The sequence below is a fragment of the Pogona vitticeps genome, chromosome 11 (assembly GCF_051106095.1).
Source record: "Pogona vitticeps strain Pit_001003342236 chromosome 11, PviZW2.1, whole genome shotgun sequence".
Taxonomy (NCBI): Eukaryota; Metazoa; Chordata; class Lepidosauria; order Squamata; family Agamidae; genus Pogona; species Pogona vitticeps.
Window position 1 is genome coordinate 6,827,642 of NC_135793.1, and position 70,235 is coordinate 6,897,876.

At 43.7% G+C, this 70,235-nt stretch overlaps 4 protein-coding genes and 1 long non-coding RNA gene across 12 annotated transcripts in view; 3 read left to right on the forward strand and 2 right to left on the reverse strand.

Moving 5' to 3' along the window:
• The window catches only part of LOC110088228 (connector enhancer of kinase suppressor of ras 2), a 310,707-nt gene extending 309,782 nt beyond the window's left edge, over window positions 1–925 (forward strand). For all 5 annotated transcript variants that reach the window (XM_072981474.2, XM_072981475.2, XM_072981477.2 and 2 more), the window contains one exon: window positions 1–925. This exon is cut by the window's left edge and continues 818 nt beyond it. The gene's annotated coding sequence lies outside the window, so the exon portion shown is untranslated.
• Window positions 926–15,684: 14,759 nt separating this feature from the next.
• On the forward strand, window positions 15,685–33,692 carry APOOL (apolipoprotein O like). Of its 2 annotated transcripts, none has more exons than XM_020810412.3 (9): window positions 15,685–15,828; window positions 25,466–25,564; window positions 26,507–26,626; window positions 27,348–27,402; window positions 27,656–27,754; window positions 28,358–28,449; window positions 28,678–28,791; window positions 31,170–31,353; window positions 33,229–33,692. In XM_020810412.3, exons 1-9 carry the CDS (start codon window positions 15,817–15,819, stop codon window positions 33,324–33,326), a joined length of 873 nt encoding a protein of 290 aa, XP_020666071.3. In that variant the 5' UTR covers window positions 15,685–15,816; the 3' UTR covers window positions 33,327–33,692. The 2 variants fall into 2 exon arrangements, with proteins under 2 accessions (XP_020666071.3, XP_078236889.1); XM_078380763.1 differs by having other exon boundaries at window positions 31,176–31,353.
• A 107-nt stretch (window positions 33,693–33,799) lies between these two features.
• On the reverse strand, window positions 33,800–45,942 carry SATL1 (spermidine/spermine N1-acetyl transferase like 1). Its single transcript, XM_072981020.2, has 6 exons — window positions 45,751–45,942; window positions 44,278–44,329; window positions 42,666–42,752; window positions 40,814–40,915; window positions 39,346–39,386; window positions 33,800–36,185 (listed from the first exon to the last, which is right to left on the reverse strand). The coding sequence occupies exons 1-6, from the start codon at window positions 45,832–45,834 to the stop codon at window positions 36,015–36,017; spliced, it is 537 nt and encodes a 178-aa protein (XP_072837121.2). The 5' UTR covers window positions 45,835–45,942; the 3' UTR covers window positions 33,800–36,014.
• LOC140702316 (uncharacterized) lies at window positions 35,057–59,124 on the forward strand. Of its 2 annotated transcripts, none has more exons than XM_078380761.1 (7): window positions 35,057–35,349; window positions 51,065–51,170; window positions 52,196–52,387; window positions 54,628–54,712; window positions 55,306–55,403; window positions 56,805–56,958; window positions 58,210–59,124. In XM_078380761.1, exons 1-7 carry the CDS (start codon window positions 35,193–35,195, stop codon window positions 58,363–58,365), a joined length of 948 nt encoding a protein of 315 aa, XP_078236887.1. In that variant the 5' UTR covers window positions 35,057–35,192; the 3' UTR covers window positions 58,366–59,124. The 2 variants fall into 2 exon arrangements, with proteins under 2 accessions (XP_078236887.1, XP_078236888.1); XM_078380762.1 differs by lacking the exon at window positions 35,057–35,349 and adding an exon at window positions 46,537–49,072.
• A 2,662-nt stretch (window positions 59,125–61,786) lies between these two features.
• On the reverse strand, window positions 61,787–63,916 carry LOC140702310 (uncharacterized). 2 transcript variants are annotated; one of them, XR_013538792.1, is made up of 4 exons: window positions 63,789–63,916; window positions 63,048–63,420; window positions 62,368–62,462; window positions 61,787–62,006 (listed from the first exon to the last, which is right to left on the reverse strand). It is a non-coding gene; the product is annotated as an uncharacterized LOC140702310 (long non-coding RNA). The 2 variants fall into 2 exon arrangements; XR_013538791.1 differs by lacking the exon at window positions 63,789–63,916 and having other exon boundaries at window positions 63,048–63,702.
• Window positions 63,917–70,235: the final 6,319 nt, after the last annotated feature.

Below are 70,235 nucleotides of genomic sequence, written 5' to 3' on the forward strand. Positions count from 1 at the left end.
ACGTTCAAAATCTTCAGCATTTCCAATAAGTTGTAGCTACTGTCTTTTGCAAACATTGAACAAGGCTGGAGTAGCATGGAAATGATAAACAATCCCTTTTGGTGTGCCTTAAAAAAATGTATAGCGTATATATATCCAGGAGAAGAACTTTTCCCATTGCCACTCCAGGCACAAAAACTGTACATGCCGTTGAAATGCTGTGCTATTTTTACAAAATCGTGCCTGCTTCTCAGAGGAGTAATGGCCCTTGAAATGCATGTGTGCGCATCGGGCTCAGATGACGTTACAAGGCAGTCTTTTTATTGTTGTTGTTGTTTTGGTTGAAGCTGTTGTATAAGGCAGCTTCTGGTTGTTTCTGTACGGTGGTGGGACGGCCATCAGAGACCACCACCGCCACCCCTTCCAACAATTACGAGAGCTTTTCGAACGGTCAGCATCGATTCACTGTGAATTTCGTGCCACAGGCCTGTGACCCACAACATTCTGAGACGGCCCTTGGCTGCCTCTCAAAAATAAGGGAACGAAACGGGAGTCTGAGTTCAAAACCACTGTCTCTTATAGATGCCTTCCTGTAGAGTTGAGGGAATCCTTTGTATGTACAACAAATGTTGGACTGTAGTGAGCATGCTCACGCCTCACACCAAATGCCTAAGAAAGAAAGAAAGAAAGAAAGAAAGAAAGAAAGAAAGAAAGAAAGAAAGAAAGAAAGAAAGAAAGAAAGAAAGATTAACATGGGCCATTGAGGAGCAATAAAACAGTACCAGGGGCCCTCCAAGTGGCCTATGGAGATATTGGCATAGGCTAAGACATTTTGGTCCAAGAAATGAAGATGTCTGAGGCAGAAAAGCTAAGCAGTTATCAATGCAGGGTAAAAAAATATATACTGTATAACAATAAACCAAATAAATGAGCACTTATTGCCCTGTGTTGGTACTCTTAGACATCTTTCCTCAGATGGCCTAGGTACTGATGGTTGAGACTCTGGTTTGGTTTATGAACCCGAATGTAACGAAAGTTTCGCAATTCTCATAGAAGAGAAAGAAAACGTGACAGAGTTGCTCACCCTGTATTTCTCCAGCTCAAATTGTGTATTACATCTCTATCCTGCCTTCCTTCCTAGGCCACATCATTCTCCTGCCCAGTTTTATCTTGTTAACAACCCTTTTCGTCTAAGAGATCTTGACTAGAGATGGGCACAACCCCCAGTTCAGCTGTTGAGGGCCAGCTTGTCCTTTGGACGCACCGGTGTTTGGCGCTTCCCGGCCCCACTTCCTCTGGCGGGCACCCACGCAGAGGCTGCACCCTGGCCGACCAGCTGGCCCGGTCTCCTCTGGACACGTCCTCTGAGTGGACATCACCTGGAGGAGGTGGGGGTGGGAAGTGCTGGACCCCTGTCTGTCTGAAGGATGAACCAGCACGTACCGCCGAACTGGCCGTTTGGGCCCATCTCTAACCATAACTGCCCGAAGGTCACCCAATAAACTTTACGTTTTGGTAGGAATTTGAACCCAGTTTTTCCCTAACTGTAGCACAATACCCTAACCATTTCACCATGTGAGTTCTTATACTTGGTCTAGATCTGGTGGTACATGCTGGAGACTGCAGATATTTGCGTTAAACAGAGGTTTACCACTGGGGAGAAATAACCTTTCTGTTATTCTTTTTTTCTAAAAGTTTATAAACTATTGCAACGTATTTGTTTACATGAAGATTGTTGAAAGAGCACTTCACACACACACACACATACACACACACACACACACACACACACACACACACACACACACACACAGAGTGTTGCTGCTGCTCGGCCTCCATTCATTTTGTTGGCACTTGCGCAGAAAGCCCAGAAGTCTACAGAAATAAACTGGGAATACGCAACAGCAACGCTTAGTGGGGTGTGCATTCCTATGAATTAGCTTTGGCCTTAAACACCCCTTTGGCAAAGTGGGTAAGCTAAAGATGTGAGGCAGTAGAAGCGATGCATTGCACCTTTCACCCACCCACACACACACTTCGCTTGTTGTCTGTAGCATCTCAATCAGCAGTGGGCAACACACGGCCTGCAGTAAACGTGCGCCCTAGCACTACTGAAGGAAAGGTTCTGCTGATACTCAGCAGAGCTGCCTGAAACAAACAATAAAACCCCCTTCCCTTCCACTCCAGAAGGAAAGGAGATGTCCTCTGGTATGTAAGGGGGAGTCATAGGGTGTGGAAAGGGTTTCAGGAGCACCCCCGGTGCTTTGAGGGCCGTGCCAGCATAACCCTTGGTGGGCTGCATGGCTCCGATGCCAACCCTTCTCCTAAGGAAGTGGCCCATTTCATTGGCCCATCTGTGTACAGCTGCCCTATCCTTTCCCTTAAAATCCATATCCTCAACTGTGCATCTGTTGGGTACACATCCATGCATGGCAGACATTGCATCATCACATGCATGACGACCAGGGGAGGGACATGCGGGCATGAACCCTCAACCCTGCTGTGCACTGACTGCTATCCGGTTGCTAGAGGTGCGCATAGAGCATTTGACGGGGCAGCCTCCATGTGCCCTGTGCCATATTTATGCAAGCTACCCGGATTGAAAGGGGTCAGGCTTTGATATTTAACATCTGTTGTCCCTTCACTTTTTTTAATGCCGTTCACTGTTCACAATCCTGTATATGTAGTTCAAAATGGTGGGGGGGGGAGTATGTCCTTTACTACTAATGATCCATGTAAACTTTCCTTCCAGAAAACATGTTTACAAGACTGCTTTTAGGCAATAGATACATGTGGCATCTCCATTTTGGTGACAACCCTTAACTGGAAATCAGACCTCCATATTCATTTGGTACTACAGACCATTTCGCCTGTGCACAAATGTAGCTAGATTTCTCAGTACAGCGGTGCCTCGCTAGACGATGATAATCCGTTCCACTGAAATCGCTGTTTAGCGAAATCATTGTATAGCGAGGCACTACTGTAATTGCAACCAAAGGAATGCAATTGTCTCTATCAGAAACCTAGTGCTGGAAATAAATGTACGGTTATTGGAAAGTTTGTTTTGAGAGGCTCTAAATCAGCTTTGAGACAGATCTGTGTTGTGATCTCTCCCACAAACATGGGAATCCCCCTCCATCCAGTACCAGGTGACTTATAGCAATCCTACATTTTCATGATATGCAATTTTTCTGGAGCACCACTTCTTTAGGGAGTTTTCTGGAGTTTTGCATGAAATGGAATGGCTGCTCTAAACCCCCTGGCACTCACTGGTGCACCAGAAAAGGGGAGTGCCAACCAGTGCTAACAATGAGCATGTATTGTATTGTTACCCTGCTGTTGGTTTTGGGGATGCTGCTATTGACCATAGTCTCCAGGTCTACAACTGAAATGGAGTGAGATGGAGGAGAGGGGAGGTGATAGATCCGTGGGCAACTCTGAAGGACCCTGCGCTATTTCCGACCACCTTCTACAATGGTTCATACCAACCCCATTGGCAAAAACAGAGATTATTAGAATGTTGCTTGATTTCTCAAAAATAAGGGTGCAAGGATTGGGTTTTTTTTTTAATCCATTTTTAAAAAGGGATGGGGAGCATGATAGGAGAGCCCTAGACACGCAAACTGACTTGCACTTCCTGTGGAGAACTTTTCTTGTATGAATTTGTAACGAGGCATAGTGAGGGTTAGCAAAGCGCGTTTACGAAGCTTGCGAGCAGAGACCGTCAAATGCCCGCAACGGCAGTGCATGGAATAACAGTCTAAAGAAATAAGGATGTCTCCAGAGATGGGCATGACCTTTTAAAAAAAAATGAGCCGGGAAGTTCATTTAAAAAATCGCTGGTTCGTTGGTTCGGGTTCATCAAAACCGACAAACCTGAACTGACCCGAACCACAACTTTTCTTAGAGTTTAATGAACTTCCTGGTTCATTTCCCCCCCCCCGTCCCCACAGCCTGCCCCCTGCCTCTTCCCACTGCCGCGTTGCATTTCTTCCTGGTCCTGCTGCCACTGCCTCCTCTTCATCCTCCACCTTGAGAGACAGCAGACCTGGCTTCCCTTCCGGGAGATGTGGCCTCTGTGCCCGTGCCAAACTGGTACAATAACTGGACCAACAGAACAGAGAAACACCTTCCCGCACACACACTTAGGTGTGTCTAACTCCCTTGCGGAAGTCAAGGTAACTAAAACGGGTATAAATCTGGAAGAAGCATACCCCTTTGCTGATACTTGCTTCCGGGAAGAGAGAATGCTGACATATCATGGAAACAATGCTAAAATTACTAGGAGGAGGTCCATTGCCGGTGGAGAAGTGGATTCGAAAACCATTCTGATCCAGCGTTGCGCAACATCTGCAGATTCAGGAAGTCATTTTTCTAACCCTGGGGAGAGAGGGCACCCAGACCCTCACCCCCCCACCCCCCCAAAAAAAACAACAAAATGGATCAAAGTAGCTTGAAGGTCTACTTCCAGGTTTGAGAAGAGGCTATTGGCAGGTGTTCCACATCACAAAGTGTGGATGTCAATTTTAAATGGGAGTCCCATTAAATGGATGCTTACAAGGATGGCAATTCATCATTTCCTGATGGCGGGAGGAAAGTCTGATGGGTCCACAAGCTGGAAGAACTAATGGCCACCCCTTATCGAGCCTATGGATGCAGGAAATTCATTACTACTGTAACTTTGATGGATGGCCATCTAACCACTGCTTTAAAATGTCAAACTTAAACAAATTCCCCAGTTTCTGTGTGTCCTGCCATTGAACCCCCTGTACTAAGTTCCTCCTCTTTTACAGTCAAAAACACCTTTCATGGGAGAAGTGTTTGCAGACCTTAATCTCAGGTTGTATGTGCCCAGGATTATAGTCTAATATCCCACCTCACTGTAACCAGCCCCATCACCATAACTAGCGTTTAGTTCCATGAGACTGTGCCATATTTACTGCTGGGTCTGTATCACATCAAACCATGTCTCAAAAATCTCTGGGCACAAACAAGGAAGTCGGGAAAAGGGGCTGTGTTCTAGCCACCGCTGAGACATTTTCATTTCAACCACAAACTCTCAGAAAGTTTGTTTTGTAACTAGTTCCAGTTTTAGTTCTAACCCCCCCCCAAAGTAATTAGCGGCTGTTACAGTTTCATTTTTAAAAGAAACTTTTCTCCAGAACACCACCAGAAGGAAGGGCTGGCAAACCATTTCTGAGTACTTTATACCTAAGAAATGTGAGCAAGAATCAGCTTAACAGTACAGTAGAATCCTCTTATCTGCGGGATCAATATCCATTGATTTACATATTCACAGTTTGAAAATATTAAAATAACCCCCAATATATATATTTCTAACAATGAAGTTACCAGAACTGACCATTAGAGGGAGACAGAGACCATACTATGTGTAGTGTTTGCTATTATAATTGTGTTTGCTGTTATCCACGTTTTTCAGTATCCACAGGGGGGTTATAACTTATTCTCTGTGGATATGGGGGCCCTACTACACTTGAATTAGAAGTTTTCCCATCCCAGTTAAATTCTTGAAGTCCTAGTCAGCCTTGCTGCCTGATTTTATTTTTAACCAAATATACCTCATACAGATGGCATTGCTTTCCTGGAATTCTGTGAACTTGAGCAGGATTTTTTTTGTAGGCTGTTCATATCCCTTGAATGCTTCTTACTGGCTATGCACAGACGCCATTAATATATCATCCTCTGATTTCCACAACTTCAAGACGAAATCTGGTTTAGGAAGTACTAAGGAACTTTTAATCAGGCAGCAATCCTGGACTTATTTACATAACATCAAGACCTACTAAACTTATTTGACAACCTGGTTTGTGTTCTGAGTTTAAACCATAGGTTTCTAGATAGGAAAGTGGGCGCAGTGGGTTAATAGCCAGTAACAGAAGTATATCTGTGAAGATGCTCAGTCATCCAGCGGAGGTGATGTGGAAGTTGAGTCCTGGCAACTGGACTTCTTTCTTATTAGCTTGAAACGTTTTGCTGCTCATCCAAGTACAGTTGGCATGACTCAACGTCCAGACATCATAGAAATGTTGAAGCCAGGCATAGAGTGAGAGGAACGAAAAGACAACAGCAGAGCTGTTACTACATTTTTCTCCCTGTAAGAGAGATGAGATTGTTGAATCTATATTATTTTATTTATTTATTTATTTATTTATTTGATTTTTACCCGCCCCTCTAGACCATGTCTAGACTTTATAAAGGGCACAACCAGACCGGCGAAGCTGGAGCAATCCAGTTCATGCTTAAAAGCGTCTTAGACTACATTTTCTCTCGCCCTTTAGCCATCCCTCCATTCCCACAGAAATTTCTTTTCCCCATGAGAAGAGACCAGACAGCTCTTTGAATTGCTCCAATTTGTCCCCCTTTTGATTACTGACACCCCCGTCCCTGCCTTCTCCTCCTGCCTAGTCATCATTCTGTGGGCTACAGCAACTCCCTGTTGTTGTTTTTTAATTAAATAAAGTAAGCGACATAATGCTACAGCAATGCATCAACCTAGCATGGCATACCTATGATACAAATCACCTCAAATAAGACCACCCACAGCGCTATTTGGGTGTGAATTAACCAACCACGTGGGGCTACAGGATGAGATCACGGGCCCCTTGTTGGAAGAAATGTGGCATATAAATAAAACAAATAATAATAATAATAATCAGGAGCGTTCCCAACCGGACCCAATGAACTGCAGCCATAGCACTGAGCCAGAAAGGAGTGGGGAGGCTTGGAAAAGATGCAGGACAGATTGTTCATCTTGAAAACACAAGTGGTCGCCAGAAAATAGGGCAAACCGAACCTCACCCAAAGCAAACCAAAATAGTGAGCTATATGCCTGCCTCATCACCCTCATAGTCATTCAATAAAAGTTTTCCCAATGATAGCTGCTTTTTGAGCTGTAAAGACAAGTTTAAAAATTTGTGGAGGAATTACCTGCTGGACCAGAGGTGGCCTATTTGGGGACACTGAAAAATGAAGGCGGTGGGGACTCCATTCCACATAGGAGGACATCTCCCAAAACATACTGCTAAATTTTGTTAAGTTCTGCAAGAACTTATTTATTTATTTATTTGGACTTACTATTAAAAAAAAAACTACTATTTTTGTTATGCCTCTCAGCAAACTGCAGATCAACATTTTACACCTGTTCTATTTAACTGACAAATTTGTTTATATATATTTTTTTTTCTGGCCCCATATTTAAGTAGTTTGATGGATCCCATTTTTAGACCTCCAGGCTCACTCTGTGGGTTGTTGTTGTTTTTCCCTCTCTCTGTATTTTGTCAGCCTGAATTTTTAAACAATATGAAAATCGAGTTCTTAATTTTTAAAATCAGATTTTAAAAAAAAAAAATCCCCATACAATTTATTGTATAGGCCCTTAAATCTAAACCTAGGCTCCCTGAAATACAAGGAATGAATGGCATTTAAAAAGAGTTTAATGTGTCTTGGTACATAAGAATAAGCCTCTCGCATTTTTGAAAGGACATAGATGATCACAAAGTTTATTTTTAAAGAGAGAGAGAGAGAAGTAGACCATGGACTAATTCAACCTCAGTCAGTAGCTTTTAGTTCCCGTTGAGACTATCCATTACTTACAATAAGGATGTTGCACAATAAAGAATGGCTGGATCTAACCGTGCTATTTAGTATTCAATAGAGACCCAACATGGTAAGTCCTATTGTAGTCATACATAGTTCCGACTCATGTCAGCAGCTCTTGAAAGGGGCATATATATGCTGGGGGAAGGGGAAGCTCTGGAAAGCCCATGTCCATAGTCAACATTTCAGATAACTGTAGGAATAAACGTCACTATTCTTTTAACTCATACATTCACTTTACATGAAACTATATAACTGTGCACTATGCTTTGTGCAATAACGCTACTGCATATATGGTACACGCCATACGCGTGCGTGGTAGAGATCTCAACGATCAGTAGAGCGTTGGGTTGTTTCACTGAACTGAACCAAGAAATCCTAGTCCCGTATTAGTTAGTAGAGCATTCCATATTCTCAGGCACTAAATCCTGAAGTGTTTCCTTTAGACTGTATCTACACTTGAACGTTAAACCATGATGGCACCAGTTTCATTGCCCTGGCTTCTTCTGAAGAATGTCGAGAATTATGATGTTCTAAAGGCACTGAATATTCTTCGCTAACCGTTGCAACTCAACTCCCTCTGCGGAATTCGAATGAGCAATATTCTTGGAGAGGGAGCTGTGGGCTTTGAACAAGTCAAAATGGCTGACATTTAGACTGCGGATCTGACTTGAAAGGAGTTGAGAAGAAGCGGGAAATGGGGGTTGGGATGCCCATCTGCACTATGAAGACTCCTTCTACATTTGACACTGAAGCTGTACTACAAAGAAAATATATTTGGAACACAAGTAATTGCTGGGCCATAGGTGATTCTTGACTAAGTACAAAATTAATAGGACCTGTATAAATAGAGAGCCTTTTAAAAATTGTTTGGAAGACATCGCTTAGAAATATAACATGAAGGATGAGCCCCTTGTACTATGGCTTGCACTTTACTTGCATAGAAACTGTGAGGTAGGCTGTAGTATATATTCAGGGGTTCAAGCAACAAAGCACTAATACAATACAACGTACAATGTTTTTCAAACTGTTCAGTTAAAATAAAGCTCTCCGGCTTGGGACAGAGTGAAGAGTTTTAAGAGAGTTGAAGAGGACAAGAGAAAAGCACTGTTCCCCTGTGCATTACACACTCATTTCTTTGATTTCCTCCTTATCTCGGGTCAAAGAGAAAATTCTTGCCTAGAGCCCACACCATATATGGCCATATTCAGACAATCCTCTAAACTGTGGTTTGCGTGGGACCCAATTCATATTTGACCCCTCTATCTGTGACATCTACATTGGTCATTTGATCAACTCTTTCTATAGGTGGCAACCCCCAGTTTGATTCTGGTTTGCAATCATGGCTCAGTGACCAAACAAACCATAGTTTGCTGGTGAGGGTGTCACTGCAAACTGTGGTTAATTTGTTTGATCAGGATGTGAGGAACTCTTTATCTGTTAAAAAAAGGTAATAAGGGATGCATCCAGTGTATGGCAGATGCTCACAATCCTCTAAACCGTAGTTGGGACAGCCTACAAAATGACAGACTTGAGTGTACAAATCAAAGGGCAACAGTGGCTTTTCCTGAACACCCTCAACTCTGCACAAACTGTCATGAGTCTCCTGCTGTAGAAAGGTCAAATAAGTGTTGTTGTTGTTTTGGAGGAAAAATCTGCTAAATTTAAGTCAGCACTTGTGGTTGACTAAGCTATGGGGTCTCTCCATGGTCTTTCTTTTGTAAATAATGATGATCATTCTTACAATTTCTGTAGCAATAGGTTAGAAACCAAACTTTCACTTGGACTGTTTTCAAACAACAAAAATTCTCTAGCGCCTTGTATTTTAAAAAAAAAAATCCATCATGGAGAACCTATGTCTTCTGAGCATTTTTGTTTACACAAAAAAATATGTATATATAAATATATATTAGAGGCAGAACTGTTATTTATCACACTTTATGTTGTGCTTGGTTCTTTCTAAGAGTCTTCTGTCATCTAAAAACCTTTTCTGTAATCAAGAGAAATGTTTTATCAGGGGAAGAGACCCACCCTACCCCAACCAAAAGCTTGAAGAGTGAATACACCCGTTCTGTGGCTGGTGTTGTTTATTTATTTTTTAAATCCCAGTCGATTGTGTGTTTTCCTAATTAGCCATGAAAGAAAACCAAAACGTTATGTTTTATTATGAACCAGGGAGGAAACTGCTCTGTTCCACCGCTGCTTAATTGTTTTTTTCCTTGTTCAAAAACCTCAGAGCACATTTTTTATCCTTGCCACAGGAGAGTTTTCTCTTCTCCGCACCCACAGCTGTCACCACTTCCATTTCTTTGCAAACAACCATATTCATCCCATAATGACAGGAAATGGATTTATAGCACAATCTTATGCCTGTCTACTCAAAACTGACCTCCATTGTTCTCAGTGGGGTTTTATTCCCAGGTAAGTGGGTATAGGATTGTAGCTTGAGGCAGTTAAAACAAAATTTCAGCCCCTGGATAATGCACGTTTCTTTGTATTTGTATGTTCTTTGTTCTTCTGTCTCATCAAAGTCTTTTTAATTTTCTACTTGTCTTATGTTGGAAAGAGATACACTGGTTTATATAGGCTACAAATGTTAAGTTTCTTTTTTTCTTTTTAAAGAAGAAAACAAGTAAGTTCTCCGTGATTTACTGTACTTGGCTGTATAATTTTTATTTTCTATCACAGATTACCTTGTTACCTTTTTGCGTGTCTACAATGAGAATTTATGAATGAAAAAAAATTTCACTGTGTGTCGCTCACTGGGCATATACCTCATGGTACATTGCACAGACATGTAAGTTGTAAGTTGCACTGCAACATTATAAAAGGAACATATTGCTCTTTTTTCAAAGATATTAACTTATTTAAAAAAAAGAATATATAGACTGTACATTATTGAAAAAGGACATTTATTCTTCCTAAATTCAAAAGTAGCTTTTGTTTTGGGGAAAAGTTGTAAAACTTCAGTTGTAAATTTGGACTCCAATAAACTGAATTCTCTGCAGTTTGCAACTTGTCAGTTCGTATCCTTTAAAGAGACAATTTTGATTTTTTACTTTACTCTTCCAAGGGAATTTGTAATGATGATGCACTATATGAGTTCTGACAAAAACTCAGCAGCACTAGAGATGGGCATGAACTGCAGGTTTGGCAGTTCAACATGGTACCTGTCCTGGCCAAACAGCAGATCTGCAGTTCAGCACCCTGCCCCCTCAGCACCCTGGCTTCCCTGCCCTGCCTCCTCCAGGCACAGCCCGTTGGAGGGGTCAGGGCACTGAACACCAAATCAGTTGTTCAGCCAGGGAACGAACCACACCGAACCAGCAGTTCACGCCCATCTCTACTAAGCACCTTAATCTGTCCCAGTGATGCCTATCAGTTTTGCTGCAATACCTAAAATCCAATACTTAATATTCACAATTACTGTATAATAAATCACAGATATATCTCCAGTTACAAAGCTCACGAAGGCAACACAATGTTACTTGATATGATTCCAGGGTGGGGGGGGGGGGAACCAGTGATATTTTTTAAAATCAAATTGATTTAAATCATTTTTAATTTAAATGTTCAAAAAATACTTTTTATGGTTGTTTAAACCATGATTTAAATCAAATTGATTTAAATCCACCTTATTTGATACCCTAGGCACCTACACATCAATGCTATATATATATTTATTTTTATCCCACCCAATTCGTGTGGGCGGTTAATAAGCAAAGCGATGAAAATAATATGACAATAACAAAACATAATAATAAAGAAACTTAAATCAGTCAACAAACAAGGAACTATAAAATCAATCAACATGAAACCACAGATGGGAGGTCAACACAACATGGCAGCCTTCATTATAAGATGCCTTGAAAAAGCTTCAATAAAGAACATATTCACAGTTTCTCTAAAGCTGGGCGTGAGAGAGGCAGCGACACCAGAGGAATGGTGCCACAACCAAGAAGACCTAATTTCTGGTGGACGTCCTTCTGGCCATCTTCAGGTGGCACAACCTGCAAGCATCTGGTGGCATAGGGTCAATTTTCCTGGGGAAAGGTGCTCCAACAGTAAGGAGGTCCCCAACCATGGAGAGCTTTGTAATTTAAAACCAAAACTTTGAATCTGACCTGGAACATCAGCGGTAACAAGTGCAGGTGAGTCAGGATTGGGGAAATGTGTTCAAATGTACTCACATGCGACACCAGGTATATAGGTATATATACCTGGTATAGCGACTGTTCAATTGGATATTGTCCTTTCAATGATGTTTTGAATAAATGAATAGGATTTCTTTCAAGGAAAGTGCATATAGGACTGCAAATAATTTATTTATTGAGGGGCATGTTTTTGTGCACCAGAGGTGTATGTATGAAGTGTTAACCTCAGTTTGCAGCCTGGTAGACGATCCCCCCCCCCACACACACACAAATAAATGGTCTAGAATGAAATATAACCAGAATCTTTTTTAAAAAAACAAATAATCTACACAAATGAAATAATTCTGATATGAAGGGTATAGCAGTACAGTTGTATACAGTGGCCAAAATCCTGTTGCTTATCACAGTAAATTGCATTAGAGTGGGCCCACTAAATTAGTAGGGATTTGGTAAGTCAACTCCTCCATAAGATCTATTGATTCAAATGGGTCTACTCTACAATTTATGCTGAAGTAAATCACAACTTGAGTAGGCCCATTTGAATCAGTGGGACTTGCAAAGGTGATGATGATGCGCCAAACTGCTGCTGATTCAATGAGTTTACTGTAGTGCAACATATTTCCAATAGTATTATTTTGGAAAATAATATACTGTACATCTGAAATAAGCTCCACTGAGTTCTGTGAGTGACACCAACCACCAGGTAAGTGTACATAGGATCCGAGACAGATAGCAGTTCTATTCAAGCATTACACCTGAATGTATTCATGAAGGCTTTCATGGCCAGGATCTAATGGTTGTTGTGGGTTTTTTGGGCTCTTTGGCCGTGTTTTGAAGGTTGTTCTTCCTAACGTTTCGCCAGTCTCTGTGGCCGGCGTCTTCTGAAGAGGCCGGCCACAGAGACTGGTGAAACGTTAGGAAGAACAACCTTCAGAAAACGGCCAAAGAGCCTGAAAAACCCACAACAACCATTACACCTGAATGTTTGGAGGGCTCTACTCATTGCGGAGATGTAAGGATGCACAAAACCCACACCCCTACATTCTCACTCTACCAGACCCTACAGGATCTGGCCACAGTTTGAACGTGGTTTGTGGTTGAAAAACGAGACCTTTCTTTAAAAGCGTGGCTCTGCAAATTCAGATCCGAGAAAACTGTTAAAATGTCCTGCGGTTTTACAAAGTTTCATGCGTAAGGCTCAAAAAAGCAACCAATCTATGTAGGAAGTTAAAATTGACTCTGACTCCCTAGCTGTGTATACCACGGGCCTAAAGGCACATCTTAACTCCTAATCAGATAAAAGTTAATTGAGCCATACCTTTACAGGAAGCTACGGACAAAGGAGCTGTCATTCTTTCAATTAAATCTATCCTACAAACAAGGAGAGTTTCTCATTTCATTCCTAAACTGATTAGATAACACTCATTACCTTGAGGCTATGGAATCTTTTATCCTTTTATTTCTTCGAGAAAAAGAGTTATAGCTAGGATACTTCAACGGCCTGTTTTAAAAATAAAAAAATAATTCCTGCTAGCTGGTCCTGGAGTGATAACTGCATTATCCCCCCCCCGCGTTCTGCAACATAAAATAATAATAATGATTGGAGGTACAGTATATCATTTGAGCGTGACAGGGGCATCCCTAAAATGGATCAGCCCTAGCCTTAGGCGGAGTGAACAAGTGGCCTTGTTAAGTGCTGAATGGCAGTGAACCACAGTGAAGGGTTGAAGTAGCCAGAGATCAGCACACTGGCCGGAGTCTCAAACAATGGCTGAACGTCTCTGGTTTGAGACCAGTTTAAGGTGAACAATGCTGGAGAAAGGGGCCATTTGATTGTTGTGTGTTTCGGCACCTGAGTTCATTGATTCAAAGAGAAGATAGGCTTCTATGTGCAGTGTTTACACAACATTGGCGCACCCAAATTCGGGAGTAAAGGGAGCGATGGAGGGCAGGGAGTGGACGCCCCTTATCACAATACTTACGCTGCCTTGTAGCGGGAGCCCCAGCAGCAGCAGTGAAGGGCCTGGGCTTCCATGGGCTTCAGCAGAAGGGCAGAGCCGGGGGAGAAACTTCCCACCGATTTATGTAGGGCAGCACAGAATGTAACTGGCAAAGACTGCAGATTATGGGCACATGTTGATGGCCAGCTAGCTGCTGAAAAATAGTAGGGTTTTCCACGGGTTAGGAGAATCTAACTTGGATTTTGGACTTCTTTAACTCATCTCCTCTCTTGCCTGTTTCCATAATCACCACGCTCGAAAGCATTTCTGATTCCCACGGGTCTGGTTCACTCCACCTTTACTCCAGCAGCTTTTAGCTTTTAAATTTCAGGGATGCTGCTGACTGCCAATCCTATGGAAGCAAATCCTATGGAAAACAATCCTTGTTTACCCTTTTGACCCTCTACTTCCTCCTGCATCTACTGTTAGGCCCTGTTGATTTTCTGTCTCTTTTGGAAAAGAGGGCACCATCGTCAACATCCTTATTATTTCTGTGAAGATTCTCAGTCATCCAGGTGTGGTTATCTGGAAGTTGAGTCATGGAGTTGGGACTTCTTTGTTGTTAGGTTAGACTAAAGAAGCTGTTTGGATGAGTAATGAAATATTTCAAACTAACAAGAAGTCCAGTTGCCACAACTCAGCTTCCACACATCCTTACTGTTGTTGCAAATATTAGTAATTCCAATTTTTAACTGTCCAGGAAGGAACACCTAAACATGGGGGAAAGGGGGCTAGTAACTATTGGTGTTCCCAAGCAGTCTCTGCAACTTGTTAATTGCAGCAAATTGACTAGGTGCTGGGTGCATCTTGGTAGCAAAGTCAGCCTTGACACCAAGCATATGGTAAATTGTTATCAATTAGCTGCAGCAAGTTATATATATAAACACCAAAAAAGCAGAGCATGGTTGAAGTTTTTGTTATGTATGGTTTTTTTCCTGCTGTGTGTTAGTCTTAAACCACATTACTGTACTGTATTTATTTTATTTATTCCAGTGCTACTTTTATCCCAGTTATTGGGCCCAATACAGCTCACAAACTATTTTAAAAGCCAGTTAAAAACATGGTCAAGCACTCTATTAAAAATACAGAGATGGTAGCCATACTTGGATGGCAGGCAGCCGTTAAGCAGGTGAAGTGTTTCTCCAGCATGGAAAGCCAACAGGTAGGGAGAATTTTACCTACTATAGTTTGAATCAGGAATTTAAAAGTGACGGTTAGAAAGATTAAAAACAGGCAAACTGGGTATAGTTTATCAAACAAAACCCAAAGAAGAAATAAATAATAATAATAATAATAATAATAATAATAATAATAATAATAATAATAATAATAATTATTATTATTATTATTATTATTATTATTATTATTATTATTATTATTATTATTATTATTATTATTATTATTATTAAAGATAAAAACCTTATGGAATCCTAAAGATCAACTGTTATATTTTAATGAGAGCATTTGGATAGAAGCCCACTTCTTCAGATATATGAGGTTCCTTTAGATGTGTCCCTAGGGTAGGGATCCAGCCTTACAATAGCTTAGAAAACAGAGTGGGTCCTTCCTTTCCCGTTTCCCTTCTGCAGGTTGTTGAGGCGATGCAATAAAGCAAAATAGAAGGCAGATTATTGCTGACTTTACCCGCTTACATCCTAGGCACTGTTTTCAATTATTGGAATATTGCAATGTTTGGAGGGGGGGGCAGAAATGTTTCCAAGTTCAACAGCCGACCTCGGCACAAAGTTCTTCTGAAGCGCGGACATCCTCTCCAGAGCAACCACGGAACTCCCCGATTGAGAGGATATTGCACAATGAATTTGGGGGGGGGGGGGGAGAGGGACAATCCTATTAAGAATCCCGCTTGCTGCCTAAACCACGAGGACGACGAGAGAACGCAGGCAGCCCCTGAGGGGGCGTGGCTTTGGCGTCACCCGAACGCTCCTCCAACCCTCGACGACCTCCCGCCTAAGCTCCGCCCCCCTCCGTTGTGACGTCGCCCACCCAGGCCCGGCAAGGCCTAGCGCTTCCCTGATTGCTTCGTTCGAGGCGGAGGCGTCGCCAAAATGGCGGCCAAGGTGAGTGAAACGCTGGCGGGAGAAGCCGTTTGTGAGGCAACTGTCTCTTCCCCCCCCGCTTTCTCGCTTCCCTCTCCGCACCCGCCTTATTGGGGGGGGGGGGGGTTTGATACGCGCGATATTGGGCTTATTAATCCTCTTGAAAACTTTCAGAACGGACCTGACACGAGCAGAGGGCGCCTGAGCATGTGCAGAGTGCCCTTCCCTGCGCCCTGGAAGTGACTCGCTTTTGCTCCCTTTTTTTTTTTCTTTCCCTCCTTGGCCCCTCCCGGGACCATGAATCTCACAGGGAATTTGAACGAGATAACAGAGCTTTTTGTTTTTGTTCCACTAGGTTTTCATTTGAGGTCTAATCATTTGCTTTTTAGCTGTTAATACTGTTATGAGGAATGAATATTATAAATAAGTGACATTTTAAGCTTAAGTAAGAAAAATAGAGTGTGGGAAATGGAGGTGTTTGTTAGGATTTTAGGGAGTGGTCACCTTGGTGCAGGAATGTGTGGAAAGTTGGAAGCGTGCACATTTTGATCAGCTTCTGAGTCATTGTGGGTCTTTTGCTCCAGCAAATGCAATGGAGAGCTTTGCAGTTCCTATAAAACTTCAGCAGTGGGCTGGATAGCTGAGTGATTTAAGTATCTGGCCACAAACCCACAGAGCCAGTGGGTTTATTTATTTATTTATTTATTTATTTGATTTGTACCCCATCCATCTGGTCCATAAGACCACTCTAGGCGGCTTCCAATATAACATAAAAATAAAATAACACAACATATTACATAGATCATACAATAACAGATGTAATACAAGACGGAAGAAATAAATAAAGAAAATTAATTGGGAGTTCGATTCTTCTCTGTGCCTCCTGGGAGAAGAGCCAGCCTGGGTAGCCTTGGGCCAGCTGCACAGATCCAGGGTTGCCCCAGAAGAAGGGAATGGCAAACCACTTCTGAGTATTTTATACCTAGAACACCCCAGAAAAGGTTGCCATGAGTCCCAATTGATTCAACACACAATTATTGTTATAAAACTTCAGTAGATGTCAGCCGGGATCCCCTTTATTGGATGCATTTAGTTGGCCGGAATGCATACTGTGGAGATGCAAAAGTCTTCGTGATGTTCTGTGGAGCTTCATAACACAACCATTGAGCACAACAGTTGCTTTATTAATACTCCACTGTACTAATAGCAGTAATTCTTTCTATAGGGTTTTTTTTAATCATCCTGCTGCAAAATGATTTCTATGTATTTAATTGTATCTTCTGTGTTAGACTGAGGTTTGCCTTCTGCAGCTTATATTCCTAGCTAGTTTGTGCCTATTTTGACATGTCCCGGTAGCGCCTTTAAAAAAAGTAATCTTCACTTGCTCCCAACAACTTTGCTCTCTTATTTCACCCCCCTGTGCCCTCAAAGCAAGCAAACAACAACAAAAATGCTCTACTGATGATCTTCTGCAGAAAATCATCCTAATTCATTGAAATAAAAGGGGGAGCCTTGTGGCTGTTATAAAATAGAAATGCAAGAGTAGGCAATACTTAGGCCTCCTGGCAAACCCTACCTTGCCACAAATGTTTGGACTTTTGGTAATTGCTTTAAGAAATGAGGTTTACCCTCCAAATCTTACATCTTGTATGAGTTTTAATTTTTTAATCACTGGCCTATAAAGGTATTGCCTGTTCTTGCATCCTGATTCATGTGTCTCAAGAAGTGGAATGATGTTTCACAGTTCCCCCCCCCCCTTTTTTTTTTTTTTTTTGGTTTAGTGGTTCTTTATTTTCTTCAAGTTTCACAAAATCTGCACTGCTTTTTCTTGGCTCTCTACTTACAATTTCTCCCCCCCCCCCCCCCGTAATGACCATGTTGGGCCACTGCTTTACTCTGACATTGCAATAGGGTGCCTCATAGACAAGGGTTATTTTCTTCTTTTTCTCTGAGCATCTTATTCCCTTTGGAGCCAGAAGTGGGCACCTCAAGATACAAAAAAAATATATGAGCAGGACTACATTTTCCCCTTCCTTTGTTTCCGTTTCCCCCTGTCACAAATGCGTACTTTCTCTCTCACTAATCCTGATGCTAACTTTTGGTTCTTTCTTTCTCCATCCCCACCCATTAGGCTACTGAGGAGGGAAGGTCAGATTCATCTTGTCATATGTCTAAACTGATGTCTCACATAGCTTCCCTCTTCCCATTGTTCCGACCATTTCACTACACTCCCCCTTTGATCATTTACACAGGCTGAAACAACAATAATATGTGTGGTGCCATTACGTGTAACAGATTTATGGTGGCATGATCTTTCATGCACAGACAACCTGATTCTTCAGAAGCTAACGTGGCTACCCTCGGAAATTATAGAGAGAACTTGTTTTCCCCTACTCATGTGCATTACTTTCTCTGCTCCAGTGTTCCCTGCCTTGTAGAGATGTTACACTGTGTTCGGTAGAACTTATGCATCTTCCTTCCATGTGCTGTCAAATCAGTTCTGAGTTATGGCGACCCTTTTGAGGTTTTTCCCAGAACTGAGTACCCAGAAGGGGTTTCCCATTCTGGTCTTCTGAGAGCACCCTGGGACTGTGCAGCTTGCCCAAGGCTACACAGGCTGGCTCTTCTGAGATGCACAGCGAGGCATCAAACTCCGAACCGCTGGTTCCATAGTCAGGTACCTAAACCACCGAGATATCCAACCAGCTCTGGACTTAGACATACTAATAACTGTGTGCTATCAAGTCAGTTCTGACTTAATGACAATTCTTTTCAGGGTGGTCTTGGTAAAGAGTTATCACAAGTGGCAATTCATTCCCTTCTTGTGTTATACATGCTATTTTAAATTCTATTGTAGCTTACACGTGGGACTGCACTGTCTGTGCATCTAAAGGTGTTTTGATCTTTATCATTTCTGGGGAATAGGCTGAATAAAGAAGGGGTTTTGTTCTGCTAGGAGTTCTAAAACTAGGCAGAGGCGGAAATACGTTGAGCCTTTAGAAGTTCCGGCTGCATTGGTAGTAGAAAGTTAATTTGCCCTGAAAATTATACTTCTTTGAGGGTGATAGTGTAGATATTTCCAAGAGATCCCAAGAGTACTTCAGAACTGTGTTTCTCAGAGTTATCTCAGAACTGTAGGTAGACAACGGGATGACAACCTTAGCATTTTCCACAAAATGCAATGCACCTGATCACATGGTGCTTGTATGCCAGCAATCCTCTCAATCGTATACTAACACTGGGGCTATTTCTTTCACCACCACCCCACCATTATATACCATGGATTTTAATAGAAGGATGTATGTTTTCCAAGATGAACTCCAATAAGAAAGAACCAGCAGAATGGCTACCAGGATCAGTAAAACCATACCTCATTCAGTGTTTTCAGTGTATGGATTAGCAACTGTTGCCAATAATGCTACAAAAAATACTACAACTTTTCCGAGCAGTTCGATGGTGCTGGACTCGCTGGCATGCAGAGTTGATATTAAAAATCACATATGAATTCCCCCTAATTGGGCATGTGTAAGAGGGGGGGGGGATGGCTATATCTCCCATGAGCCAGAGGCGATCTTCTCCTTGAATGTTAAGCCTTGCTGGCATTATATTATGTTTCACTCATTATTCTCAACCTTTGGTTTGTTTCCTGCCATGCCTGTTATCGTGATGGGGATTCATTAGGATGTTTTCCAGTAGTCACATCAGGCTTTGACCTTTGCTGCCACTTCTTTTTTAGAATCCCTCAGAAAGAAATACACACACACACACACACATATATACACATAGGAAGCTGCTTTCTACTGAATTAGACCTTTGGTACATTTAACACAGAAATGTCTCTACTCTGACTGTGGTTCTGTGAGCTTTGAGGATGGAATTTCCCCCAGACCTACACTGGAGATGCTAGAGAGATTAAAGCAGAGGCTGTACTTTGGTGATGAGCTATGGCTGTTCTCTATGAGTTCCTGTTGCTTCTGGCTGTGAAATGGTAAATGGGTTAAACTGCAGAAGCCTCTGTGCTGCAAGGTCAGAAGACCAGCCATTGTGAGATCGAATCCACACAACGGAGTGAGCTCCCATCACTTGTCCCAGCTCCTGCCAACCTAGCAGTTCAAAAGCATGTTTTGACATATAAAGCCCTAAACGGCTTGGGCCCTGGATACTTGAAGGACCGCCTCCTTCCATATGAGCCTACCAGGCTGTTAAGATCTTGCCAGGGGGCCCTTTTGAAAGAGCCATCCCTCAAGGAGGTAAGAGGGATGGCTTGTAGACAAAGGGCCTTCTCGGCAGCTGCCCCCAGACTATGGAACGCCCTCCCAACTGAAATTCGCCTGGCGCCGACACTGATGATATTTCGGCGCCAGGTCAAAACCTTCCTGTTCCAGAAGGCTTTTAATTGAAATAATATTAACTGTGGGTCCTAATGATGGCAATTTTAATTGTATTTTTAATTGTATTTTAATTGTATTTTAACTGTATTTTAATCATTTTATTTTACTGCATTGAATTTTAATTGTTGTAAGCCGCCCAGAGACCTTTGGGTAGAGTGGGCGGCATATAAATTAAATAAATAAATAAAATAAATAAAATAAATAAGTAGATAAATAGGTACCACCACAGTGGGAAGGTCATGGCATTCCGTGTCTAGTCGCGCTGGCCACGTGACCATGGAAACTGTCTTCGGACAAACGCTAGCTCTATGGCTTGGAAACGGGGATGAGCACTGCCCCCTAGAGTCGGACACGACTGGACTAACTGTCAAGGGGAACCTTTAATATTAAGTTTAATTAAATAATTATATGCTTTCATGTCACTTTTGACCTATCATGATCTTTCCAAGGGTTTGTAGGTATCCTTAGAAGTGATTTACTGTTTCCTTTTTTCAAAGAGATGCTCTAGTCTAGGTGATCCAAGGATATACAGGCTGGATTTTTCTAGTTCAGCATATGGCAAAATCTTTGGGTTGATTAAACATGGTCCTTATAAATTAAGTATAGTTCTATGGCAGTGAAAGGTCCACAACTGGAGACCCAATTTATTATTAATATATAGAAGGAGAGGAATTGTGCTAGAAGTGTTAAACTTCTGCTTGAGCCTCCTCATAGGCAACTGAAAGGATCATCTCCTTAAGCAGGATCTGGCTGAGCCTTGCAAGTTTAATGGGATTTTTTTTAAAAAACCCACAAATAAATCCTCCTTCAGAATAATTGCTTCAGAAATAATTACTGGGCAACCAAGTGATGTACAGAAGCGCTTTCCTAATCATCCTGTGGTTGACTTCAGTAGATACCTCAAAGCAAAGCAATTAGTGCCATTCAGGAGCTGAGTTAATTCCAGAAGTCACAGCACAGTTCCTGGCCCCGTAAATACTGTGGAACGTGTGTTATTAATAAATGTAGCTTCACACAGCAAATGAAGAAGTGCCTCCCACACAGCCCACCCACTCCATGGTGCAGTTTCCAAATGTGTTGTGTGTGTCCAAATAGCCACTTGGGTAATTTTGACATGGCCACGCACAGGAGAGAAAATGCCTCTCTTGTACGGTCATAGACCAGAACTGTAACGTGTGAAGTTTCATTTAAATGGCCAGTGGGGAAACTTCAGATGTATTGGACTGCCATCCCCATAAACTTCTTTCCAGTACCTGTTTTACCTTAGATACTTGGATTCTTGGCATATCTTTTGCCCTGCAGGTTTGTAGGAAGGACGAGTCACTTGTACAGCCCATTCCATCATCCCACCTACAATTGATCCTTTTTTCATGATGTTCCTAGAAATGTAAAAAAAAAAAAAAAATCTTCCCCTTTAGCAATAAAATGTATGTGGTGGAAGAAACCTAAAGGTGTAAGGAGAATTTCTCGATGTAAAATATAAATTCGTAGTATACCGGGTATTTAAATGTTCTGTTAACATAAGGCAGAGAGCATTTTATCGCTTTGTAAACCAGAATCTGAAAATCTGCCCATAAATCCCCTTTATTATATATGGGCCTTCTCATGAGCAAACAATCTCCAGCAGTTGTATTCTCCCTCCCCTCCCATTCTTTTAAAGCTCTTGCTTGTTCATTAACATTTGGTAAATTTAAAGTGTGAGAGTTAATTAGTCTCTGCTCTGGAAGGAAGAAAAACCCTCTATCTTTTCCCTTTTTTGCATGGTTTCTTATTTATACAGAGTCACAGATCCTTCTGTGCTCTTTGACATTGGTAATTTCTGTAGTTTTCTTCCTTGCATTTTCCACCTGTTCTGCCTCATCTTTCTGCCTGTTACTCTGTTCAACATAGTGATCAGTTTTCTTTATTTCCTGCAATTTTTCTGCTCCAGTTAGGGTGATAACCTGAGCTTACGCAGAAGACAGAGGTCAGGATTAAATCGCCAACATACCCAGGAGATTTCAGTCCCCAAATTAGTTCAGGTTTTGTGCCAGAGAGCTCCATCTTCTATATTATTCTAGATGAATGTCACGTCCCCGCCTGTCCCCTGGTGGTTTCACCTTGCAAAGGGCACAAGCTATGTGTCGTTGACTTCATCAGCATTGTTTATTAATAATAATAGAGGTCCAGGCAATGTGTCATTTTAAATAGAACCAAATAGAAGTTGTTTATTAATACAGGTGATGGAGGTACAATCTATGTCTTTAACTCTTAACCAAAGATCCCACTTCATCCACCCTCAACCGCCAACCCTTTCTCTCTCTACTCCAAACTCCCAGTTCCCAAAACCTCCCTTCTCAACTCTCTATCTCTCACAACCCCAGTCTCTCTCTACTCCCCCTCCTGCAGAGACTCTTATATCTGGTGACTCTCCTTGGACCATGCAAATAGCTTATTACTATATTCATGACCTGGGTGGTCGCCACAATGAAGTTTCTGTATTCTTCGAGGGGCATTAAGCGAGTGCACCCTGCTTCCCTTCTGATGGGAAGCAAAGAATTGCTGTGGGAGGATGGACATGGGCTTGAACGTTTGCCCCACAGATGCTTTGAATTCCCTTGGCCACTTTTCACAAGCAAAGCTGAAAGAGAACTATTGTTGGAAAGAGACCAAGGAAATGAACTCCGATTTGATAGGTGAGGGCTCGTCTGTCATCTAGGCCAGCGATGGCGAACTTATGGCATGCGTGCCACAGCTGGCATGCAGAGCCCTTTCTGCAGACATGTAAGCCACAAGTCGCCGGATCTCTACTCTCCCCCCCCCCCGCTCCCCTGGCAGCCAAACCTACGGAGGCAGCTGCAGCTGTGGTGCTGGCGCTTTGACAGACGGCGGGCCAGGATCTGGAGCAGCTGGTGCTGGCGGCGGATCCAGAGTGGAGTCTCGAGGCACCTCCGTGCCTGGGATTCCCCCTCCCGCCACCACTTCCAGTGCCTCCACTTCTGGTTCCGCCGCCACCCGCTGGTTTTTGTGTTTGTGTTTTCCCCCACTCGGACCCAAAAAGGTTTGCCGTCACTGATCTAGGCCAATGGCTCCCTACCTTGGGTTCCCCCAGGTGTTCTTGGACTGAAACTCCCAGAAGCCTTCACCACTAGCTGGGCTGGCCAGGATTTCCGGGAGTTGTAGTCCAAGAACATCTGGAGACCTTAGAGATGAAAAGGTCTGGAAAAGGTGTTTTTTTTTTCCCCAAAAAAGCCGGGTTTTGTTTTTGTTTTTCTGGAAAAATTAGAAAAAGAATGGAGTGTGGAATATGTTATTTTACCATGATAGATGATATATCTGTGACATGACATTCAAACTATATAACATGAAGACCTTAATGAAGAGTTTCCAAGACTTTATGTATTTAAGTTCTAGCCATTATACTGGCACACAATCCTCCTGGCCTTTCTTTTATTGAAAATATCTGTAAGTGCTGACGCTTTTGGAGAACGTCTGATGATCATTTTAGGAAGTGAGATGCTGTAATAGCAGGCACTAAGCCTGATTCAGCACTGCTCTAATGTTCTTTTCCTTATCTAGGGTCTCCAGAACTGCCTTTAAAAATAAAGTGGAAACACATTTGCTGGATTCCTGAAAGGTCGCTAGAGTTTCGATGAGAAAGCAAGGTGTTGCATGGGGTGATAGCAGACGTCATGGGGAAAATATGTTAATATGAGTCCAGAAATATAGTCCAAATATTGCTAGTGGTTTTTGTCTCAGGGAGGGTTTGATTTTTTTTTTTTATTGTAAGGGTTTTGACAGTGATTTACAGTTTAGCAGCATCTTTAAGATCATCATCCGTCATCCACAACATATAAGGTGCTTAACAGAGTAACGCAAGTTAAAATGTCAGTTCTTACACAAAGGAGCTTATGGATACTTCAGAAACGATAGTCCAGAAAAAGTAATTTCAGGCTACACAGCTCAACGAAACGAAAGTTCTCGAAGACACAGTAAACAGCTTCCCTACCATATAAATATGTTTTAGATGATCTGCTCATTTGCTCTTTTGGTTCTGTTTCATTGTGAACATTCCTTGCTATTCACAGTAACGAGGGTTTTGCTTGTTGAAATACTTACATGCATTTGTGTCTGCGGGCTGGATAGCTCCGTGGTTTAAGTAAAACTGGCTATGGAGGTAGAGGTTGGCAGTTTGATTCCCCACTGCGCCTCTAGGGAGAAAGGCCAGCCTTTGTGACCTTGGGCAAGCTGCATCGCCTTCTTCTGGGTACCTCCAGAAGGGAATGGTAACCCACTCTTGAATAATCTCCTATCTAGAAAACCCTGAAAAGGGTTGCCTTAAGTCAGAACTGACCTGTTGCAGGAGCAGCAGTAGTAGTAGTATTGTGTGTTTATTTTTTAAGACTGTAATTTCTTGAAGTGGCTTTATGGGACAGTGAAGTTAAGATTGCTTACATTCTTTAGTGATCCTCATTATGCAAATGAGCTGCACACAGCCCACTTCACTCCTCCCGCCCTTCACAAGAATGAGTACAAAACAAATAAGTTCCTATAGCACCCAAACCTGGGAGTATTGTTATTGCATGTAGCAAACTAAACCAGGATTTGTATTCGCAAAGGCTTTCACGGCTGGGATCTAATGGTTGTTGTGGGTTTTTCGAGCACTCTGTGCTGTCCTCTGAAGATGTCGGCCACAGAGACTGGCGAAACATTAGGAAGAACAACCTTCAGAACACGGCCAAAGAGCCCGAAAAACCCACAACAACCATTAAACCAGGATTGTATGTCAGTTTGTGGATCCTGGCTTGCTTGTGTAATTAAATCAATCATCCAGAGCTCAGACTTACAGTAATGCTACACCTTCCATACTGTAATACTGTCTCTCACAAAGGGAAGACGGAAGCAGAACCAAACAGGTCATATTCTTTAGCAGGTCCCTTGTCCGTGTTTATGAATCTGAAATCCTGTCTTAAAGTCAATCAGAGTGGATTTGATTTAAATCAATTTAAATCACAATATAAATCATGATTTAAATCTCTAGTCTGCAGGCACTTTATTTTAAAAATCCAGTTTAATTTTTTTAAAAAAAATTGTTTAAATCAGTTTTTTAAAAAATAAAACATGATTTAATCAATTATAATATAAATCGATTTGATTTAAATCATATCCAGCCTGATGTGAAAGCAGCTGTCTTTTTGGAACTTAGTCCAAGCTGGATGAACTGATTTTTGTTAACCAGGCAAATCCATATTCTTTTATTTCCTTTGGCCTCTACTCGCCACCCCCAGGTAGCAAAATGGGCAGCTACTCCCATAGCCTTGGCCTCTGCTAATGCCTCTGCTTCCAGCAAAGAACAATCACAGTCTCCTCAAGTTAAGACACATCAGGTAAGATTTCTGAGACCTCTTTGATCATTAAAAAAAGAGATGCAAGGTATATAGATATTGGTTTGCAGGAAACAGAATATTGTAGGAGACTGGAGAACTTTGTTATGTTTGGAAAATATAACCTTTAAGTAGGGAGAGAGAAAATGTGGCCCTCCAGATGTCAGTGGACTGAAAGTCCCATTAGAATTAGAGTGGATGATGAAAGATGGTGGGCATTTCAGTCCATTTAGCTTTGCAGATGTTTCAAACCCTTACCCTATTGTTTATTCCAGCACAAGTTTATTCTGCTTTTAGGATGCTATATCATAGGCTATTGCAGATGATCAAACAAAAGAGAGGGGCTGAAGCGAGAACTTGATGTTAATATCTAAGTTTCTATGAAAATGTTAGCCTTCCCTTTGAGGGTCCCCAGTGTCAAACATTCCTCAAAGCAATTTTTAAAAATGAGATTTCTAAAGTTGTAATGTGTGGTAAGCAAAAAAAATGTTAATATGTACATAATATTGGAAGGAAGTTTTGCCTCTAAACTACAACTCAGATATGACCCCGTAGGAGGAATTTTTGGCTACAGCATCCTAAGGCATTTGTAGATTTTGATGTTATAGTGAAATTCATATTTGTTCTCCCAAAGATGGCTCCAGTATGCATCTCATAGCATCTGTGTGTTATATGCAGGGTGGATTTGATTTAAATCATTTTCGATCACTACAGGGTGGATAATATTTTTTAAAAAATCAGATTTAATTTTTAAAAAATCATTGATGGTTACCTCCTGTGATTTAAATCATTGTAAGGTACATAAAAATCAATGATTTTAAATTCAGGTTTATCTGATTTTTTTTTAAAAAAAAAAATTCAGCCTGGTTTATATCAAATCCACTCTGGCTGTGCAGTTAAACTGCTATCCTGCAGCTGAAACTGTGCGCTCTCTCTTTCTTCCAGCTTCCGATTTATAATGCTCCACCTTTGAATTCAAAATACATTGAAGAAGAGCCAGGTCGCTTGCAAACTGGAATTTCAGTAGTAAGAAAAACAACAAGTCACTACATTAATGGCTTCAAGGTAAGAATATGAATCATTGTAATGGGGCATTGCGTACAGGCTTTTTTCTGCAAGTGTGCACATAGGTCAATAAGAGCTGAAATGGAAGAGCAAATATTTATTTAGGTGTAAACAATATAAGAGGTGATCATGGTGTGGTGTGGTTTGCTCCATTTTGTGGTGACCACCTCTGTTTTCAGTAAGGGACACTCTGTCCCACCCTTAGATTGAATGTCTGCATCTTTGCTAATTTTGAACTTATGTGTTTGCCATCTTTGTAGTCAAAAGTTAGAAACAAGAATCAAAGGTGTTCCTGTTTTAGGTCTGATTCTGTTGACTCCTCAAATCTTTTTATTCTCATGAATTTTAAGAATGTCTCTTGGTTTTTTCTTGTCTTTCTCAACTTGGGCGGGAGTGACCTCTTGTGGCGTAAGTTTAGAGTAATTCCTCTGTGTATTTTTCTTCATAAGAACTCTGGGCAGTGTTAACAGAAATAACTCGTCACAACATTAGTAATCTTTTTTCCTGTGATAATCTGCAGTGTGCTGTAATCCCATGCACTCAAATTCTGGGTGTTTTCTTTTTTTGGAAATCTCTTCCACCGAAATGGAGGAGACCAGTTATAAAATGGGAAATTGCCTAAACACTGTCAGTGATGACATTTGTAAACCAAAGAGATTACTTTGTTGCTAAAAATCTTGTAAAGGTTAGGCAGAGAAAACTGTCTTTTCTGTTTGTACAGGATGCCTACCTTTTTGTCAAAAATGGAATAATATCTTCCATACAGTTTGGAAAAGGTGGGTGAGTATATGCAAAGCTTAAAACATCATCTCTGTTGATCCTCATTCGGCTGTTTGGATCAGAAACCAGCTTAAAATTCGGGGGGGGGGAGGAAAGAACTCCGTTTTCCTTAAAGATCAAGTCCCACTGAGAATACAACCCGTTTGATGCATGTTCCAGTGGTTTGAGGCTTGAAACATGTTTTCATCACTATGTTATGCCAATTATCAGAAAATAATACTGAAGTAAGGTGTTTTCCTTATTTTCAAGATGCCTATGTTTATCTGAAGAACCCACCTCCAGAATTTCTTCCCAAAGTTGGTGTGATTACAGTTTCAGGACTGACTGGCCTTGTCTTAGCAAGGAAAGGTAAGGAGTAGCATAGCCTCAGTTTACATGTATTAAAAGATTTATTCTATTTAAAAATCTAGGCGATAGATGGCTCATAGGCAGGCCATTTTGCTTATACGTGAGCAGCTGCAGTAGCCGAAATCATGCAAGGAAACATTTGTGTTAACTGTGCAATATGTTAATACTGTCAGTAAAAAAAAAAACTTTCCTATTCATGGGAGTACTTCTTGTATGGATGTGGTGTTAGGAGTTGCATCTAAGTTCATTTACAGCTATATCCATGTTCATCCTTCGGCATGTGTGTAGCTGATGAAGAGTGCAGAGCCTCATAATAAGACCTAAAACCGACTCTGCTCCTGGATCCTTCTGATGCTTCATTCCCACAAACTGTAGAAGATTTGGGGGAAACTAGGAATCGTTGGTGCAGTTATAAAACTTGAAAGGGGAACATGGGAAGTTGCCGTAACTAGGTGAAAGTGTTGATCAAGTCTAGGTCACTATAGTGAGCCGAAGATAGATTAGGATCTACTAGTAAATCTTCAGGCGGTATGCAGTCACATCAAGCCTTGTCAGTTTGATTGTTGCTTAGTATTGGTTTAATAATTCATTTGTTTTTGGTAGGGTCCAAATTTAAGAAAATCGCCTATCCTTTGGGACTTGGCACACTGGGTGTATGTGTTTGCTATCCAGCACAATCAGTACTTATTGCCAAGGTAAGCCCTCTTTTAAGACTTGTGACTTCTTGACATGCTTCTATGTTTCCCATTTTGTTTTAAGAATCTTGCTATCAGTGAAAGTTTGAAATTCCAGTTGAAGGCCTAAATTACAAGGCTCTTCTTCCTCTGCTGACTGAACCATCCTGTTTTATTTGGAGAAGTCGATTAGCCTTGCCTACTCCAGAATAATCTGAAAGTACAATAACAGTTCTAAAATTAAACTAGGTAACGGGCGGAAAAGTTTATGCTGTGAGCCACGCAACCTATGAAGCAGCAGGATCACTATGGAGGAAAAAATCTCCTGCAGAGATGCCACACGCCCAGAAGAGAGATGCTCAGGTAAGCCTCTTACGTTTTTCAAGATGTACCTTTGAGTCATGCATATTCAGGTACATATTTGGGATCCATGGATCCTCTTTTGGATCCATGTTGTGGTCAACCCTCATCCCCATCAGTGGAACGTCTTGCCCCAAATCCAGGTTTTATGGTAGAATTTTCACAGAATTAGAATTGTAAGGCAGCTGTTTCATAATATTGTCATCTTAAGAGTTTCCACCTTTTGCGATATTGAGTTTGCTTGTTTTTTTAAATGGGGTGGGGCAGGAATTGTTCCAAACAGAACCCCATTGCTTCTTGCCGTTAGGGTCCCAGCTAAAGGTACAAAGTATGGTGTCAATAGAGTGATGGATTAGGACTCTGGAGATCAGGGATCGAATCCCCTGCTCAGCCATGGAAGCTCGCTAATGGAGTGATGGAACTGGTAAAACCACTCCTTAAATGTCTCGCTTACCTTGAAAGCCCTATTAGGGTCACTAGAAGTATGTCTAACCTTCAGCACATTGAAATTTCAAGTGTGGCCAGAAAGAAATCCAGAACTCAATCAGTACATTTTTTTAATCCATGTGGATGAAGTTTTAAGTATGTGACTAGAAGGACAAAATGTTGCAGCTCTCCAGCATCAGTCTATTGCAGTGGTTCCCAGCCTTGGGTCACCCAGGTGTTCTTGGACTGCAACTCCCAGAAACCCCAACTACCACAGCTGGTGGCAAAGGCTTCTGGGAATGGTAGTCCAAGAACACGTGGATGGCACAAGGTTGGGAACCACTGATTTACTGCATTATGAGGTTCCAAGAACCCCCAAGGTTGTACTATCTGTGTTGGGAAAATGAAGGCTATTCTGCTCAGTTTCAGATTTGTCCATTTTGTTTGTTATGATTTGTTACATGCTGCCAGTGCATGTGGCTTATTCCCTTGAAAAATGAGCAAGATAGAGGCCATTACCCACCCTCTTTTCATCTAAATCTAGGGTTATAGTAGCACTTAGTTTAAAGATGTCTCAGTTAGCTGATGGATTATGTTTGTGTCAATTTACAGATGCAGGAAGCTGCCTTATCACAGGCCAGGCTGTTTGTACAGCTAGACCAGTATTGTCTGCTCTGACAACAGGTCTCACAAAGAGCCCTTTTCCTTCAGCTCTTTCCCAGTCTTTATCTAACAAGACCCAAACCTGGGATCTTCAGCATGCAAACCATGCTATCTGCTACTGCAGTGTGATCTCCTTCCTGAGAGAAGGGGCTCCTCACCAACAACAGTATGAGAAAGAGAGAGAGAGATGCCTCTTCTAAATAAGACGTTCCCCCATACACAAATAATTATATTTTAAAAGATAATTAATGATCCAAATATTGAATAATTGGGTATACCATCTTAAATTATTCAAAAGAATTGTAATCCATCCCAAGTGCAGCCAGTAGTTTAGATTAAAGATGGATGGCTCCGATCATCTTCCGTTGGCGAGTTTTAGTCTAACTGCATTATTTCCTGCAGTTTTATATGCATTGTAAGCTGCAAATGGTTTGCAGCCAGAAGTGCTGGATAGCTCAATGGTTTGGGCATCTGACTATGGAGCCAGAGGTCGAGTCCAGACTCCTTGACATAATGACCCATAGGGTCCTTTCCAGCTCTGCAGCTCTAAGTTGATGATGGGACCTCCTAACTGCATTCAGGTCTATGTATTAGCCTGAGAAGTGAATTTGATTGATTTGCATAACAACATCCTCCAGAATCTCCTAACTTATTGGGTAGTGAAAGGAAAATAACACATAACCTTCATGCCCCGTTCTTCCTGGACTAGCACTTCAGAGCAGAGCTAGCCTTGAAAATCTGCAGCATTTACTGTCAATGTGCAGGCAGAATCACCCTTTTTGTGTTATGTTCTATGCTGTCAAGTTGGAATTGATTTTTAGTGACCTTACTAGGGCTTTTGAGGTCAGTGAGATATTTAGGGAGTGGTTTTACCAGTTCCTCTCCCCCAGTGAGTTTCTGTGGCTGAGCAAGGATTCGAACCCGGGCCTGCCGAGTCCTAGTCCATCACTCTGTCCCCTACACTACACAAATGACCCTCGTATCCTAGTCTAATTGAAAGAGAAGAACCAAATGAATAAATATTCTCCTACTTAAATGGCAATTCTTATTTGCCATAGATAGCCAGTTATGCAGCTGTCTTAAAGCCTCGTCCCAGCCCTTATACTTGAAGCCTAAGTACCTCTTCCATGCTGAAATTTGATGAGTATTAATAGAAGCTACTGTTTTAAGAGATAATACTTGGATGTACCAATGATTGTATGGGGGGGGGGGAATACCTTTTTTCTATAACTCTTGTAGTTAGAAACCACATCATTTATTAAAAGATAAGACTTGTGTGGTTTTTCTTTCAGCTGCAGGAAGATTCCAGCCCAGGGTTGAAAACACAGCAGAGCATTTCGGAGGCTTCTGAGGCCACCCATGCATCCCAGGGAAAGGCAGAAGCACTGGAGATGCAGTTTCGTGCCGCCAGGACCTTTGGCCAAAAAGATTCCATCTCTCTGACGCCTGGAGAGAAGGCGCCAAGTCTCAGAACAGGTGTGGCGTCCAAAGTAGCGTCGCTACTTCCTGATCAGTAGGGCCTGGAGGTGCTGGCAGTGCGGGCCAGCTGCCGGCAGCCAAAATCTCCCACAATGCCCAAGAAGAAGGCAGGGAACTTCTTTCTGCTTGACCACCGAACTTCGTTCCAGATCCGTTCTTGGGAAGCACATTCCAACTCCAAGTAGGGCTGTCCATGCCCTGCATGGACACGATTCAGCTATATGGAAGAGTACTTCTCTCATTTTTCTATGCATTTCCTGTGTTCCTCCAGTGATTCAGTATCCTGGATTATTTAAAGGATGTTCAGAAGAAGATTGTTAGTTTTACAGTTTTAAGTGTAGGGTGATACCATTGTTGGACCTGTAATTACTCCTTTGTGTAATTAGCAGACCCTTCGTCTGAAGTCTGGGATGGAACCTTTCAACCATAGAATCACAGAAGAATTGAGTTGGAAGGGGCCTCTAAGGCCATCAGGTCCAACCTCCTGCTCAGGGTAGGAACCCAAGTCAAAGCAGACCTGACAGACCGCTTATTGGACCACTTAAAATAAACCAGACCAGTTGCAAGCTTTCGTGGATAGCTCAGTGGTTTAGGCATCTGGCTACAGAGCCAGCGGTTGAGAGTTCAGTTCCCCACTGTGCCTCCCTGACAAGGGGCTGGACTCGATGATCCAAAGGGGCCCTTCCAGTTCTGCTGTTTAAAGATGATGAGGGTGATGATGGAGTAAATCCCACTTCATTAGGAGCCTCGTGGCATAGAGGTTAAACTGCTGCAGTGCAACCAAAACTGTGCTCATGACCCGGGGTTCTATCCCAGGTAGCTGGCTTGAGGTTCACTCAGCCTTCCATCCTTCTGAGGTTGGTAAAATGTGTACTCAGCTTGCTGGAAAGGAAGGCAACGTGTAGCCTGCGTCTTATAAACCGCCTAGAGAGTGCTTTAAGTGCTATGAGGCAGTATAGAAGCAGCACGCTTTGCCGTTTGCTTTTCCATCAGGTTGGATGCCACTCTTCATGGACAGTATAGAAAAATTGTAGATAAGAATGTCAAAAATTCATGGCAGATGTCTGGACCAGGTCTGCCTGCCTGAAGTGATTTGCCTAGGTTGCAAATGTCATTTGGTGTGTGTGTGCGTGCACAATGCATGGTTGGAATTTTCCGTCCCAAACTTCAGACAAAGGATTTGCTAATTACACAAAGAAGTAATTACAAGTCCAAAAAAGGTATCACTCTACTCTTATAGTTGGGCTATTTTAAGGGCCAGGTGGCCTTTTCCTAATTCTTACTTTTGCAAAGTACAGAATATTTATCTGGTTCACTCAGAACAAAACTCTTGAGGGGATCTATGTCAGCTGTGAGGAACACAGGCTTCTGATTTTTCCTGAGGTGCTATAAAATTCTACAAGACACTCTGGATCATGTTCAGAAGTCAAATGTCCTTCCCTGACAAGACCAAAAATATTAGCAGATTTTAGTTTTCAGAGCTTATAGCTGGTAACTAATCCTTGAAGGATATGTTTCACCTGCTTAGGATGGCAGGGAATACACAAAGCAGAGAAGCCACCAAATGATGATGTCACAGGAATGGAAATGTGGGCCTTTGGAGAATCCCAGAAAGCCAAGTTTCAGGGGCTGAAGCGTCCCACCACCTCCTCGTAAAATCAGTTGCATGGCTGGAAAATAAGTTGGTTAGGCAAATTCAGCAACACAGTGCTGCTCGGCGTTCGTGTGTCCAGTCCCGGAAACATTTAAGAAAGTAGTGGGGAGGGCAGGCCCCTCCCGGGACTCTGGGGCTCATGTTGGCTCTGTATTTCGTTAGTAGATGAGTCTCGAACACTCACACCCCACCCTCTAACACTTTTCTATATTTATCAGATGTGTCGAAGCCTTCAAAGTTTAAACCAGACCCCAGCCTCATGGACTACGGCCAGTCCAGCCCTGAAGATAAAGACATGTACAGCATGAGAAGCTAACACCTCATGACTCTCCAGCGGACTGCAGGAACGAGGGGACATTAAAATGAAACCGTTGTTTAATTTGTCACTGCACTCTGTGATGTTTAATCAGGTGTTTTCTTCGTCACCGCTTTCTACTGCCAAATGACTCGCCTTTCATTTCCCTAGTCTCATTTTTTCTACCACTTCCCCTGCTTCCAAAAAGTGCTTTCTTACGTTCAGAAGTGTTGTCGGCCTCTTGATACAGCCAGCCAGCCTCAGGGCTTCACGGGAGGTGGTCGCTTCGCAAGGAGGTGGTTCGTGCCAGTCCCTTGGAAAGCATCGCTCTGTGTTGCTTTTGCTCAGCTCTGATTCCCGTGTGAGATTAAAAGAAATCTTTTATGATCCTTATAGTGTTTTCTGATCCAGCCAAACAGTAACATCTGGCTAAATAAGTTGATTTTAACACTTTGCTGCTAATCAGAAAGAAGATGAGGGGTGAGAAGTGGTACTAAAAAAGGTCACATCACAGATTATGTTAAAAATCATTTACAGGTGTAGTTTGAACGCAGGTGCTCATTGCTGTAGAGCTACACCAGTGGCCTTACAATAACAGAGGTCTTGGAGTGATTTATGAATACCTCCTACCTGAAAAAGCATGAACCACAACCAACAGAAACATGGTTCTCCTATTCCTGTATATCCAGCATATTCAGCACCAGAGACAGTTCCTTATTATGCAGCAAGATCGGCAACTGGTGGTCCTCTCGATGCAGTTAGACAGCAGGTCCCACAGTTCTTCATGATTTCTAAAACTGTCTGGAGAGGGTAGCGTTTTCATGCCACCAAAATCTGCAGGGCCATATAGATCACAAACCCCTTTAGACCCAGTTGGATGTTGCTAATTTATACCCACCACCTCTTGCCTGAATTAGGACCAGCCAAAAACAATTTCAGCTAGGCTGTTCTTGAACTGTAATCCCCGTTCTCAGTGTGCCCGGGGGGGTGGAGGGTTATATGGTCTCCTGTGGTACATTTGAAGTGGGCCGTTGACCAGAAACAATTCTTCACAAACCCCCTTATAAGGTTTGTTGCGCAACTTAGAGTCTTGGTTCAACCCATATTTCTTTCTTTGTGTTATGGCCATGACTTAAAAAAAAAGGTAGAGAATGACTGGTCTAGATTATTTGCATGATTTTTTAAAAAAAATCACCTGTAAGTAAAAGCAAGAATCAAATGTAGATGTATCTTACATTATTAACCAGCTGCTTGAATAAATAAGGAGCAAGTAGGGCTACATCCAAACATATTATATGAAGGATTACTGCTTTTGGAAATGCATATCAGGCAAAAATCTAAGCAGGATTGTCTATACGAGAAGGCATGCGTATGAAATGCACTTGTGTTCTTCTCTGGGTGTTTCACAGAATTCACCAGCAGATCCAGAAACACCCGCTGAAACAGGAATGGAGGAGGGCTGGAACAAATTAAACAAAAATTTATACTCCTTTTGAGGGGATTTGTCACATCATCTGAGCCTTCAACCTGAGAAGGGATTGGAAGCGAGGTGTGAATTTGATACGTTAACATTAAAAAAATGGTTTTGCATTAAACAGGAGGGGAAAGATCCATTTTTGAAAATTGCCTTTTAGTGTTAAAATAATTGCATTCAAAGTGTTACTTTCAAGGTGATTTAATGCAGAAGTCACTATTTTATCATAAACAGGTTCATGTTCACTATTTTAATGTTAACAGCCTCAAAGAATGCATGATTTCTAAGCTCTGCTTCTTGGCTTGTAATGCGTAATAAAGGGGGTCGTTTAAAGAGAGGGGTCATGGTCGGGTGCTGAAAATAATGAAGTGATCTTAGAGGAGTGAAGGAAGGAGGTTAAGCCTGGAAGTGAAATGAATTGGCCCCTACCTTACGGACCAGCGGACAGGATGTATTTCTCCAGCACTGGCAGAGCTGCAGCCTTTCATACGAGACATCCTCAAGCCAAGATCAAGTTCTTTCTGGCACAGTATCCTGTGCCCGCAAGCTGGTATAGACAGCATCAGCCAGGTACGTTTGCTATTCCTTGTCCTTGAAGCAAGACGTGCGGGTTTCCTGGGCAGGGTGCACCACCCTGGCTGTGCTTTCCCTCCTCCCCACTTTGTAGTTTGCACTACAACTGCCTTTAGGAGCATTGTGAGCTCATGGCACAGAGGCTAAACTGCAGTACTGCAGTCAAGACTGCTCATGAATTTAGTTCGGTCCCAAAAGGATCAGGTAGCTGGCTCAAAATTTGACTCAGCTGTCCATCCTTCTGAGGTAAAATGAGTACCCCAGCTTGCTGTGGGTGCAAATTTACAGCCTGCATAATTTAATTGTAAACCACCCAGAGTGCTTTAATGACTATGGGGCAGTATATAAGCAGCATGCTTCGCTTTGCTTTTGCTTATGCGGACAAAAGTAAAAAAAAAAAAAATGCAGGGTCCAGTAGTCCTCCCTCGGTAATAACCTTAGAACTGCAGAGCTGGAAGGAGCCTTCTGAATCCTCAAGTAATGACAGTCACAGGTCCAACAATGCTGGTGATAAAGCAGGCAAAGCACTTTTAATTTCTCATTGCTACCGTGTTTTAGAATCCCATGTTGGATGAGATGTTTCATGGTGAGTGAGGCTGTAACAGCCTGGAAGAGGTTACGGTGCTCCAAACTCGGGAGGGATAAAATGTCCGCTGTAGCCTTCATTCCTCAGATGCCATCCTGGTTAGATTTTCTTTGTCAAATCTCAAAAGATGCCAGCCTTCCTCGGTGGAAAGGTCCGAAGCCCCTCGCCTCATGTAGTACTCCATAGATGGTTTGTTCCATACGACCACAAGAAAATGCATGCAGCTACAGTTGGTCTCGATGGCAATCTGTTGGACGATTTTAAAAAAGTTATTTTGGAACGGTGGGGGGGGGAAGCTATGTTGTCATGGAGTTTTGGGTTTTCACTCAAAGGAGTGGCAAGAAAGTTCTGTAAGCCACGAATCCATGCCAAATCAATTTGTTTTTAAACTACAGTTAATCTTATTGTTTCTGTTAACAGAGCAATGGTTCTCAGCCTTGGGCCTCCAGATGTTCTTGGACGGCAGCTCCAAGAAGCCAGAGGTGAACGTTACAGTCCAAGAACGTTTGAGGACCCAAGGTTGGGAATTATTGTAATAGTCCTCAAACCCAAAATCAAAATCATATTTTCTCTACAACAATCATTGACCAAAATTGCTTGGCATGATGAATCGCATTAAAGTAGGCCCATTAATTGAAAGGCAAACTAGTGCGCCAACTCCTCTTTAGGTTCCATTGATTCAAATGGGCCTACTCTAAGTGACTTACTATGCTAAAATAAGTCACAGTTAGAATAAGCCCACTTGAATCAATGGAACTTATGGAGGAGCTGACTCACCAAAGCCGCAGTGATTCAGTGGGCCTACTCTGGTGCAATTTACTAGGCTAAGCAACAAGATTTTGGCCATTGGGATGGTTCAACACACAAGTCTACAGTTCGGAATGTAAACTTAAAAGCTGCAATCTGCTCTCAGATTCTTCCAAGTTTTGAAAGCCAAATGCCAAAGCAAAGCAGCTCTTTCCAGTTCCATTGGGACTGGAGACTTCCATAACAGCCATGAGTCGCTAAGCCACAACATTGATTATTTCTGCAGAACCACTTAGTCAGCAGAGCGCTTTCTTGTCCAGAGTCCACTGAAATGGGTAGTACACTTCTCTCTTGAATTGTATGGGTCCCAGCAGCACGGTTTTGCTTATACTTGGATTTTTAATTGATCGATATATCAATAACCAAATAAATATCCAGTAAATAAATATTCGATAAATACGATGCTGCTGTTTGTCTCCAGGAAGCGGCCTGAGAAAGGTGGTTCTTAGATTTGATGAGACCCATGTTGTTGGGGGGGGTGGCCACTGGCCCAATGGCAACTGCCAGCTGGCCCCCCTCTCCTGGCATGGTGACCTGGTTGGTCCTCGGGCATGGTAGGAGGCTGATGTGAGTTCAGGGAAGTCACAGTGGCACACTGCCTTGGTTGGCAGGGGAAGATGAGAGATTGTGTCTCCATTTCCCTTTACTAGCCTTTAAAAACGGTGTGTGTGGTTGTTGTGGATTTTTCAGGCTCTTTGGCCGTGTTCTGAAGGTTGTTCTTCCTGATGTTTCACCAGTCTCTGTGGCCAGCATCTTCAGAGGACTCGATGTAGGAACTCTGTCCATGCTCTGTTGGTGTTTGTTGGATAGTTGAGTATTTATAGCTGTGGGAAACAGCTTTTGTCTTTTTTCAGGAGATAGGGTGATCAGCATGTTTTTGTTGTGATAAGGGAGGGGGGAGGGAGAGATTATCTGTCATTGTGATTGATGGGTGTCGTTAGCTGTTCTTTTTTGTGCAATGATCCCTGGCCCTTGAGGCTGGGTAGAGTTCGTTGACCTTTTGCAGGTCTTATTTTTCAGAGAATGGGGCGCCAGGCCGTGTTTAGTTTTAGGCCTTCTTCTTTCCTGGTTGAAGTTCCAACAAACACCAACAGAGCATGGACAGAGTTCCTACTCCAGCACTCCGAAGATGCTGACCACAGAGACTGGCGAAATGTCAGGAAGAACAACCTTCAGAACACGGCCAAAGAGCCCGAAAAACCCACAACAACCATTAGATCCTGGCCGTGAAAGCTTTCGTGAATACAATCAACGGTGTGTTTGGCCATCAGTTATGTTTGGACAGGGTTACTAGAGTTGGACACAGATTTTGGACTACCTGGGTGTGCAGCACCTCTAACCCCAGCGTTGTTGAAGAGGGAAGTGTAGTGGAAAGGGTACAGTCTTTACACTAGTTTTAATATCTGGTTTTCGAAAAGCAGGAGAGTTTTTTAAGTCATGCCTCATGTCGCTGCTTTGACCCCTGGAAAGAAAAGACTCCAAACCAGCCTTCTCTCTTGAGGTTCGCTCCACTGAGGGCATTTTCAGCTCTCGTAACTCTTCCCCTACGAAAATTCAGACATAGTTCATTTCTGTGAATTACTTGAATTGGTCGCCTTCTGTAAATGGATACTGGTTCATGAGGCTGGGGAAACAGTAGCACACCCTTGGCTCTGTTTACATAGAAATAAGTGTCACTTGAGTTCAATCTGGATTAAACAGTATAAGACTGCAGCCTAAACTAGAAATTACATTAGCCAGATCTTAGGCTAAATCATCTTCTGTCCAAATAGAAACGAATGAATATTTGTTGAACTGCGGAGCTAAAAGGGACCCCATAGATCATCTAGTCCAGCCCCTCTCAAGGACACCCAGTGGGAAATCAAACTTCAACCAGACACCTAAGATAGTGCAAGTATTGATACTGTTCCAGAATTGTAGGTGTGAGAACCCTGCTATCAAATGTTTTTCTCTGTATATGTTTGTCCACTTTTAAAGTCACTCCGTGCATAGGAACCTAACTGGGAAGCTGTTGGACCAGAACTTGGGATAATAACCTCAGTTTTATATTTGCAAGATTGTTCCTTTTGATAATGAAACAAGACCCCAGCTGTAGTTTGAGAGAGAAATCGCTGGACTTTTTTTTTTAAAAAAAAGGTCATTTAAAATTAACATGCTTTGTAGGTTCTTTCATTTGTTTCTCCTTTGAACAATTCTTCCTGTTTTTCTTAAAACATGTGCATTTTTAAAAAGGCTTTGGGATTCATAGACTTACAGAATTAGAAGGGGCCCCTAAGGCCATCCAGTCCAGCTCAAGGCCAGAATCCCAATCAAAGTACTGTATATCTAACAGATGACCGTCTTTCTCTTTCCTCTAAGCCCACCTGGACATCCTACAGATGTGGAGGACTCAAATTCGCATCACTCCAATAGGGATGAAAATGTTAGGAGTTGCATCTCAAAACATCTGGAGGATTCCAGTTTTGGGGGGACAAATTTCTTCTGGCCACTCTTTAACTCCTGTTTTTCAAAACTGCGAGTCAATGTAAATGCAGGGCTCACAGAATGGCAATCCTACTCCAAAGTATATTATTAAGGTGCTGGATTAAAAGGTCACTTACCTGGCTGAGTCTTTTTAAAAGTTTGGTTCCAATGCCCCAGCCTGCCAAACAGTGCAAGAAAGGCTCAGTGATCAGACCATCCATTCTTCTGAACAGAGCAGCTTATACATATGAGGGGAGCCCTAACTTATAGAATGGTGCAATTATTATAGACACTTTAAAAAAAAACTATTTTGATGGAACTGAATACCTATAGATAGATGTACCAAATCAAAAACCCAGAGAAAATGGGAAAATTCATCATAACGAAGGATGTTGGGCGTTGGAGCTTTGCTATCGAGCATAATGATTCCCAACCTTGGACCCCCAGATGTTCTTGGACTAAAACTCCCAGAAGCTTTCACCACTTGCTGTGCTGGCCAGGATTTCTGGGAATTGCAGTCCAAGAACATCTGGATTACCCAAGGTTGGGAAGCAATGACCTAGAAGAAGGCTGCAGAACCAGTGGTTTCTTCATATAGTTCAGGAAACATTTCCATCCTCCGGAACTCCTCTACTCCGGTCACTTTGCTACAGGCCATAGTTATGAATTATTCAAAGATAAAAATGAGGTATTCAGGGAAGAGGGTGTTAAAGATTCTGTAAAACTTCCGTGGTGTGTTGACAATGAAATGCTGACTTTGTAGTGCTATTTTCAGAACAACCCATGTGTTATGTTATGTCTCTTTTTGTTCCTTAAAGAATGGGTATCGTTTATTTTCTGGATACGAAATACAGATTAAAAATAACTATTAAATATGCCAGCAGCAGGGAAAGGACAGATATTTGAGTTTATTAGATATAAAATGGAATTAAATCTCAGTGTCAACTATCCAGGGGAATAGCCCGGCAAGTTAAATCAAATAAAGCCATTTAATTATTATATTTGAGTTCATGATGTCACTTAAGAGGCTGAATGCCAGTCAGTGTTAAAAAGTATTGGCTGTTTTTTTTTTAAAAAAGAAGCCACTTGAAAGAAAGAATGAAAGAAAATAATGGCACTAGTTCTGTCATTTTTTTTAACTTCCCACTTGGCTGTAATTTGTAAGCTACCAGGAAATATATTGAACTGAGGAATTCTTAATTTTTGAAGTGCTAGGTAGTTCCCTATTCAATGATCTGCATGCACTGCTAATTACAGAGATTTTATTCTATGCCTCACTCTCCCCCCCAAAGATATTTTGAGCAATCAACATGGCCTTCCCACTGCTTCATGATAACTCTTTGATGTCAACCGAAGTAGGAAATACAAACTGATTCCCCCCCCCCACTTTGCCCCTGTAGACCCTGCCATCACCCTTGAATGCTTGGCAAACCCAACAGCATCTAGAAAGCCATAAGTTCTCTTGTAGAGGTGTTGCTGCATGGAGATTTGAACCCAGACCTTCCTCCATCTGAGTAATGCAACTCATCCATTGCACCCCATTACCCCTCACTTTATAATGCTTTTATTAGGAAAAAGGCCACGAGCAAGAAGCACAATCATTACCTCTAAATTCTTCCGTGACATAGAAGTCTTCTAAGTACAGTATCTTGCCAATCCAGGTGTCATATGTGAAGTAATACATAGCAAAGCCCACAATGTCAGCAGCTGAGGAGAAACACATATGTTGTGTGAGGAAATACTCTTATCAGCATGAATGTAGCTAATAGAGTACAGAATAGAGTACATAAAGCTATCAAGCACTTACAGAGTACTGATTTAATGGGTGAAATCTAGAAGTAAGTCACAACTAGAGTAGGCCCATTGAATCAATGGAAATTACAGAGGAGTTGACTCACCAAATTCCCCACTGATTCAAAGGGAGTAACTTGCAGCTGAATTTCAGCCAATCTTTAATCCTGTTTTAAAGACAAGCTAGGTATAGCAAAAATGCACTACTAAAAGTTGCTGTGTTGAGTTTCAAGTGTCGCTTATCCACTGTCTGAAAATATTTAAAATATTAAAAGAAAAATTCTGGAAATACTATATTTATCCATGTATAAGACTATACTTTTGTCTAAAATCTTTAGACTAAAAATTGAGGGTTGTCTTATACATGGAAGTAAGCTGAGGAGAGAACAAAAATAAGTGGAGGGGAAAGCAGGGATCAAAGTGATCCTGCAGCGCTTTGATCCCTGCTTTCACCTCGACTTGCTAAACCCCACTTAGATTTATTAATTTTGGGTTAGAAAAGTGGGGGCGGGCATCTTATACATGGGGGCGTCTTATACACGGAAAAATACAGTATATATTTCTAAAGTTGAAGTTACCAGAACTGGTCACTAGAGAGAGGCAGAGACCACACTATGTGTAGCATTTGCTGTTAAAATAATGTTCCCTATAATCAGTGTTTTCCAGCATTTGTTTTTTGGGGGGGGGGCTTGGAACTGTTCCCCCCATAGATAGAGGGGTCCTACTGTATTTAGTTATGCAAGCTTTCTTTGACTGTAATATTTATTTCCCTTTACTCTCTTTGTATACTATTTAGCGATGGTGTGTTTGGTAATCATTTGTCCTTAAGCTGTTTTAAAATTGCTTTATACTCTGTTTTACACTGTATTAGCTCTGTTGCCCTAGAAAATCACTTAAAAGAGTGTATTAAACAATTGAAGCAAGGTAACTAAAAACAGGATCTAAAGGCTTAGTTCGGGTTCACATGAGACCAGCATGGGCTTCATGAGAATGAACATCCATCCATTCATTCTTGTTGAGGAGGGTGATCCCTTGAATGAGGGATACCCAAAATGCTGTGTCCTCAACAGCCTTGCACAGCACTTGCAGAGTAAATCCATCTCACATTGGATCTTCCTCTTTTCCTTGCTGCTTCAGATCATTATTATTGTCCTTTCCATCCACCTTCTCATGAGGTGCAGAAGTATGACAAGAGAACTGTAGCCCGACTGTTATTTTCCTACCTCTGGTGTAGGGCTCAGACGCCCCCAAGACCCCTTCCAATCCTATGATTTCATGTCTTCTTATCTTATCTGAAACATTAAACGAAGGGTGGGCAATTTTCCCTTCTTGCCCATATGAGGAGCATCTGCTCGTGTTGCAGAACCAACAGTGATCATTGCTTCCAGTTTGGATTTAAAGCTATTTTGGGCCTTAAAAGGGAGAACCACATTTCAAGAAATCATCTGCCATTCATCAGCGCTGAATGTCTTTTTAACGTCTTAGCCCGCAGATTTAAAAAACACTGTACAACTTAATTTACCATGTACTTGTCCTGTAAACCAAGGCCATTTCTAATGTATAATCCACCGTGGACTTTTCTCTGCTGAGGAGAAAGCACCAGCCAAAATTATTCCAACAGGCCAAAGGGCCCCCCACCCCACATCACCCCACTTTTGAAGCTAACCTGCCAATGGCCTTTCGTCTTGACTTTTTACTTCTGCCAGTAAACAGTGGAAGCACGGGCGCGATCCAAAACCGTCTCGAAGTAAATCTGAAAATGTTAAGGCAACCAAATGAAAATTAAGGCTCATCTTAAAATAGGAGAGATTGGGGTGGACTGGAATTGCTTTGCCATCACCCTCTCTGCAGAAACGGCAACTTTGGCATATTAGATGGACCAGTGAATAAGAGAGAGAGAGAGAGAGAGAGAGAGAGAGAGAGCCAGTGGTTAGTTGGGGGTGCTCTTTGCCAACTACAAGCGGTTTCACACCCAAAAAATATCTGAACCTAGTATAACAATTCAACAGCCAACAACCACCTGCTCATGTAGCTTTTGGCCAAGGCAACACAAACAGGAGATAAAACTGTTAGAAAAATCTCTCAAGTCAAAGAGGGGAATAAGATCTCTGCATGTTGTTCACTAGCATCGGAGCTAGTTGATAATATTTCACAGCCTGAGGAGATGCACAATGTGGTAACCCCATCCCATTACATACACACACACACACACACAAGCTAGAAGTATAGGTCAAAATGGCCTCAATACGGCTAATAAGTCCATTTCCTTCTGTGCACCTGGGAGGCAGCAGTGTACTTTAGAACAAGCTGTACATCACCCACCAGTGCGCTCAGCCGTGTTTAACACCTGAGGCAGCTATAAAAACTACCTGATGGAAGGGTTGGCCCCACTGAAGCTTGAAGAAGCCACATCACTTTGTCCAATGGAGGGACCAAAGAGAGCTAGAATCTCCTCCTTCGGCATTTGTCATTTCCCTACCGTTCAAAGTATACATTAGAGATCTCTCTGCACTTTTAAATGCATGTTTTGTTTAAATCAAGGGATCAGGATTGAGGAGATGAGAACAGCCATGGAAATGACCGCAACCCCTTCCTGCCTTTCAGGGGCTTTCCTCCCATGGCAAATGCCAACTCTAGAGGAAAGGTTTTCCTCAGGATTACAAAAGAGACGAAAGGTTATAATAAGTTTTCTATCTGGCGGCTCTCTGTGAATTTCCAGCTGTGTGAGGTTGCCAGGTTGAATGACCGAGATCTATCTGGATGGATGGATGGATGGATGGATGGATGGATGGATGGATGGATGGATGGATGGATGGATGGATGGATGGATGGATGGATGGATGGATGGATGGATGGATGGATGGAAGGAAGGAAGGAAGGAAGGAAGGAAGGAAGGAAGGAAGGAAGGAAGGAAGGAAGGAAGGAAGGAAGGAAGGAAGGAAGGAAGGAAGGAAGGAAGGAAGGAAGGAAGGAAGGAAGGAAGGAATTTTGGGACCCAGTGGGACAGGTGGCACCGTCCCCCACTCACTCTGTCCTGAGGAACAAACACAAGCCCTCCATGAAGGGGGGGGAACACTAAAGTTATGTTCTTTTTTTATAAAAAGGAAAATGAATTGAGATGGGAGGTGTTGCTTATTGGCCAAACGTTCACTGGTAGGTTCGCCTCCAGCTTTACAAATTTTGGGGTGTCCTGGGACATTGCTCCATTTCCTCCACCCTAGTTGCTGCCCTGAAGGTGGAGTGTTCTAAAAGTAACACACAAGGGTTTTTTTCTTTACCTGTTTCTGTTATTTTGACCGCATCAGGCATTTCTTCATAAGCAGCTAGTTCCTGCCAAGAGAAGAAATAAGAAGGGACGAGAAAGGCAACAATGGGCTCATGTTACAGGAAGCCAGATTTCAGCTGAAATATCAGGGGGAAAAACTTCCTAACTGTTAGAGCAGTACAACAATGGAATCAATTACTTCAAGAGGTGGTGAGCGCCCCAACACTGGAGGCCTTCAGGAGAAATTTAGACAACCACCTGGTAGATAGCCTTTGATTTGTATCCCTGCATCGAAGTGGGGGTGGACCTGATGGCCTTTATAGGCCCCTTGGCTTCATGATTCCATGAATACCCCTCCCTCCTCCCCTTTGATTAGCACGTTTCACTGTCTTTAGCTTGTATCAGTTGTTTTTCTAGCATTTGTGGAGAGGCAGGGGGCTGTGCAGGCTCTCGGTGCAGAATAGATTTCTATCCAACCACGTTGGCTGAGAAATCCTTTTTCCTACTATCTGTGTTCTTCTTTTAACCTTTGAACCTGTGAAGATTGCGTAACCGTAAGTAAAGGCACATGGTTCCTTTTTACCAGAAAAAAAAGTGTCAGCGTGATGATTTCCCAAAGTGCTAGTTGGACTTGGGAGCCTTGTAGCTAATTCTAACTCTTGCTGTGCTTCAATTGTGCAAATAAGGGAAATTCAGACAAATTCCTATTTATTCTAAAATTCTAAAGCTGTAGTTTTAAAAGGGAATGACAGTTATTTATATTGTCCATATAATAACTGCATGCCATCAAGTCAATTTTGACTTCTGGCAGTCCTTTTCAGGGTTTCCTATGTAGGAAATACTCAGAAGTGCTTTACCCTTCCCTTCCTCTAGGGGCAACCTTGGGACTGGGCAGCTGGCCCAAGGCCACCCAGGCTGGCTCTTCTCCCTGGAAGCACAGCAGTGGGGAATTGAACTCCCAAACTCTCTGAAACCACTGAGCTCTCCAGCCATTCCTATACCAGCTATAATTTTTAGTATTTCTAGCCCCCCCCCACAAACTTTGGGCAACCGAGGGAGGCAACCATTCTTTCTAAATTGATTTTATATACAGAATGCCTTTCTTTTTATGGGTGAATACACAAGGTCATGTCAAATTTACAGAAGCATACCAATAAATAACTATACTTGATTACTAAAATTGCTGTTAGCATTGGTCTTACAACAAGGTTTTTCATGGACCGCATTGAATTAAAAAGTGACACATTTAATGTGAACATGTCCAGATCATCTTTCCAAGTCCTGGTTGGCCCGAATCCAGCAAGGTCCCCTTACTCTGCCTTTGCCAATCCATGACCCTTCAGATGTGTTGCACTACAGAGTCTGTCATCTCTAGCCGTGCAAGTTCCCTCGCATGACGAGGCTTGAAAGCCAACCGTTCCAGGGGCTGAAGGAAGGCTAGGAAAAGCTGAGTTGGCTGGCTCCCTCCCACTTCCACCTTACGTACTTTGATGAGACGCAGGATGTCCGGGCAGTCCCGTGGCTCTGCTGGACGGACCTGGAAGTGCTTCACGAGGTTAGCGTGTGACATAGTGGGCGCTGGAAGCAGCAGGGTGGTTAATCCGGTCCCACCTGGGAGCTAGACTCCTGTTGAGCCTTTGCTTGGGGGCCTTCTTCCTTCACCATCTCAACGGGCTTATCCCGAGACAAGGTAAAGGAAGAAAAAGGAAATAAAAACAACCCCCCCTTCCCCAGTCTGTTTTCTCGCCCCCTTTTTACAAAACCAGGGACTTATCTTTTTAACCCCCTGCTACTGCTGGTGGTGGTGATTGGTTTTCCTTGTGCTTCAAGGGGTGGCTAAGCCATCATGGGCTTGTCTTGCAAAGAGTCACAATGGGGTCCACATCACAATTCTTATAATAAATGTTTGAGGATGTAATGGCAGGGAGGCTATCTACCCTCAAGCTTGCTTAACTACATCCTTCTATGAACAAAAGTGTATTTGATGGTTGTTGTGGGTTTTTTGGGCTCTTTGGCCGTGTTCTGAAGGTTGTTCTTCCTGATGTTTCGCCAGTCTCTTAAGACTTAAGCCCTAACATATATTCGCCACCTCTCCAGTTTGGGTTTACATATCATCCCATTCTGAATCCTGAATCCTGTGCTTGTGTATGAACGTAAAACTATGTTTGACAAAAAGCACGAGGGAATTGAATCATAGCCGCTATGCTGGAAAGTTCTAACTCTCAATAAGACAAGGCTATACAGTGTGACGTAGTTCAGGTGAACTGTAACAGCAGGAAGTACAGTAGGAGTTCCCCCCCCCCTTGTTCAGAATATTATCTGAAGTGCAATAATAATTACTCAGAGAAGATTTGCTGAAGTAGTAACCCTGTAGACTCCGTGGAGTCACACGGAGAACTTGGGACCTTGTCATGAAAACCAGTGAGGGGAAATCTGCTCATCTGGTTCCCCCCCCCCCATGTTTTTCCCCCTCCAAATCCCAGGTTCTAAGCCAAATATGAAGAAATTTGGGGGACTCAAATTTTCATTCTTGAAAAACCAATTGAAATGAAATTCTCTCCTCTGAACAGCACCCGCATCCAATGGATTGAGCCACTCCCAAATGTTAAGAGGACCATGTTGTAACCACCTGCCATGTCAGTGACACAGTAAGTGAGCCTCTCACATATGAAGTGCTGGTAACCTTCATTCACCCCTGTTGTGCTTGAATACACAGGGGTTCAAAGCAACCACACTTTTCAATCATTCTATCAACCAACCAACCAACCAACCAACCAACCAACCAACCAACCAACCAATCAACCAATCAATCAATCAATCAATCAATCAATCAATCTACATTTGGGGTCTCTAGCCCATTAGTATGCATACATCTAATATTTAAAGTAGATGGAAGCAATTAAAACATTTCAAGATAGCTAAAACAGTATAAGTTAATAAAAACATGTTATCCATACATTATTAATATTATATACAATCAGTCAATCTTTATTTGCGGTCTCTGACCCGATAGGATACATACATGTAATATTTAAAAGAGATTGAAGCAATTAAAACATTTCAAAATAGCTAAAACACTTTTTAAAAGGGAATCACACAAAAGCCTTTTGACTCTGTTCCGTTTTGTTTTCTCCCTCACCTGAGTCTTTTAAATCGCTCGTCATTTTCATCCTTAATGGAAGAGAGCATGAAGCAGAAGGTAGATTGCATAAACGTCTACCCCTCTCCCTCCTAGTCCAGCACGTTCCTCATGCTTTGCTCCGTTTTAAGAACTGGGCAAATTATAATAGAAATTTGAGAATTTGATGAATTTGTATTAAAATTTTAGGATTTGGTGAATCGTTTTTAAAATTTGAGAATTTAGTAAATTCTTATGAAACTTTGAGAATTTGGTCAATTCCTCTCTTTAAAAAGGAACTGGAATGAAATCTCTAATAGAAACATCTTCTTCCATAGGAACTGTCCTAACCTTTATGACTGCACACGGACACATGCCGAGTTTCCTGATCTGTGTGTGGTCTCAGATGGGTAAATAAACAGAAGGCAGAGAGTTTGGGAATTTGGAAGCAGGAGAAAACTGCTGTTCTGGTTTGTTCCTTGCTCACAAAGAGCTTGTGAAATCCTTTCTCATTTTTAGATCTCGAACCTTTAAGCCCTCCCTTTTTCGATAATTCTCAAAGGTCTGGAACAACTCTCCTTCAAGGAAATGTTGGGGGCTTTGGGAGTTTAAAAAATGTTATTTCCATCCTTATTCAGAAGGCCAACATCCCCCTATATATAGGGGGTGTTTTTATACCACTATCATGGATCCCTTACAAGTAAGCAGTTCAGGAAGGATCCAGGATAACAGCATATAGAATGATGCGGAAATGGTGGCTAGTAGGAGATTTCCCCCCCATCTCTTGTAATATAATGATAATCATTGCCATCAAGTCATTTCTGGCAGACATTTCAGTGTTTTCTAGATAGAGCATGCTCAGAAGTGGTTGACCATTCCCTTCTTCTGGGCCCATCCTCGGATTGCGCTGCTCGCTCAGGGTGACACAGGCTGGCTGCATTTGCAGGAGGCAAGTGGAGAATCAAACTCCCAACTTCTGGCTCTCATAATAACACTAGATCCTGGGTCACGGCTGGCTTTACTATTGATAAAGTAAAGTGGAACTTAGGTATCATAAATAGGCAGCCAATGGACTAAATAGGCTTGACCCCGTACGCCTCTTCTTAGGTTGTTAAGAAAGGGATTGGAGCCGGGAGACTTTGCCTCGTTGTCTTGTTGTGTGTTCATTGCACTGAAATAAACGTGGCATAGAATTTATGCTCAACATCACAAATCCAGCTAGTAATCTTAATTCTCAAACTGTTTTGCTGTTCACAGACTCCTTGAGATGTCATTGGGTTTTGTTAATTTATCAGTTATTCAGTCTTTCCCCATAATAATGACAACATACATCAGTTTTGACAAATATTGGCAAAACCTTTTGAGGAGGTCCCTTAAAAAAAAAAAACAGCAACAACACACACCTTGTGAAAAGCATATTACAATTGTGGAATCACTCCAGTTAGGTCAATCCTGAAGAAGTTAATTAGTAATTGACAATAAGAAAAGATGCTGTAAAACAGGTGCAAAATCCAGAACCTTTGGCCTGGCATACCAGGAAGAATCAAAAATGAAAAGTGGCAGATCAGTAACCCAGGAAACGAAGTCAACTCTTGTCCTGACGCGAGCTCCACAATGTCGGCTTCCCTCACCCTCTGGACACTTCTTTTTTTGTTGTCACGCAGTTGGCTGACCACTCAAGCAAGAGAGCGTAAGAAACATTTGATTTTGTAAGAATATTTGGTGTTCATGCTAGCAGACTGCAACAGGTTAGAGTTGTTGTTGTTGTTTAGTTGTTTAGTTGTGTCCAACTCTTCGTGACCCCTTAGACCAGAGCAAACCAGGCTCTCCTATCTTCCACTGTGTTGTGTCAAATTCATGTTGGTTGCTTTGATAACACTGTCCAACCATCTCATCCTCTGTCATCTGCTTCTCCTCTTGCCTGCACACTTTCCTAACTTCAGGGTCTTTTCCTGGGAGTCTTCTCTTTTCATGAGATGGCCAAAGTCTTGGAGCCTCAGCTTCAGGATCTGTCCTTCCAGGGAGCACTCAGGGTTGATTTCCGTCAGAATGGATAGGCTTGTTCTCCTTGCAGTCCAGGGGACCCTCAAGAGTGTAGGGCTATTAAACAGGAGTATTTGATTTGGGAATCCATATTTAGTAAAGAAATAATGAAATAAATAAACTAGAAAGTGACGTTTATTTCTTCAGGGGATCCATTCAATAAGGGTGAATAAACTTTTATGTTTGCTTACAGAAGCCCTAGTGTGACTACCATGTGTGTGGCAATTGGCTGGCAACCATGATGGAGCAGGTCCGTTGAGTGGAGTGGCCACATCCTTGTAACAGGGGGAAATAAAAACTAACTAGCTTTCAAGGAGCCATGTGCAGTTGACCAAGCAGATACTTAGGAAAAGCAAGAGATGCCAAGGCTGCCAAGGCTGGCCATGTTTAAGACCCATGTATCAAGAAAATTGCCAGCTGTTGCAATAAGCAAAAGATCTATAGCTGTAGGAAGCAGATCAAGAAGGAAATAGCAGGCATTCGTTGTTATGTGCAGACACGTCAGAACTGACTGATAATGACCCTAGTAGGGTTTTTAGGTAAGTGAAATATTGAAGGAGTGGTTTTACCAATTCTGCTCCCCCAATGAGCTTCCATGGGAGAGCCAGGAATCGAACCCAGGTCTCCCGAATCCTAGTCTATTACTCCATCCACTACACCACATTAGGTATGAGCACCTCCAGATATGACCAGACCATGGAAAACATACTGTTTGGCACACACGTCGTTGAATCTCACTGACTATGCTGGCTGGGGAAGTCTGGTAGCTCTAGACCCCAAAAAAAGTGATTTTTAAAGTACTGTACTGCCAGGTTTTTACTACAGCCACATAAAATCCTTCTTCCAAAATTTTCTTCTGCAAAATGGAACAGGCAGTTTTCTCTTTTGCCTCTTCCCAAGTTCTTTGGATGTTTTTTTCTCTCTCTGATGCAAGAGTAAGATGATACTTTTGTTGAACCACTAAAATATCGTACAAATTGCAGACTTTCATGAGTAAATCCCATTTCTTAAGGTTGGTCACCACACCTTAATGGAGAGTGCAGAAAAATTGCAGGTTTCCGTCTTAAAAAGGCATGCCAGATGTCTATGTTGGGTTTTCCCTCTGTGTTTCTCTTTCCTAGAAATTGCACCGATCTTCTCCTTCTAGGTTGTTGACTCTATTTCTCTTCTCTTTTTTTTCTGTCCATAAAACAGATTTATAATTATTTTTAAAAACACGATCATTTGGGAAATGGGGGAGAAGATAGAGCGCGTGCATGCCACAACAAGGATACAGTACATTGAAAGTCCTTTAAAGAGAAGTTCAGACAACACTGTATAGAGTTCAAAATATATTTCATTTTTAGCTTACCTTCCGGTGACCTTTTCTGTATTGTTTCATTTTTAAAGAGAACTTATTTCGATGAGCAGGGCATGCCATGCGCCTCACTGCTCGCCAGGTGTCGCCACCGATGAAGGCAAACTTACCTGCATGAAGTGCTATTGCAGCCAAAATCTAAAGAGAAGATGCTTAAAACAGAGAGAAGCTCAAAAGCACAAAAACCCACCGACACAATGGGCCCAAATTCTACCTACAAGGACCTTAAATTACAGTTAATGTGGCATTATTTTACAGCTCTGCTTTTTCTGTTTGTTACAGCCGACTGCACTTATGTTGCCGACTTTAATGATTGTCTCGGAGATGTACGTGATTTCTGCCCCAGAGGGATTGCCTGTGGCTGTAAAGATCAGAAGCCCTTTTGCAAGTAAGTTTGGAAATTCTGAGTAATACGCCTCCGTGCATAAGTGTGTTCAAGTTTCGTTTGCAACCTTGCATGCCACCTGTAGCTTGTTTAACCGAGAGGGGCTTTTCTGGGACAATTATTTATCATACTTTCTAGCCTTGGAATTCAAAGAGAGACCAGCCTCTCGGCTAAATTGCTCTTTCCCTCACTTTCCTGGGTGGATGGCAGTTGTTTGCTGTGGATTTGTTCAGTTTGTTGCTAAGTATGTGTGCAGAAAGAAAGTCCAAACGTACAAGTCTGTAAGTTCAAACAACTTTAAGTATAGGCGTGTTTTTTCTTCTTTCTCCTACAAATGTTTCAGAGTGAATTATTAAGACTTTAAGTGCCAGTTAATGAGGAAGAGGTTGAGTATAGGAGGGAACATGAAGATATTCTGCTCCGGGAGTCTTTGTACTTCTGCTGCATAGCAAAAGGAATTTTACCAAAAATTCAAAACTTTGCAATAGACTGGGGTGGACACACACACACACACACACACACACACACACATCTTGAAACGGAGCTACTCACCCCAGCGCCGTCCCCATCACCATGGATGGCCCCAGTGGGAACCCATCAATGCAGGCAGTTGTACTGATCCATATTAACAAATCAGCTTGACAAACATCATCTCCACCCGGAGCACGTCTCTTGCAAAACTTCAAGATCCAGGACGAGGATGCATGCTGAGGATCTAGATCAGTGGTTCTTAGCCTTGGGTTACTCAGGTGTTTTTGAACTGCAACACCCAGAAACCTCAACCAGCAGAGCTGATGGTGAAGGCTTCTGGGAGTTGCAGTCCAAAAACATCTGAGTAACAAAGTTTAAGAACCAGTGATCTAGATGCCAGTCATACTCAGGGCTGGTGGACGTTGTTTGGACTACAACTCCCAGAATCCTCCATGGCTAGGTGGAGCATTCTGGCCCCCTCCATGTACCTATCCAGGTTCCGAGACTTTGGGGTGTTTGTGTGTTCCAACTCTTTCCTTCTGTTCTGTCTCTGGCAGATGCCCCTCGTACCGAAGCCTCTGGCAAGATTACTGGTACATGGGTCCCAAATGTGACCATCTCTGGAGTTCTTTGGACTTGATTCTAATAGTCGCCCTTCCTGCCTTGACCCTCTCTTGTGTCGTTGCCGTCACCATGCAGTGGATCAACTACTGTAAGAGCACACCAGGGAGAGGAGCCAGACAAAGGAGGTGAGTCCGTTTAGGGAGGGTGGGAAGAAATTCTTCCTTCAAATGGCACACACATCCAGACAGAAGGTAAGACAATTCATCTAGACAAGAATGGAGCTTGGGAGAAGTTGGTTTTCTCAGCTACGGCTCCAAGAATCCCAGTCGTTGGCCATGCTAAACAGGGGTCTCTAGAAAAGGGAAATCTGAAAAAGTACTTTCACCAAGCAAGATCTAAGCCTTTCATTATGCTATCTACATAGTCACTCGTGGTTTAGGAATTGAACTCCCAGGGGTTGGGAGTTCGATTCCCCACTGTCCCACCTGTGAGTAGATTAGAGCCAGCCTGGGTGGCCTTGGGCCAGCTGCACTGTCCCAGTCACCATATGTAACTGAATGATCTCCATCATGTTTTATGCCACCCTCCTCAATAATGGCTCCTCATCATTTTCTTAAGTGTCGGGTGTTGTGACCTTGTCTCAGATGGGCAGGATATAAATCAAATAAATAAATAAATAAAATTTGGCTCCCTTCCCCGGTACAGAACAAGGATCTGATTCACAGGAGCCACCTGGAGTCTCTCCACGGTGAGGAAGGTGGCAGGTACATGCAATCAGCGATTAAGTAATAAACCCTTCCCCAGGGAAGGGGCTATAACCCTGTGGTGGAGTTCTTGCTTTGCATGCAGCAGCTCCCAGGTTCAGCCTCTGGCAGTTCCAAGGTGAGGGGAGGCGGACATTCCTACCCACAAACCTGGAGACCCAGCCAGAGAGCTCAGTGGTTTAGGTCTCTGCCAGAGGTTGAGAGTTCGATTCCCCCTCAGGGCCTCCTTGCAGGGGCTGGACTGGATGATCCATAGGGTCCCTTCCAGCTCTGAAGTTCTAAAATGATAATACAGTGGCGCCTCACTAGACAGTTACCCCGCATGACAGTTTTTTCACTAGACATTGACTTTTTGCGATCGCTATAGCAATTCGCAAAACAGTGATTCCTATGGGGGGATTTCGCTGGACAATGTTTAGTCCCTGCTTCGCAAACCGATTTTCGCTAGACAACGATTTTGACAGCTCCCTCTGCGCTCGCAAAACAGGTGTTTTCGAGACCTAAGCTTCGCAAGACAGCGATTTAAACAGCTGATCGGCAGTTCGCAAAGCGGCTTTCCTATGGCCGATCTTTGCTAGACAACGATGATTGTTCCCCATCGGAACGCATTAAACAGGTTTCAATGCATTCCAATGGGGAAATGCTTTTCACTAGACGATGATTTCGCTAAACAGCGATTTCAGTGGAATGTCTAGCCAGGCACCACTGTATAAATGATCTCTGGCTCATGGCTGGGTAAAGGGGGCCCTAGAGATGTTTTTCAGCTGCAGCTCCCAGTATTCCATACCGATGATGATGCTGGCGAGGGCTGATGGATGGACGGACGGATGGATTTTTACCCTGCCTTTCTCCATAAAAGGACTCAAGCTGGTCTACGGCATTAAAAAGATAGCTAAAAACAATACATTATTTGAATATTTCAAAGAATTTAATAAAACATTGTATTAAAGATGTTAAATAAAAGCATGATTGAAACATACGGAAAGCAATAAAATGCTAACCCTCCCAATTTTAAAATCCCTCTTAGACGGCCCGTCGCAAAGGGAAACCTCCTCAGGTATCACCGGGCCCCTTTGCCCCTGCAACGGTGAGACGGGCGAACATAGCCATTTCTTAGGTGGGCAGAGGAAATGAAGCCTACGTTTTATTACAAATTATACAACAGCAAAGTGCTGTTGTGCAATAACAAAAAACAAGTAAAAGCTATATACAGTACTGTAATGTTGAAACAATAAATAGTGATGGCTAATGTGTGTTTTTAAAGTACGTACACAAAATCAGAAGTTGTGGGAGTTGTTTAGAATAGTATCTTTTCCATTCTCTGGACATGTATTCCAAAAGGGTTTTTTTTGTTTGTTTGTTTGTTTTTTGGAGGGGGATTTCTCACAGCTGGTTTTGTGAGAAACAGGAGATTTTGTGAAAATTTTATGAACCTTGCACAATTAATTTGGACAGGGGAAATGATAGCCTTTGATCAGAGATATTACTTTTTGTGCTTCAGAGACCCTGCAGGAAACGGGGTCAGACTAGATGGCCTCCCTAACTCCATCCGGTTGTATGATCCTAGAAAGAATCCTTCTCTCTCTAAGGCCGGGAATCATCTCCTTCTTCACCTCCTGAGGATTAAACTAAATGCACTTTTAATTCTGACACATTTTCAGCCCTTCTGGACGTGGACAAAGACGAGGGTATGATCCTGATTCTGCTGGTAAAGCAAGGCCTGTTTCTCAACCGAAAGGAGGAAAGGTAAACAAAGGGGACATTCCAGATGTGACTGACCCACAATATAAGTAGCATTGTTTCAGGAAGGGAAATTTTATATATCACGTCGTATATATATCATATTTAAAATACAATAAAATGTGTTTTAAGATATTTAAAAATCAAGTTTAAAAACCATCTAAAAAGATTTTTAACTCTGTAAGTTTAAAAATTCTCATTTCCGAGGCAATTCAATACATTTTGCAAAAAATGTATCCGCGTTGTTGATTTATTTACCGTATTTGTTTGCTGCTTTTCTGCTCACTGAGACTAGTAATTGTGGGACTCTTGGCGAGCAGAAAAACAGTGAACGAATTCTGTAAATAAATGAACGTTGTGGATAGATTTTTTTTTTTTTTTGCAAAAGTGTCAGTTTAGTCTTTAGAACGAACGTTTGGTCTTTGACGTCACTGTTACTTTCTTATAGGAGAATGTAGATGTAGATATGCATTGTCTTCCTGTTTGTCTTCTTTTATATCTGTGTGCCGTCTCTTTCCATTTTCACAAAATTCAAATGGTAAAATAGCGACATTTTAATAGCTTCTTCTTCCCGTTGGTTTTTGTTTTCCTGCATCCAGGCTGATGAAGGAGCTGCACAAAATTATAAATTTCCCAAACTCCCTCAGAAAAACCAGCAATACAAACCACCAGCGTTGCCGCGTTTCGAAGGCTTTAGGTATTTATTTATTTAGAACCTGCCTGTTGATCAGGAGCGCGCAGGGTAGGGGTGCAGTCAGAGGATTTGCTTTGGAAACCGTCTAAAACAAGGTAAGCCGCTTGGTGCAAACGAGCCAAAAACTGAAAATGTTGTGGGCCTCAAATGAGTGGGTGACAATGTTGGCACCAGCCAGGCGTCCAAAGGGAAGATGATATATAACTCGACCACAGCAGTCAGGAAGAGAATCTCCTTGTTACAGCCAGGAAAAATGGTTTTGAGTAAACTGGGCTCAAACCAGCCCCTTGCTTTGATTCAACCCATACAATGAATGTGTGACCAAGATATTATGTGTTTACATCTACCTGTCCGGAGGTTTATCCACATTAGAACCCAATTCTCGCTGGCTAAGAGGGCTAAGGGCCAGCTGAATCTGAACCCAGCTCCCTTCCAGCCTCCTGGAAAATACCTGGGTTTACTTTTACCCTGCCCTAAATTTTTGCAGTTCAGCAAAAAAAACCTTCTGATCTGAGATAACTCAGCGTCTCCCTCAGTCTGAACCTTCCCTTCCCTCTCCTCGGCTGTTAGGCCAGGAGACCTAAGTCAGAGGAACAGTTTTGCTGGTCGGTTGCTCTGTTGGGAAGTCTCTCAGAATCCGTTTTCAATGATATGCTGTCAAGTTGGTTCTGACTTCTGGAAAACGTTTGCAGGGTTTCTAGGTACAGTGGTGCCCCACTTAATGATTACCCCACTTGACGACAAATCCGCTTCACAACGATGTTTTTGCAATCACAATTCCAATCGCAAAATGATGTTTTAATGAGCTTTTTTCGCTTCCCAACGATCAGTTCCCTGCTTCGGGAACCGATTCTTCTCATTACGATCAAAACAGCTGATTGCCGGGTTTTCAAAATGGCTGCCGGCTGCTCAAAATGGCTTCCCGCTGTTTTTAGGAGGCATTTTTCGCTGCACAGGCACCCAAAAATGGCCACCCTATGGAGGATCTTCGCTGGATAAGCAGATATTTCGCCCATTGGAACGCATTGAATGGTTTTCAATGTGTTTTGATGGGCTTTTTTATTTCGCTTGACGAGGATTTCGCTCTACAGCAATTTCGCTGGAACGGATTATCCTTGTCAAGCGAGGCACCACTGCATAAAGAAGAGTTTCACATTTCCCTTCCTCTAGGGAACATCCTGGCACTGGCAGCTTGCCCAAGGCCACACAGGTTGGCTTTTCTTCCACAAGGCCTGGTCGGGAATCAAACGCCGAACTTCTGGCTCTGCAGCTAGGTGCCCAACCCGTTGAGATATCCAGCCGGTCCTCAAGACCCTCATGTTCATCTGTGTTTAGAATGTTTATCTGGACATGTATGTATGCAAAACCATGAATGCTACAGAGTATTGAATTTTACCATCCCAGCTACATCGCCCACCAGCCCCTGAGAAGAGCCAATCCAGCGGACGATGTTTTCACCAACCCATCCCCTCGAGTTGGCTATTGGGACGATAACCTACCTGCCGCAGATTACGAGGAAGAAAACCCATTTGCTGCTATACCCATGGAACAGTTTCCGGTAGGTTAAAAGAAAGTAAAGCTCCAGGATACAAAAGGGCAAAGCTTGAAAAAGTTGATCTTTGGACTACGACTCCCAAAATGCACAGGTTCTGCTGGTAGGGAGATTCTGAGAGCTGTATTCCGAAACAAGATGAACTTTTCCAAGCTCTGCCTGAGGGAGGGTTGACTTAAAAAAGAAAGCCAGCGAGACACTGGGATCCAGAGAAATTCTCTGCTTGTACAGGAGAACTCAGGTGCATTTTCCCCACAGATCCCTTCCTCCAGCTGTCTCTGCCCCCCAAAATAGGCTGCTGTGCTTTTCCCAAGCTTCTGCAAATGACTCGGGGTGGAGACGGAGGAGAGCCCCTGGATCCCAGTCTCCTCTGGCCAAACGAAGGAAGAGGCCTGCCCATGGATTGCCATCGCTGACGTCCCATTTCAAGATAGAAACCCCTCCATGGTGGCCTGCAAGGGACCTCAGATCACAAGACGCCTCATCCATCGGGATGGGATACTTCAGCGACCTAGGATTCCGCTTTGTTGCTTAAATAGGCACAGAAATGTGCCTACAGTTTACCCACTCATTGTTACCGATGTCGCCAAGTTCCAGCTGCTTCCCTTGTCATGAAGGCGCAGGACCAACAGCAGCAGGGACAAAATCCCATCCCAGGAAGTCTACCTTTTCACCTCAGTTGATGTCACGGTCCCTGTGCTTGGGTGGGCCATGATGCTGAGAAGCTGGTTACCAAGAGGTTCTCCCTCGTTCTGGGGAGACCATGAGTAGTGACATTCTCTAGGCGCAGTGGTCCCCAACCTTGGGCCTCCTGATGTTCTTGGACTTCAACTCCCAGAAATCCTGGCCAGCAGAGGTGGTGGTGGTGAAGGCTTCTGGGAGTTGTAGTCCAAGAATATCTGGAGGCCCAAGGTTGGGGACCACCGCTCTAGGGGAATGTCAGTAACACACACACACACACACACACACACACACACACACACATCTCTGTCCTGTCCTGGAATCCCTAACATGGGACAGTGTCTGATCTGTGATGAGGTGGGTCCGGGAAGGAGACCGTGAACCCCTTCTCTCCTTCTCCCCCCTTTTCTCTCACACAATCCGTCCAGAAGCACAATGGGTCGCAGACCACCTGCTGGGTGGAAGGGAGGAGAGGGGCTAGCAAGGTCTTGGTGGGGGGGGTCCCCCTTTTTCTCGCCCACCCCTTCCTTTCCCTTCCAGACACTCACTGATGCTCCTCTCCACCTTCTTTTACAGAAACCAGGCTCGCCCTTCTTTCCTCGCCCTCCCTATTCTGAGCCCTTCGGTGATGCTGCTGCTCCTTATCAACAACCTAGCGGTCAGCCAGCAAATGGTCCAAATGCTGCCAGGGGCCCTTACAGGATTGGGCGCCCACAGAATGTATATACCTAAAATCTTTTAATAAATACAGAAAAAGCACAGCAAGCGAGCACACGCCTTGTGGTAACTTTCCCCTCATGGATCCTCCCCCCAGTTATTTTCTAAGTGTCTCAGGGATGGCTATCAAGAGGCAGCAAATATTTCATCCGCATCTCCTTCGGCTGAGAAATCCTCCCAGACCAGACCCTCCTCTTTCTGAAGGAAACCAGGTCTTTGTTGGGCTCTTCTCATGAGTAACTATCCTTCACATGGCAAAATGCAGGCAGTAAATTAAAGTGCTTGATGGGTTTGTGTCTTGGGGTTTTTTTTTCTTGTTTTTTTTTATCTTCGCTTTTCTCTTTTCTTTTGTTGGGGGGGGCGTAAATGTTTCTATGAGAGTGGAAGTCCTAAAATTGATCTATCTTTGAGAAATCTTTCTACCTGATCACTTTCCTGAAGGGATTTGGGCCAGTGCTAAGTCATGGATCTTTTCCAAGTGTTCCCATCAGTCCTGTTTTGGACCTCAAAGATGGGCGGCTCAGAAGGCCCTAAACACAAACCTGCTTGTCTTCCTTTCTGGGCATATGGATACAAATAAATGCAATTTAAAAGGAATTTGGGGTTCCTTTAAATTTATTTCCTGACATGGGTATGTGAGTAATGTTAATCATCCCACTTTTCCCTCCAAAATGTTGATTGTCCAAACAGAGTAGTCCTCGAAAGAGCTGGAATTTTTAGCATGTATACATTACTGAAACAGCGACGTCTAGGTTGGCTTGGGCATATTTATTTATTTATTTATTTGACTTATATGCTGCCCACTCTACCCAAAGGTTTCTGGGTGGCTTACAACAATTAAAATGCAATAAAAAGATAAAACAATTTTAATTATTTTTTTTATTTATTATTCAAAATACAATTGAAATATGTACTCTAAAAATTGCCATCAGGACCCACAGTTGATATTACTTCAATTAAAAGCCTTCTGGAACAGGAAGGTTTTGACCAGGCGCGGAAATGTCATCAACGTCGACACCAGACAAATCTCAATTGGGATGGCATTCCATGGTCTTGGGGCAGCTGCGGAGAAGGCCCTTTGCCTACCTCCTTGAGGGACGGCTCTTTCAAAAGGGCCCCCTGGCTAGATCTTGACTGCCGGGTAGTTCCATATGGAAGCAGGCGGTCCTTCAGGTATCCAGGGCCCAAGCCGTTTAGGGCTTTATATGTCAAAACAAGCACTTTGAATTGGGCCCGGGCAGCAACTGGTAGCCAATGTAATTTTAACAAAATCGATATGTCCCTTAGCGTCCCCACCACTCAGCAACCCTACCACTCAGCGCCCCCACCACTCAGCGCCCCCACCACTCACCAGCCGCGCAGCTTGATTCTGGACCAGTTGCAGTTGCCGGACCGTCTTCAAAGGCAGCCCCACGTAGAGCGCATTGCAGTAATCTATGCAGGATGTTACCAGTGTGTGTGTAACTGTCAGGTCTCAACAACTGAAACTCCATTAATATCTGACCTAAGCACGGCACACTGGACACATCCTCTGATTCTGCAGTAACAGTAGAGTCCAACCCACTGCGAATCTGAGCGATTTCCCCCTCAAAATGAATGGCAAACTCATCACAGCCAGCTGATGAGCAGTCCGGGACCTCCACCAGATTTCACAGTTGAAGAAGATCCCAGACCACCCAAAACAGCTCTGCTGGACAACATTCTGAGGAAGCAATAAGGCTGGAGAAATATTGCCATTTCGCCAGCCGTATTGCCACGAAATAGGCCCAATAATGGGCTCTAAGTCGTGTTCGATCGGACTCCCGGTGGGATTTCCTCCACCTGCGCTCCAGCCGTCTCCCCTCTCGCTTCATCGCCCGCAGTTCAGAATAACACCAAGGAGCTGTCTGCGCTCTGCGTGCAGGGAGAGGGCGCTTAGGCGCAATCGTGTCAGCCGCCCGGGTCATCTTCCCTATTCCATAGGGTGACCTGAGCTTCGACAGGAACGCTGACCATATCAGACGGATAATCCCCCAGAGCCTTCAGGAAACCATCCGGATCCATTAGTCTCTGAGGGCAGATCATCTTAATAGATCCCCCACCCTTGCAGAGGGGAGAAGAAGCTAATAGACTAAACTTGACCAGGAAGTGGTCTGACCATGACAATGGGGTCACAACCAGCCCCTCCACATCCAAACCACCATCTTCCAGTCCCGTTGAGAAAACCAGGTCCAAGGTGTGGCCCTTCTCATGCGTCGGGCCGATAACACATTGAGACAGCCCCATGGTTGTCATGGCGGCCATGAAGTCCTGAGCCGCCCCAGTCAAGGCAGCCTCGGCATGGATGTTGAGGTCCCCCAGCATCAACAGCCTGGGAGTCCTCAACACCACGTCCGAGACAACCTCCGTCAGCTCAGGCAGGGAGACTGTTGGTATGTAGCAGGGTGGGCGGTACACCAACAGGATCCCTGATCTGTCTCGCAAGCCCAACACACAATGCAGGCCCTCAAGACCTCCTCTCAAAGGGATAGGAAGCCTGATCAAGGAGATAGAACTCCTATAGACTATAGCAACTCCCCCTCCCCGACCCTCCAAACGACATTGGTGCTGGACCGAATACCCAGGCGGACGCAGCTGGGAGGGGGGAACACTGCCCTTCTCTCCCAACCAGGTCTCAATAATGCTCGCCAGGTCAGCACCCTCATCCAGAATTACATCATGGATGAGGGCAGTCTTGTTTTGTACTGACCTGGCGTTCATCAACAGCACCGTGTGGCTCGAGGGTTTGCTGATATGGTCACCTGATACCATCTGGTTGGGGGTAGGACTAGAAGAGGGGATAGATGGAAGATATCTCACCTCTCTTCTCCTACGTGGGCATGTTCTACCCCCACTGCCATTCCTTCCCCTACCCAGCACCACCTCCATGGCTGCCCCCTCCAATGCCATCCCCCCTTCCTGTTACCTCAGATCCACTGTGGGTCTCTATGCAACCTGATGGCAATTAATAGTCCCAATAATAATAATTAATAATAACAATAAAAACATTCCAAAGCTCCTTCTCCCCTCCAAGCCAGGTGGCTGATGTTGACGGATGGGTTGGGGCAGCCAGAGGCAGCGAGGGCCCAGTCCTGCAAGGCCGAGGGAGTCCAGGCCAAAGTCCCCCAGGAAGGCTGGCAACCGGCAGAAGCACAGCCACATTGTCTCTCACTCGGTGCCTGAGGGACGGCAGATGATGACGAAGAAGACTCCCCCAAAGGCAGGAATGTTGTGAGAATGTCCATACTGGGAGTACGTTCATTAGGTCCTTCTTTTGCTGCCCCTTTTTAAATTCAGTCTTTCTTTAAACCTTCAAATCTGTTCACTCTATTGTTCTGTGCATCACAGGGTAGAGCTTGGAAGGAGATTTGGAGATTTTTTTTCATCTGGTTCCATGGATTCTGTGAATTCCATTCCATTTCTTCCTTGGCTGCTGGAGGTCCCTTTCAGCCAACTCTGCAGCATTTGTGTTGTTCCCGGGTGAAAATCTCCCCTCAGAAGTGTCTTTGCAGTTCTCTCGGGAACTTTTCAAGTTGAAGAAGGAGGGTGAAGAGTGTGATTCAATCCCCAGCAGACGGCTGGAAACAATTCAATGGATGGCATTCTCGTTGTTGGCTTGTTTGGGAACGCCGAAGCACCTGCAGAAGGAAGGCAGACCAAAAGCAGGATTCAGTTGCACAGCCAATTTAGCAGCAATATTTCAAGCCACACAGGTCTGCAGAAACAGTAAAACGGTAAAAAAATAATAAAAAGCTTCTTTGTGACAATTAAGATTAAAAGATTAAAATGGGGTTAAAGAGGGGGTGCAGCAGAGCCCAGCAAAATGTGATAATCCTCCCTCTGTCGGTCATCTTCAACCCCGCCTTGGGACATTGTCACTCTCAAGTGTTCTTTCTCCCCCTCAATGGGGAAGACCCCGACCCTTTCTGCCCTCCCTCTGGGGGAAGGGGCTGCTCTCCCTGGAGCACCTCCTCGGACCTTTGCCTGGGATGACCCTACCTGGCCGAGATGGTCTACGACTCCCCCTCCTTCTCTTCTTCCAGGCTGGCGATGTCGGCCAGCGTGTCGGCGTCATCGTCCTCCTCAGCAGAATCCTACGAAAGAAAGCAGTTTGGTTAAATGGGAACCAGGACGCCAGCTGGAGACCTTTGGGGTCGAAAACAGACCCAGTGATTTATATCCCTTTCAGGTTAAAACCATTCTCGCTGCGTATCTAGGACTTTCCCTTCTCCTCTCCCCACTCTCCCCACTTTTCCTTCCCCCCAACTTGAAATATAATACAGCATGGAATGTTTCAGGCAAGCCTGGATGTCTCTTGGTATTCTTGGGAATCTCACAGCAATTCTATCACCTCTCCTTTCTTTGGCCTTGAGTTCTCTCAAATGTGATCATTGAATATAAGGCCATATATAATTGAGAAGAAAATAGAATATAGTCTACTGTATCTATTCACAGCAGTTAGGTTAGTCTGGGCCCAAGAATGGAAGAAGGAAGAGACACCAACGATGGATGAGCTCTTAAAGAAGGGATCGGACATGGCAGAAGTAGACATGCTTTCAGAGGCACTACGGGATCAACCAAGAGACTTTGTAAAGCAAATCTGGAAGCTGATACATATTTGGGCCCAGAAAAAGACAGGAGCTTGGGGGGAAATTAGTCTATAGCGAATCAGTGCTCACCGGAATCCCCTTGAAGATATTCGATGACCAGACGACGGTGAAATCTCTCTTCCATAGGGGAATGAAGGATGTTCAGCTGGTATCTTTTCTTTTTCTCTGTTTGTTTCATTAATTATCTCTTAGATTGTTGTTGTTTTTAAATTTGTAATAATAATAATAATAATAATAATAATAATAATAATAATAATAATAATAATAATAATAATAATAATAATAATAATAATAATAATAATAATAATAATAATAATAATAATAATAATAATAATAATAAAAAGAAGGTGGGTGAAGAGTGTAATTCAATCCCAGCAGATGGCTGGAAACAATTCAATTGATGCCACGCTCCTTGTTTGTTTGTTTGGGATCGCCGAAGCACCTGCAGAAGGAAGGCAGATCAAAAGCAGGATTCAGTTGCACAGCCAATTTAGCAGCAATATTGCAAGCCACGCAGGTAGGGAGAAACAGTAAAATGGTAAAATAAAAATAAAAAGCTTCTTTGTGACAATTAAGATTGAAAAATAAAAGATTAAAATGGGGTTAAAGAGGGGTTGCAGCAGAGCCCAGCAAAACGTTGTAATCCTCCCTCCGTCAGCCATCTTCAACCCCGCCTTGGGACATTGTCACTCTCAAGCCTTCTTTCTCCCCCTCAAAGGGCAAGACCCTGACCCTTTCTGCTCTTCTTGAGGGGGAAGGGACTGCTCTCCCTGGAGCCGTTCCTCAGACCTTTGCCTGGGATGACCCTACCTGGCCGAGATGGTCTACGGCTCCACCTCCTCCTCCTCCAGGCTGGCGATGTCGGCCAGCGAGTCCACTTCCTCATCTTCCAGGCTGGGGATGTCCTCCAGCGTGTCGGTGTCACCAAACTCCTCAGGAGAATCCTACGAAAAAGAGGGATTTGGTTAAATGAGAACCAGAACTCAAGCTGGAGACCATTGGGAACCCCCCGCTTTAAGGAGCCCTTGCAGTCCGGAACTGCAAGAAGGTCTGGTCTCTTCAGAGAAGGGAGCCGTGGGGCGTGCCAGGGTTGGGGGGCATAAGGGATGCCTCCTTCCTCCACCCTTTGACCTCCCATAGAAGGGGCAGCTTTTTCTTCCTTACCAAAGGTGGAACGTCCTCCATTTCTTTGAGGAGTTTGTTCAGGGCCTCCGCCAGGGCACTGCAAGAAACAGAGGAGAAGAAGAGTCTAAAGCCAGTGTGTGGAGCTAGAAGGCCAGCCCAGCCCCACCAAGCCATCGAACCATCGGGGCTCAATTCCCTGCACTGGGTGGACAGATCCCTCTGGGATGCAGAGAACAGTTCCTAAGGGCAAAAAAGCCACGTTTCCTTCTGCTTTCTTAAGAGCCTGTTCGGGAGTGCCCTGGCCTCCAGGTCTGGCGTTGGAAGAGAGGAGGACACCCTGGCGGGATTCCCATGGAGCAGCATCCATAGTGTCCTCGATCCAGGCGCTTCCCTGGCAGCAGGCGGCTTCCTTTCCTTGTTCTATTTTTTAAAAAACCTCCTGAGGAGCTAGATCAAGAATGCAGGGTTTCTTCCTGGCTCCTTTCTCTGGCTTCTTGGGAGGAAAATTAAAAAGGCCAGAAAAAGGGAAGGTGCCCTTGAGCTGCCAGGCAGCCCAATAAACCAGCCAAACACTGAAACCGACAAGGAGGCAAACGACACGTGAACCCAACCAGGAAGCTCCCTGGGTTTGTTTAAGTCTTCCTATTCAATTAAAACCTGGAGGGATCCTCCGTGAGCCCCAACCCGCCTTTTTACACATCAAGCCAGAAAGAGAGAGAGAGAGAGAGAGGGACAGATTACCTGGGTGATGGTACCATTGCTTGTGCAGGGAGGCTCTCGCTCTCGTCTGTGGTGTCCGAGAGGGTAAAGGGCGATGTGTATTCTGAAGAACTCTAGGAATCAAAACCAAGCATTCACACATTTAGTACAAAGCAAAGTGATCTCCATCCCTTTGGGAACCCTGCTCAGCCAGTAGGATGTGTTTGTGGGTTTTCTACCATTTACAGCAGAGTAACAGTGGGCCTTTGAAAGGAAATGGTTCCCCATGAGAGCAGGGGATCCGGTAAATAAAGGGGATCCTTCTTTTCTGGGGCACATTTCCCTTGACGGGGCAGCAGGAGGCAGAGAGAGGGAGGGAGGGCTGCTTTCTCTCCTTTCCCCATTAAGGTGTGGGGCTGGCTTACCTGGGTGGAGCTCCCCACACTTCTCACCCTCCTGGAGAGCCGGTGGGGAAATAGCAACGGGCCAAGAGCATTTGGGAGAGGAAGCCCGAGGCAAGGGGTAGGCGGGCCCCCTCTTCCAGGCCCCACCAGCCCCTTCCACGCCCTGCTTTGCATCCAAAACTTACCAAAAAACCAAACGTGGATCCCTCTTCCTCCACGAATGCCTGCCTCGATGTTACTGCCACGAGACTAGGAGAAACAAGCCACAGAACAGATTAGACCCCTGAATTCAGGAGCTCCTTGTCCTTATGAGCTCCATCCACTGGGGGTGGCACATGCATTGTGTGCTGTGGTGGAGCATGGGGACCTTTCCAGCTGGTGGAGCCAGAAAGGGGTCAGAGGTTATGGGGCCCTTCCCAAAGCATCCCCACCATTGTCCAGACCCTGATGTTGAGAGGAGGTCTGGGGGTGTCCGTGGGCCAAACCAGCACGTCCCTCCCAATCCTCCCCTTGAAGAGAGCGTACCTTCCAGAAACGGGTCGTGGGACAAAGGTCTCCTCATCCAAGCTGCCCCAATAGCTAATTGAGGCTCCGAGGGGCATAGAATCCTGAAAAAATAAAAAAATAAATGGATAAATGATTTGAAACTACAAACACAATGATTTGTAGCCCACCTCTCTCTTTAGCCCAAACGCTGTTCTCTCCTCCTGCAGGAGGCTTTTGAAGGGAAGGGAAAGGAAAGGGGACGTCCTCTCCGTAGAGGAAACCTCCTTCCACTCCTTACCACGGTCAATGTGGATTGCCGGCCATCCTTCCCCTCCTCTCTTCCGCAGGGTAGCAGTTGGCTGTAAATGCTGTGAGAAGAGGACACCACAGGTCAGAAAAGGACGGCATAAAAGGGCCACTGGATGAGACCAGGGCTGCAGCAATCCCTGTCGTTGCCCTAACTCCGATTTCAAGGAGGTGTCTGGGCTTTGCTTGGCAAATGCATTGCCAGAACCAGGCCACCCCTTCCTGTCCCTCAGCTGGGAGGACCGTACCTTTCCACCTCGGAGATGACCACAGACGGAACCTCTGGCAGGCTGCTCTGGGCGCTCCGTGGGGCAAGGACCACCATGGAATCCAGGGTCCTTGCAGAGCAGGCCGAAAAGGCCCGTTGCTTTTCTTCCTTCTCCTCCTCGGCTTCCCTGGTTTGCAGCTCGCTGTGGGTGCTGAGAAAAGAGGACACAAGAGGTCAGCAACTGGAGGCCACAGAACGACGTAGGAGGAAACCAGGGCGGCAGCCACTGGGCCTGAATCCTACTTCCAGCTGTTGCCCCAAGTAGATCTCAAAGGATCATGAAGGCCAGCACCAGCTCCCATCCTCGGTTCCCCAGGACACCAGCCAGTCACCCCCAGCCTTTGAGACACAGGGAGTGACTGGACTTCGTTTGGGAAATGCATACCCTAACGGAGGGCAGCCCTTTCTGTCCCTCGGCTGGGAAGACCGTACCTTTCCACCTCGGAGATCACCAGAGATGGAGCCCGTGGCAGGCTGCTCTGGGCGCTCCGAGGGGCAAGCCCCACCATGGAATCCAGGGTCCTTGCAGAGCAGGTCGAAAGGGTCCCTTGCGGTTCCTCCTTCTCCTCCTCGGCTTCCCTGGCTGGCAGCTCGCTGCAGGTGCTGAGAAAAGAGGACACAAGGGGTCGGCAACTGGAGGCCCCACAGCATCGTAGGAGGAAACCAGGGCAGCAGCCACTGGACCTGAGTGGAGTGACTGGACTTTGTTTGGGAAATACATAGCATAGCCTAAAGGAGGGCAGCCCTTTCTGTCCCTCGGCTGGGGAGACCGTACCTTTCCACCTCTGAGATCACCAGAGACGGAGCCTTGCGGTTCCTCCTTCTTCTCCTCGGCTTCCCTGGCTTGCAAACCGGCTTCCCTGACTCTCCGGTCACCTCAGAGATGACCAGAGACTCTGGAAAGCTGGTCTGGGTGCTCTGTGGGACAAGCACCACCACGGAATCCTGTCAATGAAAGGGAAGAAGGAATCGGAAGATCAGACGCACATCCTGAAGCCCACTTTCCCCTTCTAGCCCAAAAGGTGTTCCCTGCTAAGATTTCTCCCTGGACAAAGTTGGCTCTCCCGTTAACGCAAAGGGTGGCTGGGGAGAACTTTCCTCTCCATGGTATAAATTACTGCTTGCAGGGGGAGTCAAGCTGATGGGGGATGAAAGGGGTGGAGAAGCGACCAGAAGAAGGGAAAGGGCCTTTCATCTGCCCTCAAGAATCTGGTTTCCTGGTGCAAGACCCTCCCTCACCCAGTTTCAAGCATGACAGCATATCCGTGTTTCATATTTGAAGGAGCCTCTCTGGGATGGACACCCCATTGAGAGGGAGAAGCAGCAGGGAGCTCTTGGGCCACATCCTGGCTCCCAATGTTTTGTTTCTAGCATGGGAGCAGGAATTGTCTCCTCGCTGCACCTACGGTGTTTAGATGGGCTCTGAATCTCAGCCGACCTCACCAACCCCGGGGCCGGCCTCTCTGCAAGAAGCCAGGAGCTGTGCAACGGGAGGGAAAGGGGACGTCGCACTGGGAGAAGAAAAAGGGATCCTTGCGCTTCTTACCCTGAAATCTGATGTCTCCTCTGTCTGCTCCTGGCGCTCCCTAGTGATGCTAGGATGAGAAGATGACACAAGAGGTCAGAAACTCAAGCAGACTAGCAAGATGTGCTTAGAGATCTATCCTAAAGATCTCTTGGTCCCCATGGGCTCCCCTCCCCTCCTTTCTTCTCTCCACGTCCCCCTCATCTTCCCAAAGGCTAAGGGAGAACGGAGCCATCCCGGTTTTTCTTCCTGATCCTCGCTTCCAACCCTTGTGCCTCCTCCCTCCCTGTTCTCTGCTGGTCAGGAGCTTGTTGGTCGGGGTTTGTTTTGCGAAAGGAAAGGCTTCTGATGTTTGGGGTCCTACCTGGGAGGTTCAGGAGCAGGCTCTCGACAGGTTGGGGTGCCTGCACAACAAGAAAATGTGCACCACCTCCCCAACCGCTGGAAAAGAGAAAGAAGAGCTAAAGGTTAACGCTGAGAGAAGCAGAGATGTTTGGGTGGGGTTAGCAAAACGCCTGGACTCTTTCCAAACCCACCTACCAGTCCATGAGTGTCTAAAGAAATGGGGTCCTGGGGGAGTGGGAGTCAATCTTTGTCCTTCTCTTCCCCACCTCCTTTGGATCCTTGTTTGGAAAGTATAGACCAAGATTCTATACTTAAAATGGGGGAAAATACAGGTGGATTTGAGAGGAGGAGGAGATAGAAGGTACATATGCTCAGGAGAAGGGAAGGGAGACCAAGCCCCTGGAGATTTGTGCCCAGGCTGCCAGTTCTTTGCCCATCCCTTGCCAGGAGGGGTGGGTGGGAGGGGGGCAGGATGGGGGCTGCCGTCCCCCCTCCCGACTGCCTCAATGCTCGGCTTGCACCTCTCATTACCCACCCGCCCTATCGACCTTTTCTAACAAGGGCCACTTCACCAATTTGCCTTTTTGGAAAAAAAATGCCTACACAGACTCTCACTTCTACCCCTTTTTTCAAACGGGGAGACATGCAACACCACCTTCAACAAACTATAAGTCCAGTCTCTTAGAGGTGTCAAAGACACAGTCATCAGGGCTGAACGTAGATTAAGCGAGTACAGCCAAATAATTCCCAGTTCAAACTCTAATTCCAGGTGGAGACAGCCTGCTCGTTCAAAGCCAGCTTCTCTCCATAACAGAGGACATACAGCACATGAAATCTTTCCTGAATGAATCCAACAAACTTCTAAACACTTTGATGGCTATCTGCAAAAAGCTATGGTTAAGATCTGACTCAGAGGAAACTAAAAGCAGATCATGTCCAAGGGTTGCTTCTACTACCAGCCTGATATGCAGAACACAGGCGAGAAAAGAGGTGCAAAAAAGGAAAATAACAAGCAATAAAAGACGAAAAGTAAATATGTAAAAACATTCCCAAACCAGTTCCATACAAAAAGATGCAGTGAAGGAAACTTTTAAAATTACTGGATAGTAACTCAGCACAGAAAAGTACAATGCAAACAGAGCAGCTAATTCTAAACAAGAAAGTAGATCTGGAGGAACTTGCTCATCTCTCTACTAATGCAGAGAAGTCTCTCCCTCACTCTCTAGAACCAAGACTAGCTCAAGCACAGAAACAAGCTACCAAGAACCCACATTCGGCTCCACAGAATTCTATTTTTAAAAATATTTTTATTTTATAATACAACAAAACCTCCAAAAATATATACAACAACAAAAATAACAATTTTTTTACAAATAATAGTGCTTATTATAAACTAAATTCTAACGTGCACTCCATACCCATGGGACTCCATTTAATGATATTTTGTTAAGGACTACCTCTCCAAAATTGTATAGAGTATTCTTTAGAGGCTTTCCCCCTCCCTTTCACAAATTCCACAAATTTACCCAAAATATCATAAAAGTTGTTAGAACTTATTTCCCCTCTTTTTATTTCATGTTCAATAGTCAATTTATCGTTTAATGCAATGTCCCATACTTCACAATACCAATCTTCTATTTTAATATCATTTATGTCTTTCCAAAATCTAGCTATTAATATTCTAGCACTTGTAATAAAATTGGTGATTAATTCTTTCGAGTAATAATCCAAATCTGTTATCAAAAATTGACAATAAAGCAATTTTAGCATTACAATCAATATCTTTACCAAATAAATCGCACATTTCCTTAAAAATCAATTCCCAAAATTTCTTAACCAGTTTACATTCCCACCACATATGAAAATACATACCAATTTCTTCATCACATTCCCAACATGCTTTGGGGCATGCTGGATTTAACCTCTAAAGAATTCTAGACCACCCCAAGAAAGGATTAAAACAGATCTGGGATGGAAACTAGCCTGGAACAGACAAAAGTTAAAATTCCACTTACCCTCAAAGTACGAACGATCCTCCTCCTGAGTCCCATGACTCCAAACACTTGCGCGCAACGACTGTACTGCAAAACAAGAGAGAC

What these genes read in the sequence shown, in the direction of transcription:
- APOOL (XM_020810412.3), top strand. An exon ending in ACTACATTAATGGCTTCAAG is followed by an intron (nt 26,627 to 27,347) that starts GTAAGAATATGA and finishes CTGTTTGTACAG; the next exon opens with GATGCCTACCTTTTTGTCAA. An exon ending in CCTTGTCTTAGCAAGGAAAG is followed by an intron (nt 27,755 to 28,357) that starts GTAAGGAGTAGC and finishes TGTTTTTGGTAG; the next exon opens with GGTCCAAATTTAAGAAAATC.
- LOC140702316 (XM_078380761.1), top strand. Translation starts at nt 35,193, where the DNA reads ATGAATTGGCCCCTACCTTACGGACCAGCGGACAGGATGTATTTCTCC. An exon ending in GTATAGACAGCATCAGCCAG is followed by an intron (nt 35,350 to 51,064) that starts GTACGTTTGCTA and finishes TGTTTGTTACAG; the next exon opens with CCGACTGCACTTATGTTGCC. An exon ending in CCGCGTTTCGAAGGCTTTAG is followed by an intron (nt 55,404 to 56,804) that starts GTATTTATTTAT and finishes TTACCATCCCAG; the next exon opens with CTACATCGCCCACCAGCCCC.
- SATL1 (XM_072981020.2), bottom strand. Translation starts at nt 45,834, where the DNA reads ATGTCACACGCTAACCTCGTGAAGCACTTCCAGGTCCGTCCAGCAGAG. An exon ending in GGTCAAAATAACAGAAACAG is followed by an intron (nt 42,753 to 44,277) that starts GTAAAGAAAAAA and finishes TAACATTTTCAG; the next exon opens with ATTTACTTCGAGACGGTTTT. An exon ending in TTTTAAAAAGACTCAGCCAG is followed by an intron (nt 36,186 to 39,345) that starts GTAAGTGACCTT and finishes ATCGTCCAACAG; the next exon opens with ATTGCCATCGAGACCAACTG.